This window comes from Cricetulus griseus, chromosome X (genome assembly GCF_003668045.3).
Source record: "Cricetulus griseus strain 17A/GY chromosome X, alternate assembly CriGri-PICRH-1.0, whole genome shotgun sequence".
Lineage (NCBI taxonomy): Eukaryota > Metazoa > Chordata > Mammalia > Rodentia > Cricetidae > Cricetulus > Cricetulus griseus.
Genome location: NC_048604.1, coordinates 63714756 through 63786844, shown reverse-complemented (window position 1 = coordinate 63786844; position 72089 = coordinate 63714756). Strand labels below are relative to the sequence as shown.

Genomic DNA, 72089 nt, shown 5'->3' with positions numbered 1-72089 from the left:
TTCTTTCTTAATGATTAATGTGTGAGGGCCCAGCACATTGTGGGTATTGCCATCACCGGGCAGGTGATCCATAGCAAGCTGAGCAAGCCATGGAGAGCAAGACAGTAAGCAGCACTCCTCCATGGTCTCTGGTTCAGTCTCTGTGCAAGTTCCTGCCTTGAGCTCCTGTCATGACTTCCTTCAGTGATGGACTGTGATGTGGAAGCATATGTTAAATAAACCCTTTCCTCCCTGAGTTGATTTTCATCATGATGTTTTATCACAGCAATTCAAGCCTAGGACAATATGATTCCATTTATATGGACTATTTGAGATAAAGAAATTCATTAGTGCTTCACTAGTGTTCTTTCTGCTATAAGATGCTATGCATGCTATGAGAAGAAAAACATAACCATCAGTCTCACTCATCTGTGAACCCTGTGAGTTATGATAATGACTGACCTGACAAAATAGGCCCACTGATGCAATACTGGCATGAATGTATGGGAGTAACTTTCTGATTGGATTTAAGGCCTGCTCTTTGAAATTGAACTCATGCATGGCACTTTAATGGGGTCAAGGTTCTATGGTTTGATGTGTCATAGAGTATAGGGGAAAACCTACTGCTGCTATTCTGCTAAATGGAAATATATGCCCCCTAATGAATTATTGCTATACTCAGCTCAGTGCTGAACGCTCATCATAGAAGCCTCTTTTGGTAGATGGCAATCAATAGAGATCTATAGCTGATCAAAATAGAGAGAATAAGAGACTTCAGAGTGCTTATTCATCTGTATCACAGAAGGGTCAACTGTATCACATACCCTTCTCTCCACAACGCAGTGATCATTGAGAAAGGGGTTAAAATGTTGTTAAGAGCCAACAATGATGGATAAGATCAAGCAAACTGTTTCCCAGACATAATAGGACAGTTGCACATATGAACTCATAGCAATTGTTACAACATGCACAAGACATGCACAATTTCAAGCCAAACAAAACCTTAGCATGGAGGTTGGAGCAAGGAGCAGAAGTCTCACCTCACTTTTAGCATCTGATAACTACTGGGAGAGGTAATGTCAGTTCTCTTTAATGCTGGCTCCTGGTAAGTTGACCATATTCTAACACAAGTCCCAGAGTCAAGAATAGTTAGGCAGCATCAATTAGACTCAGAGAGGGAGGCACAGAGAGACAGAGTCAGAGACAGAGAGACACACAGAGACAGAGAGATGACAGAGGTAGAGACAGAGACAAAGAGACAGAAAGAGACAGAATGAGCATGGAATTTGGTAGGTAGGGCAGTGGGAGTAGAGGATTGTTTGGAGGAGAGGGGATAAGTATGATCAAAATCATGTTTTTGCTTTTTCGAGACAGGGTTTCTCTGTGTAGCTTTGGAGCCTATCCTGGCACTTTCTCTGGAGACCAGGCTGGCCTCGAACTCACAGAGATCTGCCTGCCTCTGCCTCCCGAGTGCTGGGATTAAAGGCATGTGCCACCAACACCCGGCGATCAAAATAAATTCATGAAACTCTAAATGAATCAATATAAATGTTATTACTAGAAAAGAGAAAGTGTTTTGAGACACCCCATTAGGTATATGGTTAATTTTTTGTGTGTGTGAACACACATAGACTTTTAGAATGGGAAGCCAGAGACTCTGCTACTACCTACGTAAGAGGAAAGTAATTGTTTTGCTAAAAACCATGTAAGTTGCATTTTGCTTAGTTAACAGAAAGAAATGATGCTTTAGCTGCTAGCAGTTCAATTGAAACCTATGATAAACTGTAGAAAATGACTATTGTTTAGTTGGTGACAACAAGAAAAAATGAAGAACTAATTGCCGATAAATGTTTTTGAGTAGATGTATTCTTCTACAGTTAGAAAGTAGCACATCATCAAAGATATCTTTTATTAATGAAAATATTTTCTTTTTTTAGTTCTAATGAAAATATTTTCAAAGCAGAAGAACTTGGAAAAAAGATTAAGCCATATGAGACTTTCCAGATTTCAAAGATGGAGACAGGAAATATTATATGTGAATACAACAGCTTAATTTAAAAACACCACACACACAGCCAAATGGGGTATAGTCTGTTATGATAGATTATTTCCAAATTATTTACCTAGAGAAAGCTCAGCAAGCCCTTGGACTAGGAGGCAATATTGGAACCCATGCAGGTTAGTTTTGTAAGCAGAGGGAGGTACTGATTACTCTTTATTTTTCTCCCAGAATGTGGTGTAGTGAGATAATACTTATAAATTACTTCAAATTTTTGTTTCAGAGAAAGAAAAAACACCTTCAATCTAGTGTTCTTTGCCACTTTACATGAGAGGTAGGAGGTGAGACAGAAGAATAAACATGTGGTAGCCTATATCTATACTCTTGTTCTCAGCATTCTGAGAGTTCTCCAAACATAGAGACTATTGCCTACAAATTTGTGTTTTTTACTTGTGTTAACATGTATCTTTGAACATTCTGTGCCATTAATCCACCATTCTTCCTCCCAAATTGCCACCATCAGCTTCTCTGCATTCCCTTTATACTTTGCAGCAGATTATTTCTGTGTTTCCATTATTTTTCCGTTAACTTTCCTCCATTAATTTATTTTTCTTTCACTGGATCTTGAACAAGGAGCAGGCATTCTTGAGCTGGCAGGGCCACACTTTTTAGTTGTGCAAAATTCCTGATGCAGTCAGTTTCCTTCCTTCCTTCCTTCCTTCCTCCCTTCTTCCCTCCCTTCCTCTCTCTTTTTTCTCCTTTCTTTCTTTCTTTCTTTCTTTCTTTCTTTCTTTCCTTCCTTCCTTTTTTCTCTTTCTTTCTTTCTTTCTTTCTTTCTTTCTTTCTTTCTTTCTTTCTTTCTTTCCTCCTCCTCTTTCTTTCTTTCAACAGGGAGTTGAAAAAGCAGAGACAATTCCTAAAATAACAGACATTCCATTTTGAAAACTGCAAGCATGGGTTTAGGGTATTGTACCTTTTGAATGTTTAACTTCTTAAATCCATTTGGCCTAAGCCAAAACTCCAAATAGTTTCATATTGTGTCAGTTCACCAAGACATTAGACAGTTTAGGACTATCCTAAGGGATCCTACTAAATGAAGTTTAAATCTAAATTGCTCCTTGAATAATTCTTTTCTTCTCCTATCAATTCCTATTCCCTTTACATGCTTCAAAATAAATACATTGATCAAAATTAGCTACTAGAAACTATTCTAACTTGGATTCTACAAAATTGACTTGAACCCTTTTGTATGTTGACATCTTGCAGACTTAAATATGGAAAACTAAAATGTAAATCATATTCACAGAGATATACATGTATGTTTCATTAATTTAGTATTTTGCAACAAATATCCAGACATTTAACCCAGATAAAGTCAAGCAGATAAATCTTCATAATGCTTCAACCAAGTGCCAGGAAACAATATGAAATTGAAGCCATATAGAAAACCTGGATCTTTAGGAAATTATCATGACCAAAGTATCTGATTCTTTTGGGGATCCAGGCAAAGCATAGCATTGGGTTCCCAGTGTTATTAAGTATTGCATGGTAGGTTGTAATCGTACTAGATTTTTCTATTAGAGTACTCTCATGACATGTCTGGATTTTACTTTTGGTTGAATAGTCTTTGACTCTGTGGCATTTAAGTCTGGCTCCAGAGATTTGATGATTATAACGATGAATTAATCCTCTGCTTAAATTAAGTATTGTCAGTTTCACAGTGTCACTAAGGACCTATTTTGCAGCTTAAACCTATTGTCTCAGCGACAGTGGCTAAAGCTTTTTCAAAAACACATCATCTGGATGACTGACAGTTAAAAGAACTCGAATTTATTCATTTACAAATCCTTTCCTGTATTTGGTCTACAGTGTCCTGCTCTTAAGTACATTTGATCCGATCATTTCCATAAGCATGGAAAAGAGAAAGTGCCCAAATATACTTATTTGGACTAATAAAATGGTTGAGAAAGAGACTGGTTTGCAGCAATGCAAGTAACACTGAATTAAAAGGGAGAGGCTGACTTCTCGCCAGTTTTGACTTCTCTCCTTTCTAACTGGAAGAACATCTCTGAGGCTTTTTTTTTTAACTGAAAAATGAGGTCAGTGGTTTCCAATGTTTGGGGGTTCATGAACTTTGAGAAAGTTTATGAGAGGCCTTTTACTAGTTAAAAAAAAACATACAGAATCCCACACATATTCACAGTGCATGCAAATCTTGTACTCTTTAAGAGTTTAAGAGAAAAACCATTATTTAAAAATGAATCAAATACCATGGCTACTGCCCTGATGATCAATGTTTTCTTGCTACTTTGATCACCTCCCCTCCCCTGCATTAGCCAAGATTTGAAACTATTAACAATACCATGAACACATACTTTACCACTGACAGTAAAGGAAACACAAAGGAAAATAAGGAACAAGAGAGATCACCTCTCAAAATAATTTCCTCCGAGCTCACTCTGATTAACTATGCTCTTTTTGGAAAAGGGTTGCAACTGCCTGGCACTTTCATCACCTGTAAAATGAGGAAGTCACGCAGATGTAACATTTGTAATCATTTTGGTGGATTACTATCTGAAAACCTGCGCTGTTGGGCCCTTCCTGTCACATCTCACTTCCCGTTAGCAGGCCACCCAAAGGGGTGGTGCTTAGGAATCCAGTAGCTGTTTTAAACTTTGTTTTGTTCTGAATCCTTTTGTGAATCTGAAGGAAATTATAAAACTTTTCCCAAGGAAAAAATTGATATATGAGTATGTAAAACAAATTTCTCAATAGTTTCTTAGATTCCGGGGCCTTCTAAAGTCCATTCACAGCACAATAGTGCAAGTTCAGAACAAAAAAGATGCCTACAAATCCTTTCACTTCCATCACTCCAGCATGGCTGACCCAGAGCAAAATTTTGTGGCAAATACTTTCATACATTCCTTCCCATTCTTCCCCAGCCTTTGTTTCATGAAACTTACAGTGTAGATTTCCCTGATAAACATACACTGAGACAGGAATCTGAAGTTATGCATTTTCCCTTCAGAATTTTCTGTATGAAAAGGATACAGAGGAACGTCAAAGGGAAAAACACATGAAATGATGCTTTTTCATACTAGAAGCAGGTATTCGAGTTGACTCAGCCTGTGGGGAGGTGTATGTGACATTTGCATTGAGTATTGTGTTATGTGAAGTAAGTGGCCTTCTGTCTATAGATAGTGGTGTTTCTTTACATGGTGTTTTCCACATGCACATACATGAATATGGGCTGGACAAAGTGACTTTTGTGTGCTTTTAGCTGCATCGACTATCAACAAAAGCATAATACATTGAAAACTCTCACTAACTTTTGTTGCCGATGATTTTGGCTTGAGGATAAGATCCAAACACAACCCCCTCCCAAATATTCCTTGGAGAACTATTTATGATTGGGAAATCTAATGCTCATTTGCATGAAAATGGTGGTTATTTTAGTGTAAGCACTTCTAGACATTTTAGAACTATTAATTATCTTGTGCCCCAAGCATTCCATAACACGTGAGGGTAACATTATTTCTTGTTTTAGACACTGTTTCAGGCCATTTGTCTTCTCCTTTATTTCATGGATTAAGAATGAAAATTCAATGAACAAGTTAGACATGATTTCACTGGTTTTGTCAATGGGAATAAACTGGAATAGCATTTTGGGTGGAGATTAAGTGAAGTCCTGAGTGAATGTGTATTGTTTGACATGGGCAGAGCTATATCAAGGATCCTAATGCCTTAGACACATGGAAAGTGGTAAAACTTCCTCCAGGTTAGGCTCAGGGAAATGGCAAAGCCTGGTCCAAGTAAGAATGTTGATAGTGTGTACAGAAAATGTGCACTGTAGTTTTCTGCCCTTAGATGTTTATGGCCTGAGAACACTACCCTACAGAGACTGCTTTATGCAGATTAGCTAAACTCTTCTCCTTGTTCAGGAGAGCCCTGCCTCTTTGTTCCATTGTCTGCAATGACCCCACCTCCCTCTTCAATTGAGTTTACAGGGTGCTACAGCTTTTTCTTTTCCATCTGAGAGCCCAGACCACCCTGTCCTAGCTTTTCTGTATAGACTTTCTTCATTTCCCCACTGACTCAGTCAGGTCTGTCTCTGGAGTCCTGCTGAATGTGGCAATTTTGGAATTGGCCACTGGCCCATTTGTCTGGGACAGAAAAAAACTCTACATATTCCAGTTCACTTTCTGGATTTAGAAAAATGCTATGAGTTGAGATTTATTTTCCTACCATCTTTAATAATCATTTCAGAGACATGCTGCCAAGAAAAACTAAAACATGCATCCATCAAGATTGAAATGTATTTCAAGGAAGGAGTTAAAGATGTGGTTTGCTCTGTAGTTTCTTGAAACAGATATAAGAGTTATTTTGTGGTGCCTTTAGGGCTATGTAAGAGTTCCATGAATGTGGAAACCTACCCGTAATCCACCAATGCCATCATAAATTTATAAACCCCAGGCTCTGGAGATTTCTCTCTGAGGTCTGTGAATCTTGTGAATCAGAATGTCTAAGTTCTTATTGTCTGCTTCTTTATAACAATTAATAGAATCATCTACCTGATAAATCACCCTATAGCTGCAAGATTTGTAATGATAGTCTGGCTCTAAATCTCCTTCAGATCAAAACTCCAAATTAGTGTTCAGTGATCTCAGAGTAGTAGTTTGGGAAAATTGCTTATCATTTCTGAGCACTTTTGAAAACTATAATGTAGAAACAAAATACTGCCTAGGACATAGGCTATTTTCATGTATTATTATTATAACATGTTATGGTGCCTAGCACTGAGGCCATTAAATAAATACCTTCTTGTCCAGATGAAAAAAAAGTATTTTATTTAAACAAGGAATTATTTAGTTAACTGGTAGTAACCACCTCTCACACAAAATAATTTAGATATTTTAAATGTGTTTAGTGAGTTAATGACAGCACTTTGATGTTTAGTTGATGATGAGGATGAGTTATGCTTTCTCTAGTATAAGAAAGCATAACATTCTTTGCAGACTTCAAAGTGCTAAACAGATGTTAGTCATAATTAAATCACAATTTTAACAAATTAAAATACTGAAAACTTGTAGAGTGGGAGAATTCCTGGTATTTAAATTATAGTCCTGGTAGTATAAATATATTTCGAAAAACTGTGTTTATCTTACTCTGTACTATGCCATACAATATTTTATGAATATCATGACAACGAAGCTAAGCTGAAACTTAGCAATTTTAGAATCATGAGGCAGACATTAGGAGATAATGAAACATTCATTAAAATGAATTTGTATCTTCCAACTGTTAGTAAGAGCTCAAATTTTCTTTTATTTCCACCTTAACATTTTCTATATCAGAATTACACTACAGACAAAGAATGACAGAGTGAACCGTGTATGTTTTCTTCATTTGCATAGGCTGGACTATTTTTTTAAAGTAAAAGCAGGTAAATCAATATACCTTTTATATGTAACAACAGAGACATATAGACCAATATTTGAGTAATATGATGTTTGAGTTTTTCTCTGTAACTAAGTAAGATATAAGACTGGCCACAGACAATGCAAATATAGGCAAATCACCAATTTGGTAGACGACATGATGCTTTGGCCTTTATTTTGGTGAGGATATTGCAGGATTAAAGAAATTTAAGTTCTGGTCTCAGTTTTAACAATGGTTTACCCACAGACTTCAACTGTGTTCTTTATCCTTTACTTTCTTCATCTTTAAAATAAAACCTAAGACGAAATCATCACTTGGCTTTTATACACTGTCATTTGACTAATATAGAATGTAGTTTTAGAGATTCCTGTAGGGGAATTCTTTTGCCTCTGATCAGACAAAAATTCCTTGAGTTCAATAGAAAAGATAAGTAGAATCTAAGCAACCAGTGGGTATTTTATTTCAAAATACATTAAGATTAGCTTGTATATGTTCTGACAAACAGATTGAAAACTCAAAAGCCATGCTCCACATAAGGTAACAGATATTCCTGTGTTCAAAAACTTATCTGGAGGAAATGATATTGAGAGACTCCACTCCAAAGCAGCAAGAACTAGGCACTCAGTAGATCCAGAATACAAGTAAGCCTATGTGAGGGTTGAGATCACCACACTAGATGACTGTGGAAAATATACTTTAAATAAATAAGAAAAACTTTTCATTTTTTTCAGAAACAGTTTCATCTCTAGTACAGGCCCAGTATTGCCCCAAACTTGTGTTGATCCTCTTGCGCTAGCCTGCCAGGAACTGAGATTAGAGGTAGGTACCACCACACCCTGCCATTCTTAAAAGCCCCACCCAAACCCTACCCCTACCGGAAGACTTGTCCAGCTTCCATCCTGAAATTCCCTACCTTACAGTAGCCCTTCTGGATACCCGAATTCCTCCAGTATTTTACAGAACTAGATATGGCATTCTTAGGTACTTATCACATTTCAATTTGAGAAAATTGCAAAATAATCTTATCTGTTTTGCTAGATTGCAGAAAGCTGCAGGGGCTGGTACCCTTTCCTTTACTGTCCTCAACCTCCTATCTTTTGTTCCACATTTTGTCCTCCCCAGCTCTCTTTGAGATACTGCTTTACACATAGCAGGCACTCAGTAGATCCAGAATACAAGTAAGCCTATGTGAGGGTTGAGATCACCACACTAGATGACTGTGGAAAATATACTTTAAATAAATAAGAAAAACATTATCCTTATGGTATTCCAGGTCCCAGAGTTCAAAATAAAAAAAGCAAAGCAGGGCTAATATATTTCAGTCTTTTGTACCCATATCTTGTTTAATGCATATTTGGATTACTTTAATTATCCCTATATTTTTAGCACTTGGCACCATTGGCATTGTAACTAGTCTTGGACAGATCAGTTTTCCCATTGGTCTGTTTCCAGGGCTACCTTATATCTCATCCCTACTACAAATCTCTTTCTAGTTTTGATCACTATTCCCCACCAACCTTTTTTAGTAAGAATAATTTTTTGAGCATTAGAATTTTAAAATCAAGATTTTAGAAACATTTATTTCTAGAAGCCTAAAAGGGTACTTTGAGGCAGAGGGTCTTCAAACATCCCATCTAGGGTATGTCCTAGGCCGAGGCTGGACTTGTACTAACATCCATTTCTTTCATGGCTTATGTGAAAAGTTCCTAGGTTCTGATCTGGAGTTACTATTCAAGGTTTGCATGTTTCCTCCTGTTCATCTTCCCGTGTCTGGTGGAGAAAATGTTTGGTGCTTCATACAGCATCACATTGAGCTCAGTGATACCTGAGTTCAGTGATTCCTTGGAACATCATCCTCAAGAGCCTGGGGATATGAACATATTTTACAGAAAACAAGCCCCATTTGACCAAAAGTACTCTAACCACTAGGAGGAAATGGAGGCCTACCTATACTTCTTGATCACAGGGACACTGAGGAAAACAAAGTGTTGGTGAATAAGAAGTGTAAGGGGATTATAGCTTTAAATACCTATGAGGAGTGGAGTATTCATTTCAGTGTCAATATGTCACAGGTTTGTATATTCACGGTTGCCCTAAGCAGAGACCATTCTCTCACTGACCTTTACAATAGGAACCTACTGTATATTTAGAGAAATGTCCATTTAGGTACTGAACACAAATGCAGAGCTGTGAGAAAGGATCATACTGAAGACTTCTGTGGTCTGGTATCTATGGAAGGGGTCAGAGGACACCCAGCTTCTGCAAATGACACAATAAACAGTCTCAGAGTTATCACAGACTCAAAACACAGTGCAACCACAAAACTGGAAGACAATGCACTATGGCCCTATAAATAGAATGAAGCGTTTCTTCTGCTAAATGAAGCTTTGCAGGCGCTATGTACAGCCTGTTGCGTAGCCTTGCATTGTTAATGAGAGAAAGAGAGAGATAAGAGAGAGAGGAGAGAGGAGAGAGAGAGAGAGAGAGAGAGAGAGAGAGAGAGAGAGAGAGAGAGAGAGAGAGAGAGAGAGAGAGTTGCTCACCCACTGGAAAACGGAAATGTTCAGTGTGATGAGAACAGCTTTCATATCTCACTCTGACAACTCACTACCTTATTTTTCAACATGGTAGTGGTTTGGTAATCCTGAAATTTTTTACCTGTCTTTTTCCTTTAGCCTTCATCATTTTTCGTTTGGCACTCCCCTCTGTCTCACTCTCTCTCTCTCTCTCTGTATCTTCCTTTGTCTTTCTCCTTTCTCTGTCTCTCCCTCTCTCTCGCCTCTCTGGGTGTCTGTGTGTCTGTGTGTCTGTCTGTCTCTTTCTCTGCTCCGCTCTCCCTCTCTCTCCTTCATTACTTTTTGAGGGAAGTGAATGAGGATTGAACTGGTTGTTTTCAGAAAAGGGAGCTGTATCGATGCACAGATCAGTAGCATCCTTGTTGGAGTGGCTGTCACATGAATTCTTTGGAGACTTCTGAAGAAAAGAGAAAGAAACTGAAACGGTAGGCTCAAAATTATTAATGCATAATTAGTTTTCACATGTGCCTTTCACCCTTGGTATCTAGAATTGGACTGTTGGCATCAGGTTCTAGCTAATCTATCGGATCAAAATGGTTACAAATACAATGAACTTGAACCATTCACAGAGGTCATTTCCTTGGAGTTTGCACAAGCAAAAATAATCATATGGTTGTCTGCTTCAGAAGAGAGGAGGAATATTACCTTGAACTTGGCAAAATGTAAGTTGGAATTGAAATGCTTCTTTTTGTAATAATGTATTTAGTTCAACTGATATCAGACAAAATAGTGAATATTTGTAATTTAGCCTAGCTTGTATTAAGGAAAGTTACTGAGTGATTTTTATCTACACTTTGCTATAATATTTTGGTGATGATGTTTCTTAAATTGTTGAATAGTTAAAATAGTTCATTGTCCCTTTCAAAATGCTTTAGAAAATGAGAACTATAGTATTTCAAGACTTTAACAAGCATAAATTCATTTTCCTTTCTGTATGAGTTACATGTTTTTATTATAAAAGTGAATTGTAGTTAATAGTAACTGTAGAGCTATTCTACTATCAAAAAGGCAGTCTGGAAGAGAAAGCATGCATGCCTATGTGTGAGAGGAAGAAAATAAAACAAACAGGCACAGCTTTTCTCATTCTCTTAGATAAGCTATGTTTATCAGAGCAAGCAATCAGTACAATAAAAAACAATACAGAATATGATTTGGGATTTAATTTATAATTCTGATCATCAGAATTGACTTAACTTGTTTTCTACAAAATGTAAGGGGGCTTGTTTTAAGCTTTGTGTCCTTTTGCTTGTATGGAAATATTAAGAAATTAGTATTTAACTTTAAGCAAATACAAAGCTATCACTGCCATGTAACTCCTAGGAGATGTGTTTAAAGATTAAAAGAAAGAAAAAGGTGGACTTCTATGTGAGGCAAGGGCAGGGATGAAGAGGGATGTGGACCATGAACAAGGATTATATCTCAAGTAAGTGTCCTCTTGCTTTGCTGTCAAGAGCCATGTCCTTGGATTTGCTTTTATGCTGGGGTGATTTCCCATAGAAGGAATGTTATAATTGAAGTGAACAAGTAGAAATGGCTACTTCAAAGAGCTTGGGTCAGTCATCAAAGAGTATTTGGTTCCTTCATCTGCTGTAAAGTTGAGGTAGGCGAGAAATGCATTAATCTTGTAGGATCTTGTAGCCTAAGCAGATAATATGATAGCCATATTGCCAAATATTTTCATTATATAAAAGCCAACTTTCAAGAAGTCCATGTTGATTGCAGAAAATTTGTTTTGTTCTTGGAAATACATGACCTTGTCTTTTTTTTGCCTATATGTTTGCAGTAATCTTATTGTGGTGAATGCATCTAATGTATCCACTCTGATGGGGACTGTGTAATATGGTAGTGTAAAAGCAGGAAAAAAACAACTCTGGGAAGTATCAGATGGGACATTACCTGTTCCAAAATGCTCACCAAATTTCACTAGAAGACTTTTAGGAATGAATGGATTTGGTGCTCTTTCTGCTAAGTATTTGAAATGCATGGGAAAAAAAGAATGTATCTTTTCTTTTCTGATATAATACTGTCTGCTTTCATATCAATCAGATTACTTAAAAGCAGAAATAGAATTTAACTTCTTTCTATGTCTGCTATGCAGTCCTGAGGAATGGAGTACAGGCAGTCCCATTTCCCTTGCCTATTAAAATAAATTTCCTTTTAAGGCTAGTCTCTCAAAAATCATCCTCCCAGGAAGAAAATAAAAAAAATTCATGGGAATGTTCCTTTGGTCATTTGTGGGAATGAGTGGTGCTTCTTGGTGTTTTTGAGAAGCCGCTTATATTTTACAATTGGTAAAACTGAGGCTCAAAGGGCTGAAGTGACTAGGCCAAGTACTTCTCTACTTTGACAGAGAAAAGGCTAAATTCTAGGTCTCTCGGCAGCTCATTCAGTGCTCATTTTACTTCTTCCTGCTGCCTAATAACACTAGTAGATTAAGATTCATGCATTATTCATTTGGAAATGTTAAAAGATGTCATTTTGAAATCACTCAAGAACCTCTCAATATCATAATGCACTTCAGGCTTCCCTCAAGGGCTCCATGGTGCAACAGACTGGTTTTCTGGGCTTTCCCACTATTTCCTTGTAAAACAGGAAAAAAAAAAACTACTCCTACTCTGCCTATATAGAAAATCATAACAAAATGTAATTCAATACTAAGCACTTTAATAAAACAATAATACATATATGGCCATGTATGTGTTATCTTTCGTGTCCAGGAAAATATATGGTCAATACAAAAGGGAATGAAAGTATTCAGAAAGTTTTGAGATATAGGCAGGATAATTAGCGTAATTGCTAGGGGGTGAATCCAAAAGAGGACATTCTAGTTAATTGCTTGATCATTATTAGCATTTATTGCATACCCAGGCACCATTTGGGATTTGAAAATTGAAGTGAGTTTTGTTAGTATAGTCTTTGTAAGCAAAGTGAAAGAGGGCAGTGTACTTCACTGGCAGAGTTTCCATGTACACCACAGCTACACTTGCATTAGCCAAGAACCAAGATGCAAATAGAGTGTCCCTGAAATAGGAGAGTAAGCTATTAACCAAAATCAAGTCTGTACAGATGCTAGAAACTGGGAGCTAGATAAGGAACCCCATTAACTCACATTATTTAGTACGGAAGTTTAAGTTGATTTATTGCCTCAGTCAGTTGTGGGTTATATAGAATCACTCTGTATACTCAGAACAGAAACATGAGCTTCTAATTCAAGGTCAGCTTGCATCTTGAACAGCACAGTTACTTTCTCACTGGGAACGAAACTTATATGTCAGCGTCTACCACCAAGTAAAAGAAAAATTCATTTATTTCCTTTTTGTGCTTTTATAAATTTTTAAATTATTTTTCATTCAATAAGAATATGATAAAGTCATATTCTTTTCTGTCCCCAACTCTTGTTCCTCTCCACCTCCCTACCCACCCAACTCATGTCCTATTTTCTGACAATGAGTGTTCAGTGTATAATAGGTATGGGAAACACTATCGGAATTCAGCAACAGATGGATGACTTTAATATATTCATAATTACAAACATTTACCTAAAATTATTTTTTGCTTAATTTGACAGACCAGATCCAAATGGTTTATAAAAGCTGATGGTGGTTTGCTGTGAGATATTTCTTATAAGTAAGTGATTTATTTATTTATTACATTATAAAATAATTCTTATCAAAAGACAACAGCAATGACAATGGCTTAATACTTAGTGCATTTGTTCTTTTGTTAGGTGACACTAGGTGACTTATAAGGTTGTATTTTCCTAAATGTCTAGTCTTTTTGAAGGGATGGGCTAAACAGTGTGCTCAAAAAACAGTGTGGGAAGAACAGACTTACAAGTGATTCTACAGTTAAATATTGTTACTACCAAGTTTGAATAAGAGAAGAAAATTCTCATGGAGAAAGGTTTTCAAACATCTGCTTTATTGTAATTTGCATCTGCCTTTATCCCTTTAATTCTTATATCAAGGGTCTTTTATTTAACCTCGTAAAATACATTATTTGGCTTTCTCCCAGTTTGTCTGTGATGATAGCACCTTAATTCTATGTTCTCAAGTGTACTTTCAGTTGGAATCTTTACTTTCACCCATTTTATCTTGTTAACCCCAAAATATTCTGTTTCTGAAGGCACCATTGATTTCTCTTTCTTCCAAGGTAACTGAAGATAAAGCTAAGACAGGCTTATTTTTCTACATGCCATAGGATTCTGTATAATGAAAACTTCAGCCACTTTGTCTAGTACCAGCTTCACTGAGGAAGAACTACTAAGAGAAGAAATGGTTGGTTTTGTTATCTAGAGTAGGTACAGCCCACATCAAGGCTATATGACTTCTTCTCTCAAACACTATGACCTCCAAACTTTCACAAAATTTAAAAGAAAAATCTATCTATATAAAGCAGTACAAATACGCTAGTCTTAGTTTTGAAGTGGGGGAGTCTAGATAACTAATGTAGGCCTGGAACCAATAGTATTCTGAGTGCTTCCCATACCTTGGGGTTGGAACTCCTCTCGTTGTCTCTGGCCACCTAGTAAAAAGGTCCTTTTAGTTGTGGGAAGTAGTGTAAACATCCCTCAGTGTAAACTCTAAGAAGACAGTTATGAATCTGCAGAGGAAACTAAACTGTTTTTCAGAATACAATTTGACATGATCATAGTTGGTGTAGAATTCTTTAATACCCACCATAGTTCTAAATTTCAGTTATAAAAATTATACATTGAAAAATATTTCTGTGTTCTGTTTTAGTCTTACCTAGAGAAAAATCAGAGGAAATTTAAAGCTGCCTAGCTTTGGGGAAACCATTAAATTTGAAAATTCTGTGACATAGTCCAATAGGGAAGAAATATTAAATTTGATTACCTTAGGTTATAAGTTATTCTCTGGCTGGGATGTGGGCCAGTCACATATGGCTACAGTAAAACCACAGGCTAAGTGGATACCTGGATATGTGCATGCTGGCTCCTCCCAAATGCTATGGCACCACCGTTATACAAAATGGCTTGAATATGCTGAATACAGATGCAATCTTTTTCTTTCTTTTCATTTACTGACATTTATTTATAGACATTAGTAACTTGAACCTATTTGTACACACAATCAAATTCAATGTGAAGACATGATGCTACCTTGACAATTTAAAGTCTAATATTAACAACTGCATTCATAAGCTCATTTAGCATGTTTGGCCAAAGGATAAGAAATGCTGTTTTTAAGAAGTGGTGATTAGTTCATTATATTTTTCTATAAAACTTCAGTGCATCAGTTAAGAAATTTAATTTATTTTCATATCTAGAACTTGGTTCCCAACATATGATTTTAATTTCACACAGGTTTCTTATTGATGTGGAGTTAAAATTAACCTTGAAAAATCATTAGGAAGTAAATGAGGTTTTATTTGATCAATTTCAATCCTAACTGTACTAACTTCCTGGTGTTTATGAAGATTGCCAAGTCATTGCTCATTGTCTCTTCCCTCAGCTCTAGGGATCTATATGCTTCTTTAACAAAGGGAAAACATTCAGAGCTTTGCCAAAGAAGCTTAGGGTTTGGGAAGCATCTGTAACTTCCCAGATCCTAATGATTCTGGCTTCAAAGCAAGGCAAAATTTCACTAGGTTCACACTATTTCCAAACTTTGATTGTTCTCATACAAAATTCCATGGTAACATATGTTCCTAATAACAATCTTAAGTTAAATTATTAAATATTAAAGCAGCTACCCAGAATCTGGATTTAGGAAGCCATTGGAGCTTATCTACTACTGGCCCTAAATTTTATTATCAATACTTAATCATCAAAACTTATTATGACCCTTCCTTATTGTGCAGTACAATATACTAAAGCATTAGGGAAACTATATTACAGTTTTACACCCAAGTATTTGGGTGTGCATTTTTACACCCTTCATTTTAGAAATGAAGAAATTTATGTTAAAGAAGTGAAAACAACTTGCTTAAATTATACCAGTTGTCTTGGTTTTTCGGCCTTTCCGAAAAATCACCTTATTAAAGTCTGACTGACATTTGAAAATTGTGTGCACTTTGAATTCAAACCAAGCTCTTTTGCAGGTTAGAGTTCTTTTCCATTACTCTGTTGTCTCCACATATGAAAAAGCCAAGATTTACTATATTGTTGGAGCCTTTTAACTTGGAGAACAAAAAGATTTATAATAGAGAGTCTAAATGTATAAACAATTTCAAAACATTCTATATATGCTTATTAAACTTGAGAAAGGTTGATACCACCTATATAAACGGGAACCAATGAATAAAATGGGGGCTTATATTATAAGCATTATTTCAATCAAACTTGATGGTATATTTATTTTTCCTGGGTAAAATGAGTAACAAAAGGAGGCATATAAAAACTCTTATCTCAATGAAGCAAATTTGAGTGGGGAAGATAAGCCACACATATGACCATACAAATGAGATATATGATGCCCTTTGTCAGAAAAAGATTTAATGCACTGCTTTTTAAGTATTTAATATTTGTTTTTAATTTTGTTGAAAATACTGCCTTCAGTGAAGCTGGTATGATATGAAAAACAGATTATGTCATGGACAATAGAAATTTCATAAAGTTTGGCTTGGTTGTACCTAAGCTATGACATACTAGGGTTTAAGAGCAAAGTTCCTATATTATATCTTTAAGGCTCTGTTAGAAACTAGAACAAAATATGTGATTCTATATGAAAGTTAATACAAATATAAGGGAAAGGCCTAGAAAAACTCTACTTAAAGTTCCTCTAAATAGAGCTTAGGGACAAATTTTACTTTTGTATGTACTTGTTTTATGACCTCCTGTTGAGCTCTATGCGTTATGATACTCAAGAGTTGGAGGGAAAATAGGATCCTCCATGAAGAAACAAAAACCATGAAAGGAGACAACTGAGCAAATTTTGTGCCTTTGAATAAATTGTTGCATCAACAATAAGGTTGGGGGTTGCCTGTCTCAGGCACATAGGACAGTCTATGAGTGTATTAGAGAAATAACCGGACTCTGACATACTTTAGTTTAGGAGTTCATTGTTGTAGCCATCTTGTCAGCTCTGAGCTCAGAGGCTAGAACAATACAACACAATACATGCACAAGATTTTAGATCTCTTCTCTCAGTGTAAATTAGTCTGGATCATTTTCTCCTGCTCACATTATACTTAATTTCATGTTGACATTTTCTATCTAAGAAGAAATAGAGGAAGAACCCTGGAATATCAATTTCTGAACACTGTTATAAATCATAACTAACCATTGCTGGAGTTTTAAGTCATGCTCCTTTGTGGCTAACTAGGGTTATAAAAATAAACAAAATAGTATGCTTCCTCATTTCTCAATCTGTTAAAACAGTATGAGTGAGAGCACTTCTCTTTTGTAAATGTGGATCACTGCTTAAATGAACAGACACTTTGTAAAACTGGGTCCAGCTACTCTGTACACTTTCCAAAATACTGTATTATTGCCTTGCAATCACACTGGGAAAATTGAGTCTCACCTGCCTTTTCCTTGACAGATTTTCTTCAGCACACAGAAGCAATATGCTCAGTTAAGCTTGCAGCTTGAAATGCTTATGCACAGCAAAATAGTTACAAAATCTGCAGCTGAATAAATGGAAAAGAGTAACATGAGGATTATGGATCAGTGAAATCACTGCCTTTGGTCATGCCTTGTGATTGCTTAACTGCTTTAAAATTTATTGTGGGTGTGTATTCCAAATCTGTGGCAGTCTTCTATAGGTCTTCACATTTGACCTATTCAATTTAGGAATTGATTTCACATGTTTCTTGTGACTGTCAGGTTATTGCTGTGAGGCAGTATGTTTTTCTGGACAGGGCATAATTTTTTGCATGAGATCTAATGTGCTTACTTGTTTTGTAAACAAAGTGTTATTCATTTTACCTCTGAACCCCTTCTTTCTTGGTCAATTGTTTAGCACATTGTGGCATTAGAAAAGCAGTTAAAGAGTCCCATTTCCAGTTTTGAATGTTAATGAAAATGGATAAACTAATGTAAAGAATGTGCATACGTTTGTGTTCCTCTATGGGGGTATGAGACGACAGGGCATTGATGAGAGGAATGCGTAGTTGTTTGTTCTGCACATCCTAAGGAATGTCAGTGTCTAGGATATTGAAGAAAGTGTGGTGACACTAAGTTTGCTGATTTGTATGTGGTTGTCTGATTTACAGAATTGATATATCTTAATAATGTAAACCCTACCTTCAAATGATGTGACTGTATGAAGGGGGAAATATGTACACACAGATAATGTGGGAATAATAGTGGGAAAATATGATATGAAAAAAGAAAATACATGTTTGCACTAAAACAGGTTCTAGGCCTGGCTCTGCGTTAATTTATTGGATAGTAAAGAGTGAGTTCTGCATCAATTATCTTGTTTTTAAAGCTAAACCATCAATAGATTTTAACACAGTCAGCAAAGTTTTAAAAAAGGATTAATAAAGTCTAGTGTTAAGAATCTTAATCTGTTTTGATAGTTAATTGGAAATTACAATATGATTTGCTGAGTTATTATCACCACCAGGCATTTCAATGTAAACATCATGTTATCCCAAGTGCTGCCTGTACATGAACTGGCTTCAATTGTAGAGTCTTTCATTTACGATACAAGGCATTGGAGCTGTCTATAATCTATCTACCCATGGAGATAGGCCTGAATCCATAATGGTTCCCGTAAAAATTTTCAAAGTAACTGCTGAAAAAAATGCCTGCATGCTTCCTGTGAAGATCATGGAGATTGTCTTCAGTTCTATCCTTAATGCATTAGTTTATTAGTTTATTAGTTTGTTATGTGAAAAGGACAAACCAACACTTCTTAGCTTAGTGGAGTAGATAAGATTTTTTGTGTCTATCCCCTACGACAGACAACTTTGAATTCTGAAGCTTCTGGGTGATGCCTTTTTATAACTCCTCCTCTCTGGGGGTCCTTTTATTCCACTTTTTAAAAACCTTCTTCAAAAGACACAATATTTTTGGCTGCTCACTGTACAACTCAAGTGTGACTCAAACATCTGATTCTTTTGCCTCTACCTCCTGAGTTTTAGATTCTGTTTCTGTGTCACCACAGCCAGCCAAACAGAATAATCAAAACAGACCTTCAACCATTTTTATTCTCACTACTACTCTTTCTTAGTTTTTCTGAAGCATTTATTGAGACTTTCCTGTGTCTATAACACTGTTTTACAAGTGACAGAGGCCAAACAAAAAATTGACAGTATTGGCTGATCACCTATTGATGCTAAGCCCCATCCATCTCACTGAATTTTACTTGAGAGAGCTCTTGTAATCTTGATGATGCTTCTTAAAGTAGGCATCATTTATTCTACTGACTTTCTAAGATGAAGAAAGTGAAAATATGAGACCAGGTGACATGGGGAAGAACAAAAGAGGAAAGGGTGATTGATTTGAGCTTCTCCTAGAGAAAGTTTCAATTCATGTCTTTAATAGGAAGATCTTGCAGTACACATAAGATGTTAAAAGGACAAACCTGAGGCTCATTGCTTAGGTGGGGACTATCACATTCTTTGCTTTCCTCGTATCTTTCACTCATGCCCTCGCCTCCCAATTGTAAGAGCCTTCCTCAACACTCATGGTGCACTATGATGGCTGTCAGGTAGTCCTACTTATAGCCTAGGAAATACTGTCTCCCTCTGTGTTCTATTACTTCATTCCTTTAACAAGCAAGATACACCTACTTAGATTCTATCCTCTTGACTTTCTAAATAAAATTTTGTACATGCCCTTTATTGTATGTAGTTAAAAGCATGGTGTCTCGCCTGACAGTGGAGGTGTATGCCTTTAATCCCAGCACTTGGGAGGTAGAGTTAGGTGGATCTCTATGAGTTATAACCAGTCTGGTCTACTGAGTGAGTTCCAGGACAACCAGGACTCTTACACAGAGAAACCCTGTCTCAAATAACAACAACAACAACAAAATCATAATGTCTAACAAATCCTTGTAGTATTTCACTTTATTAAGTAATTCTTGGAAACGCCATTCCTATAAGGACTGGATATGTAATAGGTTATTTCAGGCAAGTTGGCATGCCTGAGCGAGGGATAACCACAAAGAAGTGGAATGCAGAAAGCTGGGGTATAGTCATTGGTGTCTATACTCACCCTACATAGAAGCAACCTACAAGCATGACAAGGACACATGTAAGGCAGCTTTGGGGGAGAAATACAACTTCTAGCAACAGCTATGCTTATAACCAGAGGCCAGCTGAGTCTCCTTCCATGTGTGTAACTAAGAAGTGAGACGACTACAGTGAGGAGAACCTCTCAGAAACTGCTGACGGAGAAAAAGAAAGCAGCTTCCCTCCAATCATGCTGTGAGTTTGACTAGAGACTGTGGGATTTTTCTAGGATAACTCATCAATGTTGAGAGCACCTTGTGACCAGGGAGTGACTTGTGAAGCCTGCCAGTGGCATTCCTATCTTCTCTTACTTGTTTCAAGGCTGCCAGGTCCAACGAGATGTCAGATGGTGAAAGGACTGCTACACACGCCACCTTGCAAACACTAAGGGCTAGATATAACTATCTGCTCATTCCCTTTTGACTCTGGTAATCCATTTTGGTGTCTTATTATGCATAGATGCTAAAACTTCCTAATCCTCCATGCTGTACTTGATAACTACTTTATGTTTTGCTTTGTGTGTGTGTATGTTTTTTTTAGGCACAAATGAATTATTATCACAGCATCTGCAAGGGACCTGACTGGGGTGATTAAGAGCTTCTATCAGCACTGGATAAAACAGTAGGTACTTACACACTATCTTGACTTTTGTTTCAGCATCCCTCCCCTCAAAGATTACTCTTTCTACCAGAGGTAACCGGGCAGACACTGAGAGCCTCCATTAGCTAACTGCTTCATGTTTGCTGTTCTATATAGTAAATTACCATGTAGTGATAAGGCTACAACAGTGCAATGATGTAGCCTTGCATCACATGGAAGAACTTGTTTAGTAGAGGATTTGGTAAAGCAAGGTATCTTAATTTTGTCTTTTGGGACAATATTAGAGCCCGGGCAAAACTAAAATTCATAATTATCCTATTTTTAATTGCTATTTAGATATATTGTGTCCATTGTCAATATTTTTGATATTGTAAAACATATTGCATTATAATACTGCTTACATTTGTTGCTAATTTTTCCAGCCTCTTAAAGCATAGGGGAGTACTTAAGCCATTTCATTATAATCCTGTCCCTATTTGTGTGAGCTGCCTATTTCATAGTCTTAAAAAAAGAAACTAGAAATCAGGATACCTATCCTTTATTTACATTTGAAATAAAATAGATAATGATTATATAAATATTATCAACATTGCACACATACAAATATACCACACACTGGCCTTTCTGCATGCACAAAATAAATAGAATAATAGTTGTATATTGAGAAAGAATATGACATTTTCTAAGATGGAAAATTATAGTGAGCATGAGCAAGTTACATAAATATTAGGCAAGTGTTTACTCATTGTTTGACAAGACTCTGGTTGGACACGTAATAAAAAGGTACAGATTTCAGAATGAGAAATGTAGGTACTTTTTCTCTCTTCTTATTCTAGAGGGCTACACTCAAAATTATATTACTCAAGCACCAAAGTAGATATATAATCTCTGTTAGGAGATATGCATAGTGCTTACAGTTTTAAATGTAGACATTTTAAGTTAAGAAAATGTGCAAAGTACTGAGTCAAACTCCTGGAATCCAGTTGCAGAGAGGGAGGAGTGATGTGCAAAGGGGTCAAGACCAGGCTGGAGAAACCCACAGAAACAGCTGACCTGAGCAAGGGGGACCTCATGAACACCAGTCTGACAGCTGGGCAACCAGCATAGGACTGAACCAGGCCCCCTGAACATGGGTGTCATTTGGGGGACCTGGGCAGTCTATGGGGCTTCTGACAGTGGAACCAGTATTTATCCCTAGTGCGTGAATGTACTTGGGGGCCCATTCCCCATGGAGGAATATTCTCTTAGCTTAGATACACAGGGGGCCTAAGTTCTGCCCCAAATGATGTGTCAGACTTTGATGGTCCCTCATGGGAGGCCTCACCCTCCCTGAGGAGTAGATGGGGGTGGGATGGGGGTTTGGTGGGGTGCATGGGAGGATGGGAGGGAGAAGGAACTGGGATTAGTATCTAAAATAAGATGGTTTTTAATTTAAATAAAAAGTTATTTTACTAAAAGAATATGTGTAAAGTAGAAAGTGGCTTTTGGAGAGAGAGGAGAATAGAGGCATGAGAAAGTGTAATATGAGTTGGGAGTGATCAAAAATTGCTATACATATGTATGTATAAAGTGGCTACAGAATAATAAATACATGAGTAAATCATGAGCAAAATAACTGCATAGATAAGTTAAACATGTTTGTACTCTTCTGCTGATATATCATGGTAGAACAAATTATATCCTTAACCAGGAAGTTAGATGTTTAATAACCAGTGTTACTACTATAGTACACATGTCCTCCATAGGTGAATTTGTTTATATTTAGTGCCATGTATTTCAATATGTATTCAATTTTGGGCATCTGGAAGCCACATTCAAGTTATTGGACCCATTCTTTCTTTCTTTTTAAATTTCAGTTTATATTCCAACCACAGTTCTCCCCCCTACACCTCCTCCAACCCTCCCTTCACCTGCTCCCACCCTCCCTTCATCTCCCCCCAAGCCCACCCCCAGTCCACTCCTCCTCATGGGTAAGTGCTCCCATGAGGAGTCAACATAGTCTGACACAATAGGTTGGGTGAGGGCCCGGCCCCTCTCCCATGCATTAAGACTGAGCATGGCATCCCACCATAGGGAATGGCCTCCAACAAGCTAGCTTATGTACAGGATTTGTATCATGATGACCCATTCTTTCTAGTTGCATATTCTCTTAAAAAAAAGGAAAGATTTTTTTCTTGAGACTTTTTATAATATAGTAACAAGAGACAGGAGAAATAAAGTCAGGCATCTCTCCATAAGGTATTATAAATTACTGACACATGACACATGATAAAATAGTCTATATAGCAACTGGCATGTATCTATTATCAAAATGACCATCTACTAGCTCAAATGAAGTACTATACATGTATTGAAAATATTAATGGATGAAGGTGCTATGTAATCTTTGTATTTTTGTGGCAATATGAAATTCACTAAAACAGGAAGAAATTCAAATTGTTATTTGTTAATTTCATACAGTGTGGGTTTTTTTTTGTTGTTGTTTTTTGAGACAGGGTTTCTCTGTGGCTTTTGGAGGCTGTCTTGGAACTAGCTCTTGTAGACCAGGCTGGTCTCGAACTCACAGAGATCCGCCTGCCCCTGCCTCCCGAGTGCTGGGATTAAAGGTGTGTGCCAACACCTCCCGGCCATAATAAATCTTTTAATCAAGGTTAGGGGTTTCCAGTTCCATCCATTTACTTGAAATTTAATAGTTTCATTTTTCTTAGTAGCTGAATAATAGTCTGTAGTCTGAATAATAGTCTTCCTGGTGTCCCGGTAGCCTGCTGTTTCTGTCTTCACTACACCTTTTGGAAGTTGCTCGCCTGCACTTCCTGATACCCTAGTATTGTTACCCTCCTTCTCAGGTCTTTGATAAGGTTGAAGATTTGACTGTCACAATTATTGTTCTCTCTTCCTAGATAGAAATATTAGCTACAAGATTTAAACTTTCCAGCTTAGGATAACTCTATTGTAATCTCTGTTATGTCTTTACCCTATGACTGGATATGTAGTTGTTGCCATTTGCTCTAGTTGCATCACTGGCAATAGGTCTTAAGTATGTTGTTCTTACTTTTCCTTCTCCTAGAGCATACTTGATATTTGATATCTTTGTATATAGTTTCTTATCAAGCCTAAATCTTTTTCTTTAAACTAAAAGGGGAATTGTAGTGTGATATTCACCCTGCCCACACCTATAGCACTGACCATGCCCATTTGGGTGTAGTCACAGGTGAGGACTTGACAGAGGGAGGACTAGATCTGGGGTCCAGGACATCAGAGCTCTCTGGCTTCCAGTTGGGTCACTGGGAACAGCCTGGGAGGATCCTTGGAGCTCGAACCCGCGGTGGTCACCTGCCTCTTGTTTATTCTCCCCGAATAAACTTCACTTAACCTGTACTGAGTCTAGTGAATCTTGATTCCCATTCATTAGCACTCAGATGTGTAAATATACTACAGTTTTATTATCCATTCATCAGTTGGTAGATCTCTAGACTCTCTCCTTTTCATAGTGATTGTGAATACAACAGCAACAAACATGGACAAGCAGGCATCTCTATAGTAGGACATGGAGTCCTTTGGCTATATGATGCCTAAGAATGGTATAGATATATTATGTATAGAACTATTTTTAACTTTTTTGAGACTCCTTCACACTCATTTGTATAGACCAGTTTGCAATCCCATCAGCAGTGAATCAGTGTCCTCCTTTCCTCACATCTGGGCCAACATTTGTCAACATTTTGTGTGTATGTGTGCTAAATGTTAAATTTCTGTATTATAGATTTTAGATAATTTATATGTCTATTTCATAATGAAAAGAGGTCTTTTATTTTATTACTATAGTATCTTTATTTGTTCTTCAATATTTACATACATGTATACGTATATTTTTATCATATCCACACCAACTTGCCTCTCCAACTTCCCCCATATCAATATTCCTCTTTCAAAACTGAAGAAAATTGACTTTCCTCACTCCACAGCCATCAATTACAAATAGCTCCTCAGCTGGGTGACCTCACTCTGATCCATGCTGGAATTGTGATTGGCTTGATCTTGTGCGGGTCTTGCATTGACAACTACATGGCTGTTATGAGTGCGTGAGTGTAGTGGTCCTGTTACATCCAGAGGATAAGTATTTTTCAGACATTCTGTATACTCAAAGTCTGGCTCTTATGATCTTTCAATCCTTGTTCTGCATAGTTAGTTCCCTTGGTCTTTGGAGGAGGACGTGTGATATAAATGTCTTGCTGAGGACGGAGAATCCTCTAGTTATTGATTCTTTGCACTTTGACCAGTTATCAGTCCCTGTATCAAAACTATCAACTGGAAAAAGAAGCTTCTCTGGTGAGCTTAAAGTTAGCCATCCTGACTAGGGTGAGATGAAAACTTGAAGTGCATGTAACTTTCATTTTCCTAATGGCTAAGGATGTTGAACATTTTAAAAATGTTTCTCAGTCTTTTGTTTGATCTTTTCAGAACTCTCTATTTAGATCTATTACCTAATTTTTAAAATGAGTTACTTGTTTTCTTCTTGTTTCCTGTTTTGTTTCTTGTTTCATATATTCTTGATACTAACTCTCTGTTGAATGTATGACTGGTAAGATTTTTTTTTCCTGTTCTATTGGCTGTCTCATCACTCACTTGCTATACAGCTACTGTTTTGTTTCATGAAGTTTCATTTATTGATCTATTATCAACAACTGAACAGAAAACAAATAAATCAAATCAGCAAACAATAAAACTCTTAAGAAACCATTTTGAATGCAGAGTTAGATGAAATGCATGACAGAGAAAAGATAGGGTTTATGTTTCTAAAGCCATATCAAATCAGATATTAAGGGTATCAGTGGCCTTCTAAGTTCAAAGACTTCCAAGGGAGGGGATATAGAATGCAGTGCTATAAAGGGTGAAAAGGAAGTAACAGAACAAGAAGGGCAAAACTGGGATGAGTAAATGGAGAGTAGTGTAGGGAATAAATGGAGGGATAAATAACACCTGTATGGAAGAGAAGTGACACCATTATAAATAAATTTACTCTTAGAGTTGGTTCCTTTTCAATTTTTTGGTAATCCCATATGTGAATGCTTATATAAATGATAGCTAGAAAGATATAGAGATAGATTTGTTGATCAGGGACCAACTGAAGAACAAGTAACAGGTGTACCTGACTACTACTTATTTTAAAATAAATATAGCCAGACTTCTCAAATCTGGAATTGCATGGTCACTGACATAATCCCTAAAATAATTAATGGTAGCCCAAATTCTTAAAGACCAATGTACCCAATATTTTCTCATCTAATATATACCTAAGTTGGTAAGTACATTGATGCTACATGAATTCAAATGTTTGCTGTGAATTAGAAGTGTCACTAAAATGTTATAAAGTATAGAGGTAGAAATTTTAAGGAAATCCTCCTAAATGAGTCTTAAAATATGACTAGTCATTTTCATTCCAATGAAATAGGTGTCTAAAATTAGACAAATATAAATAATAGCCTTCACTGAAAATACTGTATTTTAATTACACATTTTAGTTTAATAATCTCTTCTTTCTTTAGCTTTCCATGGCTTGTATTTAAGGGACCAAAACTCTAAATTAACAAATGAGAAGTGAGTACCTAAATTATATATAAAACTCACCTTAATCCAAATTAATTCCATAAGCTTACTGTGGTATCTGGGAGTTCTGGTTTGCATTCTGATTGGACATTTGTATAGAATTAAATATTTATCCTATGGAATAATTTTAAAAAGGAAGTCAACATTTGAGCTAAATTCAGAGACACAAATATGCACACTATCATGATTCGTGATAGCATAGTTTTGCATGGTGGAAGCCTAGGAGTAGCAATAAGAGATCAGGCTAAAAGAAAATAGAACAGTGTTTTTAACATTGCATTTTCAAGCCTTTGCAGTGTAGACATGTGAAAGGTTTGCAAATTGCAAGGAGCTATTTTAGCTTGAATCTGATAAAAAACAACTTAGACATGTCACCCTAAAATAAGAAAGTCATGTTATTTAACAAAACAAAAGGGAAGTGGGGCTATCACACATGTCAAAATGCTGTAAACAGATAAAATACGAATATATGTTCACTTCTTTTGTATGCATACAATGACAATTTAATAGCCAGAAATTATTCAGCTAAAAGGATTGAAGGAACACACATTGGTTAACTTCGGCTAGTGAAGACTAGGGCCTTCTGGTCCAAGATGTTTTGGCATTAGAGCTCCAGTTCCCTCTAGTAGTACATGAAAGAAAGCCAAATCAGAACCCACATAGAGTCTGTGTGTGAGGAGGGTGCCTTAAATTGTAGTAAAGATACAAAATTCCCACCATTGAAAGCAAAACAAGATTCTTCACATCGATATACCATGTGAAATATTTATATTACTTATGTAGAAAAGTTGTAGATTCTACATAATATGGTTTTTTAATAATTTTTATCTGAATTAGAAAGATTATTTTACTTGTCCCTCTCCCTCTCCTCCTCCCCTGCCCTCCCCAAGTAACACCATACCTATCCTAAACCCTTTCTGCTCCCCAGGGAGGGTGAGGCCTTCCATGGCGGGTCTTCACAGTCTGTCATGTCCTTTGGGATAGAGCTTAGGCCCACCCCTTGTGTCTAGGCTGAGGGAGTATCCCTCCATGTGAGATGGGCTCACAAAGTCCATTCCTATGCTAGGGATAAGTACTGATCCACTCACTACAAGGGGCCCCATAGATTTCCGAGGTCTCCTAACTGACACCCACATTCAAGGGGTCTGAATCAGTTCCATGATGGTTTCCTAGCTATCAGTATGGGAACCAAGAACTCTCCCTTGTTCAGGGCAGCTGTTTCTGTGGGTTTCACCAGCCTTGTAAGGACCCCTTTGCTCATCAGTCCTCCTTCTCTGCAACCAGATCCCAGTTCAGTTCAAGGTTTAGTGTGGGTGTCTGCTTCTACTTCCACCAGCTGCTGGATGAAGGCTATAGGATGGCATATAAGTTAGTCATCAATCTCATTATCAGGGCAGGGCATTTAAGGTATCCTCTCTTCTGTTGTTTTGACTGTTAGTTGGTGTCATCTTTGAAGCTCTCCAGACATTTACCTAGTGCCTGATTTCTCTTTAAATCTATAATGTCTCCCTCTGTTATAGTATCTCTTATCTTGCTCCCTTCTGTTCTTCCCTGATATCAACCTCCCCGCCCCATCATCGCCCCTCCTCTTCTCCCTTTCTCATTCTCCTAGTTCCCTCCCCCTCCTCCCATGCTCCTGATTTGCTCAGGAGATCTTGTCCTTTTCCCCTTCCCCAGGGGAGCAAGTATGTCTCCCTTAGGGTCCTCCTTGTTTACTAGCTTCTCTGGCATTGTAGATTGTAGGCTGGTAATCCTTTGCTCTGTGTCTAAAATCCACATATGAGTGAGTACATACCATGTTTGTCTTTTTGTGACTGGGTTACCTGCCTCAGAATGGTTTCTTCTGTTCCATCCATTTGCCTGCAAATTTCAAGATTCCATTGTTTTTTTTCCTGCTGAGTAGTACTCCATTGTGTAAATGAACCACATTTTCTCTATCCATTCTTCAGTTGAGGGGCATCTAGGTTGCTTCCAGGTTCTGGCTATTACAAATAATTCTGTGATGAACATCATTGAACAAATGTCCTTGCTGTATGAATGTGCTTCTTTTGGATTATGTGTTCACTTCTGAAATCTGGTTGGGTATTACTGGGTATGCTGCTTCAAAAACACAAAAAGTCATATTTGCTTATTTTCTTGCTGTTCATCTTGGGTAGAAGAGATCCTTAGTTATTTGAGCCAATTTGAGCTTGGAATAGAAGTTCATATTCTATAAACACATGTATAATATTGGGAAGAGGGCATTTTCTTGATTTCTTAGAAGTTTTAAAATTCAAACATGACTTTATTAAAATAAGTTGTAATGTATTTAGTTTTAAAACCAAACAAGAGTAGCCTTGATAATCCTCTCTTATTAATTCACAGTGCCAAGCTGTATTATACCCTGAAAGATGAGTTACCTAAAGTGTACAAATATCAAAATCATTGCCACCTATTGAAAATTTATTCAGTAACAGAACATTATTCAATACAGAAGTATGTAAAATTCCAGTCAAAGATTCCCTTTGCATAAAATTCTAAGACCTGGCCTGACTCCAAGCAATAATTGTGATGACATCTGTGATCCTTTAGGAAACGTCATCCCTGCCCTGCCTAAAAGATCAATTGTGAGAAGAAAAGAGTCATTTGTAAAGGACACATCTGACACAGTTTATCATTAATGGATCATTTGTTGGATGACTTCTCATACAAATTTATCAAAAATTTCACTGAAGATCTCCAGTTTTATTTGATGACATATTTTATATCTGGGTGTACCTATTACAGACCTGGAGTGGGATGGCATCCAAGTGAGTATGTTATTACCTGGGTATTTGAAAACTGGTTACAATGTATTTGCAACAAGAGTCTTTGTTTTAAGGTTAATCTTGGATTCTCTTCATCTTACTTCTGTATCTTTCTTTGGAGATGGATCAGGGCAATGAGTCATCATTTTTGTTTGGCTAATTTTCCTGGATTATAAATGAGTAATGGTTGGTAGGAAGTACACTAGTGATGATATACTGCTCTATGCTTCTACTTAAGTCAAGGGGAGTGTACTCCATCCAAAACTCTTATGGGTGGAAAGGTAATCAAGGCACCTACTCATCTTTATTGTTTTTTTTTGAGGCAGTGTCTATGTGCCCGAGACTATTCTCATAGTCACAGTCTTCTTGTGTCTACCCCAAAGTGCTAGAACCATAGGCATGTAAGCCTTACACAGCTCCACATCTTTAACTTTAATTAATGTCAATTTAGTTGCAGAAAACCAAAAGATGACTATGGGATCCAAGATCTGATCAAATAAAAACCTTCATATGATTTTACTAATCAAGAGATGAATTAATGCTGCTATACAGGAGTGTAGGATCACAATACTGTTTTCTGGCATGTTGCCACCAACCAAGGACACTAGGGGTTTTGCCGTAGTTATTGTTCTATTGTGATAAAACAAAATGGCTAGTGCAACTTATAAAATAAATAATTTAATTGAACTTATAATTCCAGAGTGAAGGCACTCCAGCAGAAACAGCTGACAACTCATATTTTAAAACAGAAATCAAGAGACACAGACAGAGAGAGTACTGGGAATGGCTGAAGGCTTTTGAAGTGTTAAAGCTTGCCCCAGTGACACATTTCCCAAACAACACCACAACTCTTAACCCTTCCAAGTTTCACTAACTGGGTACCAAGCATTCAAACATATGAGCCTATAGGGGCCAGTCACTGCAGGCTTATTTTCTGAAGTATGTTCATCTGAAGTCTTGTTTAGTTGGTAGTACTCACTCTGAAATCATAGAAATAATGGTATTAGATGAAGACATAGACTCCCTTTCTTTTGGCATATCAGAGAGGCCATGCCACCAAGATCCAGAAAATGATGTTCAGTCCAGCAAAGGCAAAGCTGTCACTAGAGGAAACTGAAGGTCTTTTAAAATGGCAATATTCTGTGTTGTGTACTTCCCTCCTTTACTTCCCTTAAAACCTAATATAAAATCATCAACTGCCATTTAAAATACAAGAATGATAAGATCTTCATATTTTAGATTAATGCCATGACCTTGGGGTACAATTTTCTTTTTTAAATTTATTTAATTTAGAAACAATCTTATTTTACATATCAATCCCAGGTTCCTCTCCCTCCCATCCTCCCATACCCTTCACATACCCCCCCAATTTCATCCCCAATCCACTGCCCAGGGAGGTTGAGGCCTTCCCTGGGCAATCATCAAAGTCTGTCACATCATTTGGGGGAGGGCCTAGACCCTCCTCTGTGTATCTGGGCTTTCCCTTACAAAAATTTAAGTGTAATTACTGAGCAGTATATATTTTGTTGGTAGTGGTAGGATTTAATATTTTAAACCTTAAACATTAAGTCATTTTCCATGACCACTCTTTCTGGAATAGCTGAAGACATCAGTGTCTGTCTCTAAAGCAGTGGTCCTCAACTTTGTTAATTCTGCAACCCTTTAATTCAGTTCCTCATGTTTTGGTGAGCCTCCAGCTATAAAATTATTTTTGTTGCTATTTCATAACTGCAATTTTGTTACTGTTATGAATTGTAATCTAAATATGTGATATGTAGGATATCTGATATTCAGTGCCTATGAAAAAGTCATTTGACCCCCAAGGGGGTTGAAAATCTCTGCCTTGGAGTTTTCTCCATTATTCTTTGCTGTTTAAAATAAAATCCTATAGAGTTTGGAAAAAATGGAAAAAGGGACCCCAAATATAAATGAACCACAAATAACCATAGAAGAGAAAACATACCAAACAAAAAGACAAGGGCATGCTGATACAGTAAATGAGCTGAAAAGCAAATGCTATACAAATCTTTGAGACATATACTCCAGAAATCATGAGTGTGTTAAGGTGACGACATTCCTTTGAGAAAGTTGTCAGGTTTGAGTTCTTGAACATAGTTCCTAAAGGAGGAAGTCTGACATTTCCAGCCTAAATGCTTTCCACAGGGCAGATAGCTTATCCTTATGAAGTAGGAAGATTAGGTCCCAGTCAACAAATAGGAAATAGCTTTCTCTTTCTTTTACTAAAGGAAGGCTTTTTGGTCCCTTAAAAGTCATACCACGTAGGTAGCCACCTACACACAAATCACAGCCAATCCTCGGGTGAGGCCCTGGGGACTGGTTTATTTTCCACTCCACCCTTGCTCTTTCTACCAGACCCCATAAGGTTGGTTTCCTCCTTTACTTTCACAGGCTATTAATCCTGTGAAGCAGTGGATAGGGCACACACTCAAAGAGAAAATTTTGAGAAGGACGGCAAAAAGTGAAAAGGGCCAGAACGATGTGATTATCTTGGACGTTAGTTTATTTTATGTAAGCTTGGAAGCTCATAACTTTCCTGTAAAAAAAAAAATCCCCTCTTCTTGTCCAAATGCTCATGTCTGGTCTGAGACACAAGGTGAACATTCAGAAAAGCTGAGGAAAATCCCCACAGCCCTGTCAGCACCAAGAACAGGAAATGCATACAGTTTTCCCACTGCAGTATAACTTATGATCGCCTCATCACTTCTACAAAGTCAAAATATTCAAGAATTAATGTGTAAAATGGAGCTTCGTGGGATAGTGGCTTATCCTCTAAAAGAAAAGAGTTTGGGAAACACAAACACAGACTGGCAAATACCCAAGACACTGATAGCTGTATTTGGGCTAAATGTAATTTGAAATAATTTCTTTTACTGCTTTAGAGTGCCATTCAAAAGCAAGTTAATACTTTCACTACTGTTTTAATCATGCATCAATATAAAAGTACTTGATTTCCACTATAAATGAACCCTAAGTTTTAAACAACAGTCAAGAAATGGAGGTTTGTCAAATTGTTTACAAAAGATTGTAATATATGAGAAACATAAAGGGATACAAACAATAAGTTATCTTTTGGGCTAGATTTTCAATAAACTTACTTGTATTTGTGATTCAGATACAAGGGCCTTGAAGGATACCAAATTTTGGTAGACATAGATGGACTAGAGACAGAGCTATTGAAACAAAATGAAAAAAACTCCAGAATAGGAAAAAAAAAGATAGGAACAATTTTGAAAAAAAAACTTGACTTTGAGCTTTATGTTATTGCTTTTATACTCAAAGGACATTCTCCAATTTTTGTGTACATTGAACTTGTTAAGATGCAGGTACCTTCTTTCAACTTTTTGTCTACTATTATTCATTTCATGCAGGAATATATACTTTAAACACACACTGTGGTTATTCTGGGGATCAGAATTTTAGAGAGTTGACAGAAGAAATGGGAAATAATAAAGATAGATTAGTAAAACAATGGGAAGCTCTTTAAGAACAATTGGCCTTATCATTTTTATGGATTGAAAAGGTAGGGGATTCTGGTATTGTTAGTGCTCAGTACAGACATGCTTGAAAAGTCGTTGGGAGTGTACATCCTCAGTGCAAATTGATATGTACTCTCCAAAACAGCTCAGTGAAGGTGTGACAATGCTCACAATGACTGCACTGTCTGCCTGCATGCATCGTCCCTCATTTCATGAAGGTGAAGTGTAGGCATCTCATAGAATGTGGTGAAGCCTCTAGAAATGGCACCCTGGCAGAACACACTTCTTTATAATAAAAAGGCTAGGGGAACATATAGTGGGCCTGACCAAATTAGCAAACTCCCTAAGACAATTAACTGCAAAATCATTTCCCCAAAATATTTGCTTATCGCCATGTGGCATTTACCAAACAGCTTTCCCAGGCAATCTGTGAGATAGTTAACTTCGAAAATTTTTCAGAAATCCAAAGACCTGGAGATTCTCAGTGCACGCTGGTCAGAATCAATAAGAAATTGTTCTGCTCTTTTCTCCCTAGAGATGCCATCGCTCATGTATCATAATGTTACAAGTGTTTCCCATACAAATGCACACAGCTGTTCAGTCTCAAATGGTTTGCAGGTGCTTGTGGAGGCAGTCTATATTATCGTGCCTGGTTAGTATGCATCTAACCAGAACTCTAAAATAAAATTGGCTTTTCTGAAAGTGATTGCCTATAGCTTGGGATTAGGTGGTTTGTCGCTTTAGTTTTTGTTTGTTTTGTTGGTGTTTTGCAAAACTCACATCACAAAATAGCATCTCTATTGAAAATACATTTTAAAAACTACAATGTGTAATTAGATAATTTGATTACATTGTATTTTATAATTTCCATTCTTAAAATGTAGATGCACATTTTTACGGAGAGTCTTAAAGTATGAACTAATATATTCTTAGACAATAGCATCTTAAGTCTTACCAAAATGATACACAAAGCTTTTCCTAATACTCATTTGAGGCAAGCTTCATCTAGGTAAGTAAACAAAGATACAATGTATCTGAAACAAGCACACTCTTGAAGCATCAGCAAAATTCAGCAAATGTTCACTTTTGTATATATAAAAATAAATATGTAGGTAACTCTCCTCAATGGCTGTAGGAAATATCTTCTGACCTACATAGGGCCTTCTCTCTCCAACTTTTTTTTTGAGGAAGGAAAGGCTCCTAAATAAGGGGAAAGTTTTTGAAAAGTCTGTCATGGTAATTCAAATAAATATCTCATTTAAATTCAGGGTGTGTTCAGATACCTGTAACAGTGTGGGTTCGTTCTTGTAAAGGATCATCGCTATGAATAATTTCATGTGTGGAAACAAATGTCCCTTTTCATTTCTGTCCCTACAACCCTACATGAAGGAATTTTTGCGCTTAGAATAGGACAGCTGGCCTAAGGTTTTCCAATGATTAGAAGTTTCATTCAACTTTTCCACTAGAAAATCATGTTGGCTAGTGAAGGGGAAGCATCATCAACTGTGCGGGGAGGGATATGGATAAGAGAGATACTCAGAAGCATCCATGAGTTTTAGGATGCTGTGTGGAGATGGACATTCATCAGATAAAAGCAGCTTATGTACATGTACCAAAGCATGATAATTAGATAAACTATTTTGTACAACAATTATACACTTACAAAAATTGTAACCAATGGTGCAGGAATGAAGACAGAAGAAGTATCACCTTTAGGAGTGTGTTGTCTTGACTTTCAGTTTAGATTCAGCAAACAGCAAATATGTTCTTTTTGTTTACATTTTTAAATGTTGGGATTGTAAATTTAATTACATTTCTCCATTCTCTTTCTTTCATCCAAACCTTCTCAAATAACTCTTTCCACTCTCTTTCAAATTCATCTTTTCATTCATTGTTATTGTATACATATATGTATTTGTATATAAGTATAAATGTAAATATTACCTGCTTATTATGTGTCATGTTACTTGCATATGTGCTTTCATATCTGACCATTTGGCACTGGCCAGCCAGTTGGTGTGTTCTTCCCTAAGAAAAACTACCTGGCCCACCCCAAGCTTTCCTTAGTTGCCTGTAGTTTTCTGTGTAGGGTTGAAGCCTCAAGGGCTTTTCTCAGTCCATTTTGGCATGTCCATTGATGTCCTCGTTCAGCTCATGTCTGGGTGGTTCTGTTAGTGAAAATTTATGGATATAACTTCTGACATTACCAGGAGATACGATCTCACAGCAAACTTCCTGATCTTCTTTCTCTTACAATCTTCCCATGCTATGACAGATATTGAAGATCCCCATGGAAGGCCTCACCCTCCCTGGGGAGCAGAAAGAAGATAGGATAGGGGGTCAGTGGGGGGCAGGGAAGGGAGAGGGAACTGGGATTGACATGTAAAACAAGTTTGTTTCTAATTTAAATTCAAAAAAATAAAAAATCTTCCCTTCCTTTCTTCCAAAGTGCCCCATGGTCTTATGTGTTTTGTAGACATATCCGTTGGTGTGGGCACCGAGGCTTAATTGGGGAAAGGGCCTGTCTAGTAGATGTATCCATTGGAACTGGGCTCCACACCTCCCTATTTTGATGGGGTGTGGTTTTCCGTAGTGTTGTCTGTTGCAAAGTGAAGTTTCCTTGGTAAGGAGTGAAGACTGCACTTATTTGTAGATGTGAGGGCAAACATTTAAAGTTTGTTGTCAGGTATTTTGCTGGTTTAGTTAATTAGTAGTTGTCAGTTCTCATCTATTACATGTTTCCCATCTTACATGTTCACATTATCTATAATCACATTCTTACACACTGGATTTTAGGTTCAACAAGAAAAATGTCACACAGATTTTTATATTGTTTATCAGTACAGCAACTGGCAAGCTGTAGATGCTGAGTAAATATTGCCCAGTAAATATTTGATGAATATACCAGGCCAGGATCTCAGAACCTAGATGACTCAAAAGCACACAAAAAGCAGTCCATAATTTCGAGGAATTTTTGGGCTAGTTGGAGTTGGATATAATGGGCAGGAGGACAATAGAATAAATAATGCACACATAATTGGCAAAAGGAAAAGTTGGGTTATTGCAAAAAGTTACAAATGAGATTTGAAGATGGCAGCTAGCATAACAGTGTTGCTTTTTTTGTTGTTGTTTTCTTGATTATTTTGGCAGTATTTATTTGATATATATTATAATACCAGGGAATTTTTCTTCTTATTTGTGTGTTAGAATCCAGAAAAGTCTCTTATGCTGATGTTTTAATTTTCCCTTTCTCTGAGTTGAAAAATGTTGATCTCTCTTCGAAGACCTTGTCACACCTTGGTGTGTTCCTGTGTGTGTGTCTAAAGAAATAATCAAAAGGCTCTCAGATGTGCACTTGCAACACGGAGGTGCATGCTCCTCAACTCTAGGAATTCTAACATTTGTTATGATTAATTGTCCCCATTTATTTGCTCTCTTTGTTTTTAATTCTTGCTATTTCTTATTTTCTCCTTTGAACTGTTTCTCTGCTAACATCCGTTTCTCAGTCTTTTTTGTGTCAGGAAGAACAGGAAACCCAAGAAAGGAAAAGAGAGAGAGAGAGAGAGAGAGAGAGAGAGAGAGAGAGAGAGAGAGAGAGAGATGAGAGAGAGAGAGAAAGGAAGGAAGGAAGGAAGGGAACAAAGAGATGTTGCAGGCTAAGGCAGCATCACTGTCACTGCTGTCTGAAAACAACGAAGTAGTTCTGAAGAGTATGACCATTAAAATTGTGTATTCAACCTGAGATCAAACTTTAGGAAGTTACATGACACTGTTGTAAAGATTGATTTCCATGCTATACAGTTTCTGATTTGTAGATAACATATAGCTTTAAAGAGCTAATCTAGAAAAAATAATGAAAGCCTTATGTAAAATGGAGGATAATAAAAATGGACAAAGAAATTAAGTAATGAAGACCTAAACTGGAGCAAAAGATGCAAATTTTACTATGGGTGGTAATAAGAATGACTTTGCAGAAAACAGTCTCTTAATGTAAGTAATGTTTATTGAGTACTTATTGCATATTCACAATGTACTATTATATATATATATATACATACACACACATATATATATATATGCATAGTAAATTATCATACTGATTCTCCAAGTTTGGTACCATGATTGCTGTCATTTTTAATGTACATGAGCTCATGTTCTATGCATCAGTGACTGACTTCATAACTTAACACATTTCCCCTCCATATTAAGCAATTTTGTTGCAAATGACAGAACTTCCTTATTTCCAAGGGCTGAATAATATTCAGTTGTGTGCATGTACAGATGCTTCTTTATACACTCATTGTTGATGGCTACATAAATTCATTCTGTATGTTCTCTAAAAGAAATGATGCTGAAGTGAACATGGGAATGAAAATGTTTCTTCAAAATACTGAGTTTATTTCATTTAGATAGATACCCAGAGTAGGAATATTGAATCATATGGTGGCTATATTTTTTAATTTTTTAGGTACCACAATCCACCTTTTGCAAAGTGGCACTGATTTATATTTCCTCCAATAAGATAGAAAAACATTCCATTTCTCTACATCTTTACCAGCTCTTGTTTTCTTTTGAATTCTCATAAAAGGCCTTCTTAAGGTGAGTGGTATTCAATAGTGGCTTATAATTTGTATTTCCCTGGTTATTAGTGACACTAACATCTCTTCATACACTCTTTATATGATATCTAAATTTCTACTACTTAATCAAAATCACCACATGTGACTATATTTCAAAGATACCATCTCTTTTCAGAACAGGACAGTTTGTTATCACTTTCTAATAACTATCAGTGTTATTCTTTAGAGTAATTCATAAATGTTATAATGCTGTAATGCCAAGTTTCTACACGTTCTTTATTTGAGAAACAGCAAATATTTAACATCCTTAAATTAAATGCCTTTTAAAGAAAGTGAGATTCACATTTTTAGACAAAATGTGATATTTTACTTACCAGGCAAAATAACAACAATAATTCCTTCAAGGGCTGAATCATGCACACTTCAAACCACATGGAGTTGATAATCCAAACCAGGATGTTTCATAATTCTCTTTTCATTTTTATTCTTCCCACGTATCTTTAAAGTCAGTTAAATCCTTCTAGATTTCAGCAGCCTTGAGGAAACTGTCCAAGTCCCTAAGCTAAAATTTGTTTACCTCAGAAGAAGGGTCATGGACCCAGCTGAGTCAGCCTTTGGGGGATTTGATTCTCTGTTCTGGTGCTCTGCTCTCTTGTCTTGGATAATTAAGAGGTGACTAAATGGCCCATGTAAATGGAAATATTTAAAGAGAGGCTGGTTGCCCACTTGTTTTCCCAACATCTGGGAAGGATTTGAATAAAATCACTGGCCCCTAAACGATGCTTCAAGGACAAATGCAGTGCTGACTACATTAGAATCATATGGGAAGCCGTTTTAAAATACAAATTTCTGGCCTCTCCTAGAACATGTTGAATCAAAGTCTCTGGAGGAAACACCTGGAAAGCTGTAGTATTATTTTTTTGTTGCTTTAAAGAAGTCTTCCTCACATGGGTCTGCAGATCTCCTAAGTTCATGAAACAGTGGTGGAGTTCAGAATTACCAAAGACTCAGCTGAGTGTAATTGTTAAAATGCACATTTTGATTCTGCAGGTCCTGAGAGCAGAGCTGAAATTCTACTGAATTTCTAAGAGTTTCCCATATTTGTTGGCTCAGACATTTTTAGTAACAAAATGCTAGATTATTTTTCAAGTTCCTTCTAGTTTTATTTTTCTGCACCTTGTAGAACAGTGGTTCTCAGCCTTCCTAGTACTGAGACCCTTTTAAAATAGTTCATATTGTGGTGACCTCCAACCCTAACATTATGTCACTGCTACTTCATAGCTGTAATTTTGCTACTGTTATGAATCATAATGTAAATATCTGTTTTTTGGTGGTCTTAGGTGACCCTGTGAAATGGTCATTTGATGCCCAAAGGGCCCATAACTTACAGGTTGAAAATCATTAGCATATTAATCCTCACTCAAATTCTATTAAAACTAATATATTTTTATACATAGGCTTTATTTTCTTATTTTACCCATATACAATGGATTTTGATCATATCCATATCCCACTCCATCCCACCTTCTCCAGACTTCCTCAATATGTTCTCTTCCCAACTTTTATATCCTCTTCTGATTTTTAAATATTCCACTGAGTCCATTGAGAGCTGTCCATATGTGCATGTGTGTGTGGACCATCCCCTGGAGGAGGGGCGACCTATCAGTGGCTACACCCCAAAGAAAAATGATTCTCTCTCCCCCTAGCCAATAATTCCTCACCTAGGGATAAGGCCTTCTGAGCTCCTCTCCTATTCATACTGAAATTTGATTGGATTAATCTTGTGCAGGTAAACTCAGCTGCTCATAATTTCATGAGTGCAAATAAGAAATCTCAATCCAGTTATAGGATACCCTTCATATGGGTTATTGGTAAGGGAGTCTCCAGAGCACTCCACCTCTCCCCCCAAATAAAGCAACTCAGGCTATTATTATTTCTGTTAGTTGCCCACTATAATTAGATTTTAGGATCCCATTGCTGAAGATACCACATACTTTGGTTGTAAGACATAGAGGAATTGGGTCTTTTCTTTTATTCTGTGCTGATACATTATATGCCAACCCCAGTTTCCCCTCCCTCCACACTTTTCCATACTCTGCCCACCTCCTCTCCTCCCATTATCCACCCTTCCTCTGTTTCCCTTAATAAAAGAGCAGGCCTCCACAAGGTTTATCAACAAATTGTTGGCATAACAAGTTATAATAAGACTGGGCACTAACCTTCATATCAAGACTAAACGAGGCAGCCTAATAGGAGGAAAAGGGTCCCAAGAGCAGGCAAAAGACTCAGAGACACCCCTGCTTCCACTGTTAGGAATCCCACAAGAACAAGATACACAACCATAATGTATATGTAGAGCTCAGATCCATATGGACTCTCTTATTGTAACTTCAGTCTCTTAGATGATTTTGTGGGATGTGTTCTTGTGGTATCCTCAACCCATCTGGCTCCAACAACTCTTCCTGCCCCCTCTTCTGCAGGGTTCCCTTGACACTGCCTGGTGTTTGGCTGTGGGTCTCTGTATCTGCTCCTATCAGCTGCTGGAGGTAGCCTTTCTGAAGGCAATTGGCTAGTCACTCTATGAGTATAGTAGAATATCATTAGGAATCATTTCAGTGGATTTTCATTGGATTTCCCCCTGCCATGTTTGGTTCTATCCTGGGTCTCTGGTCTAACCAGCACCTGGTTCCTTGCTGTTCAGATAGTATCAGGCATGGACTCCTTTTCGTGGTATGTGCCTCAAGCTGGATCAGGATCAGTCTCTGGTTGGCCAGACCCACAAATTCTGAACAATTACCCCAGAACATCTTGCAGCCAAGGCAGATTTTAAGCAGAAAGTTTTGTGGTTGTGTTGATGTCCCAATCCTACTGACTTGACTGGTTGTAGAAGATGGCCAGTTCAGGCTTTGTATCCTCCATTACTAAGAGTCTTTACTAGGGTTACTTTCAAAGATTCCATGGAGTTTCCAAATCACCCTCACGTCTCCCACAATTCCAGTTGTCTCTCTCAGTACTCTCTTCCTCCATTCCTTTTGCCCTTCTCCACTGACACCCATCCACACCTTCCCAGTCTACCTACAAAATCTATTGTATTTCCTACTTCCCACAGAGATCCATGTGCCCCTCTTGAGCCCTCCTTATTACTTGGCCTTTCTGAGTTTTTGGATTGTAGCATAGTTATCCTTTACTTTACAGATAATATCCACTTATAACTTAGTACATTACAAGTTTGCCTTTTATGGGGCTGGATTACCTTACTCAGGATGATTTTTTTTTCTAGTTCAATCCATTGACCTGCAAATTTTATTATGCCATTTTTAAACACATAGGTAATACTCTATTGTGTAAATGTACCACTTTTTAAAAATCCATTCTTCAGTTTGGGGAACATTTAGGTTGTTTCTAGTTACTGGTTATCATGAATAAAGCTGCTGCTATGAACATAGTTGAGCAAGTGTCCTTTTGGTATGATGAAGTGTTCTTTGGGTATATGTCCAGGAGTGGTATGGCTGGGTCTTAGGTACATCAATTCCAAATTTTCTGAGGAACAACAATATAGATTTCCATAGTAACTGTGCATGTTTGCACTCCTACTAGCAATGGAACAGCCCCTCCACATAGCCAGCTTTCATTGTGTCAGGTGATTTCATGTAGGCCTCTGGAGGAAAAAGGACATCAGTGGTCCTCTCCATTACTGGATACTCTATGTTGTAATGCTAACCTGATAAAAAAAGATATGTCCACTGGTGCAATAGTGGCACAAATGATGGGGAGCTAAACAGCTCCATTCTGATTGGTGTTGAAGCCTGTTCCATGGGAGGAAATTTTTGACTGTGCACTGTAAACCTTACCAAAAGTCTCTGGCTAGGAAGGCCAGCAGCCCTAGAGAGTAATCTACCATGTTGTTTTGCAAAATGATCATGTTGTCAAAATAACATCAAAATTTTTGTGTATAACACAGATCTGTGCTGCTCTCAACCTTTGTCAGAAAAGCTTCTTTTTGCAATGGGAAGCAATTAATGCAGAGCCTCATTGCTAAGTGCTAAGACTAAGTGACTGTGACTTGTCAGACCTAAGTAAAATATCTATATCATCCACACAGTGAGGCTCAGAAAATATTGCTGAAAAATGAAGCTAAAAAATGTAAGAGCTAGAGTATGGGGAGGACTTTTGAAAAACATTGTCTTCTGGACATAACAAGGCTATTGAACACAGGGTTTCCCCATTTAAAATGCCACATATAATGAGCTTATTTTCTTTTACTTTCAGGTTTGTCATTTTTTCCTCTCCTTCAATATCAATACAGATCTGAAAGGGTCTCAGAAAACAAGATCCACCAAAGAAAATCATCCCGGGATAGATGACCCACTGTGCCCTGAAGGAAACCTTTCTTCTGTGTGAGCCAGGCCAAAAATAAACCCCACAAATTATCCTTCCAAACACCTGTAAAGTGATGATTATCATATGGGAATTTGAGAAGCTGATGTATGACATAGTTTGGAACCAGATGGAAGATATCCAACTTGCATGATGTCCCAAAGGCCTTACTACAAAATAAACAAGAGAAGAAAAAATTACCAATGTTTTATGTGTGCTTGCAGACTAGACTTCTCTAGTTATCATAGACAAAGCTAAGGCAAACATACAACCATTTTTTGAAAAGTTCCCAAATCATATGTAAAGGCTAACAATTGTGACAAAAATTTGTCGTATACTCTGTCTTTCTGACCCATTGACCAGCCATCTTGTGGAAAGTGCAGCTATTACTTATGGATTTAGACTTTGAATGACTATTAGGCAAGGACAGTTTCACTAGAAATAATCATGATTGATAATTATACATGTAACAAGACTGAAGGAGACAATATAGATTTTCGGTATTTCATTTATGCGGTGACATACACTGTTATTCTTGTGCCAGGTCTCATAGGGAACATATTAGCCTTGTGGGTATTTTATGGCTATATGAAAGAAACCAAAAGGGCTGTAGTGTTTATGATAAATTTAGCCATTGCTGACTTATTACAAATTCTTTCTCTGCCACTGAGGATCTTCTACTATTTGAACCATGACTGGCCATTTGGTCCTGGTCTCTGCATGTTTTGTTTCTATCTGAAATATGTTAACATGTATGCCAGCATCTACTTCTTGGTCTGCATCAGTGTACGAAGATTTTGGTTTCTCATGTACCCCTTTCGTTTCAATGACTGTAAGCAGAAATATGACTTGTATATTAGCATTGTTGGTTGGCTGATCATCTGCCTTGCTTGCCTACTTTTTCCTCTCCTCAGAACCAATGATGATACCCCAGGCAACAGAACCAAATGCTTTGTGGATCTTCCTACCAGGAATGTCAATCTGGCACAATCTGTTGCCATGATAACTATTGGAGAGTTGGTCGGGTTTGTTACTCCTCTTATGATTGTTCTATACTGTACCTGGAAAACAGCTTTATCGTTACAAAATAAATACCCCATTTCTCAACATCTTGGAGAGAAAAAGAAAGCTCTGAAGATGATTCTGACCTGTGCAGGAGTATTTCTAATTTGCTTTGCACCTTATCACTTCAGCTTTCCTTTAGATTTCCTGGTTAAGTCCAATGAAATTAAGAGCTGCCTAGCCCGAAGAGTTATTCTAATATTTCATTCTGTGGCCCTGTGTCTGGCAAGTCTGAATTCCTGCCTTGACCCAATCATATATTATTTTACCACTAATGAGTTCAGAAGACGTCTTTCAAGACAAGATTTGCCTGAGAGTATCCAACTCCATACAAAGTCATACAAAATTGTGAGTAACCATACCACTTCTACAATGGGAACTGACCTATGCTAATAAAATCCAGAACTAAATGTGACCTAGAATGAAAGTACCAGAATACATTTGCAATACCCCGTCAACAAGATAGTACTCATAGAAAGTAGTCACAACTTTTAAATGTGTTCTATATTACTTGAGTAGGGAATGCACATATTTATGACAAGACCTAGTTCGAACATTATGTTTCATCATCATTGCTGGTGACATGTCTATGCAGCAATGTATGACCAAGTCTTTAAGACTTAAGTGGTAAAATTTTGATGACACTCTACGCACATATGCTCTCAGCTAGAGTCATCAACATTATCTGTGAACCTAAGTCACAAAGAGATTACTAGCTCAAGTTCACCTTAAGTACTGGGTTTTCTTACCTCAGATGATGAAAACATGTTCAGAGGGAATGCAATTGTCTATTTGTAGTAGTGATCACGATTTGCATTCCAACAATATTTGGTAATGTTTAAAGTGCAATGAACAATACTTTCTGTACACATAACATTACAAAAATAGGATAATTTTTATCTCCAGGGTGTATTCCATTCTATGATTTGAAAACTCCTTTGCTTGGTTTCTTTAGTATCAATATGAAATAACATCTGTCAATCTAATCATTGAATGAAATTATGAAATCGTGCTTTGGTATAATTAAATTAAGAACAGCAAAGCAGTCATGACATACAATAATCATCTATGATTGTATAAAATATTACACTGAATATTCCCAGGGCAGATAGTTTTCTAGAGTCAACTCAATATGACTCACATGGCCTCTAGGCCTAATAGAAAGGAAACAGGAGACAATAACAGTTCTGGCTCTCTTAAACTAGTTCCAAAGAACACCTTCAGAAATGTATGAACCTGCCTAGTAGAGGGATTTTTTCATAGTGTTTTAGAATTACATTGATGAAATCTAACAGGCTACTGCACTTACTGAGTCTATGGAAGTAACAGTGCACCAATTATTCACTAAGCTTGGGCCAGAGTGAAAAGATGAAGCAAACTGAAGCATGTCTCTTAAAATCATCACTATTGTCCTTCATTCTCCAAGCTAAGTTGTGCCTGTCAATGCATCTCCAAAGCCAGAGTAGGGCTTGAAGACACTGGTCATGTGGACTTTCAAGTCTACATTTTTTCAGTTAAGTTTTATGAATATAAAGCCTATATAGATTACCTCTCAGAAACTGTTGAAAGCAATTCTTTCATTTTTTTGAGAAGCTAATTCCATCAGCCTTAGACACTCCTTACAAATGCTTTGCCTATTACCTGCTTGGTACTATTGCACTGGAAAAACTGGGGTATGTGGCTGTAAGTACTAGAATAGTCTTATTATATACATTATGAATAATATCACTTTTAAAATGTTTAACAAGGAAATAGAAATAGAACGCACTCTTCTTTACATTGAGAAAAATGCAGAAACCAAGGAAAGACATTTTTAATATTCAGAAAAATAGGGTAGTTTTAGGCATATAGTTAATTATCCTATATGTGAGGGGGGAAACTAGTTAAATCACCATGAATTCTAACTACCAATACTACTGGAAAACTTCTAAAGTTTTGTCTGAGCAAGTATTGATTATGCTTGTATATTTTTATGAGAATAATACTGGATTAGGAAAATGACTTGTGCTGCTAGCAACAGTATATTTATGTATTTCCTAGTTATTCCTTGTAATGTACATATGTTTTGGTATATTAAATAAGTGTTACATTTTGTTTTCAAAAGAAACTATAAGTGTGTTTGTTCTGTTTGTTTAAAGTTATTTCTGTTTTTAGTGCAGTTTGTGTTGTAATGAGATTACGAGCAATTATTTGTGGAACTACGAAACAACTGTGGGTGCTTGGAATAGACCTCCCTCTTATAACATCTACACCTACTATTTTTTGTAGCATGGCTTATTAAAGTCACTTTGGGAGATAACTGAACCTTTTCTAACATTGATTTCACTATAATCCTGTTATTTTTAAGGGGGAAAGTATTTCTAGGATACTATTTTGACAATCTTGGAGTGGTTGAGGATATATCTCACTTGTTAAGCAGTCCTTTTACATCATTTAGGTAAAAGAAAAGTGTGTAAGGATTTTGTGCTATTTATCTACCCAGACTTGCCCATCTAGGTTTGTATTCAACATCTGGTTTTCCTGATTCTTCATCTTCCACATCAATATATTTGAATTTTGCTCTATCCCCTGCCCCTTCTAATCAACTTATTCAAATTAAGGTGCTAATTATTAAAGTTAACTTCATATTAATTTATCACAAAACACCTGAAGTTCATACCATAGGAACAGGCATTAACATGAAGTGGTGACATTCAATGGAGGGATTGCAGGCACAGGAAGATGTTCTGGGAGCCCAGACACTCTAAAGAGATTTTTTTTTTAAGTAAATTTTATTTAAATTAGAAACAAGCTTGTTTTGCATGTCAATTCCAGTTCTTTATCCCTCTCCTTCCCCACCCCCCACCAACCCCCTATCCCATCCCCTTTCTGCTCCCCAGGCAAGGTGAGATCTTCCATGAGGGACCTTCAAAGTCTGTCATATCATTTGGAGCAGGGCCTAGGCCCTCCCCCGTGTGTCTAGGCAGAGAGAGTATCCCTCTATATGGAGTGGGCTCTCAAAGTCCATTAATGTACTAGGAATAAATACTAATCCACTACCAGAGATTAATCGGACCTCCAAACTGACATCCTCATTCAGGGGGTCTTGAACAGTACCATACTGGTTTCCCAGCAATCAGTCTGGAGTCCATGAGCTCCCCCTTGCTCAGGTCAACTGTTTCTGTTAGTTTCTCCAGCCTGGTCTTGACCCCTTTGCTAATCACTCCTCCCTCTCTGAATAATGCATTACAAATGACAATATACTTTGCTTCCCATTATGAGGTTACTAAATTCCAAGAAATATCACCATGAACATGGATATAACCTGTCAAGATTTTTTCTTGAAATGTATTTTCCCTCTCTCTCTTCTAATACTAGACTTAGCTTGCAGAGAAAAATCTAATATAGGAAAGAAATAGTACTGCTAAGCAGTTGCCTCTTTTCTGATGTTCCACTCTCCTTGGAAAATCTCTTCTTCAGATCTCCTATTTATCATTTTAGGTGATAAATGACCAAACATAAAAAGAATCTTAGTTGTGGTAGTGTATAGTTAAAGATAAATCATCTCATATTTCTTTTATAAAGATTTTAAATTTTAGTCTCAAAATTAAACAAATTATTTGAATAAAAATTTTATTACAGAATGTTTTTGTGCTATTAATATTGTCTTTTTTATTGCTCATACTATTTTAATGAAATGGTTTGTGTGTTATAGATTTTCATTGTCATACAATAAAACACCAAATTCTATTAGCTGGTGGTTCGTGAAGAGGAGCTCTTTGCCCTACAAACAACCATGCTCTATAAGGATTCATCAGTGGAACTCCATACAACTTCATTTTTATGCCTCCTTTTGGCTTACCTTCCAAGCTACTGTGAAATGTTGTATCTGGAGTTTATTTATGACTCTTATTTATCATATGAATTTTAATAATAAAGGTTGTCTCTAATAGAAACTTTCTGACTCTGGATCATTCTATGATCATTGCTTTCATCAAACTGGTAGACTTGAGGACTGCTAGTGAGGTCACATACATGGACTTATGTTCCTTGGGGTCTATTCTTTCTATTAACCTACTGGAGTGGTGGATCTATTTTCAAAGATCAAGATGAGTCATTACCTCTGTGTCATCCTACCTCAGGCTTCACCTAACCTGACTTTGTTTTGTCTATCAATTTGTTAATAATCGTGTATATATCCCTAGACTGTTTGTGAAACCTAAGTATATTCAGAAATAACCAAATTTCTATAAAGTACATATTTTAGCTGTTGCAGAGAGACCTTCTTAGGAACTCTAAAAGGGAGTTTTTAGAAGTGAAACATCTGATGCTTTGGTAGATCTGAAGAAAATAATAAATTATAAATATGACCTGCACCATGCTTCAAGTACCCTCAAAGCATTTAGAAAACTTTCCTGCAGCCCTGTGAAACCATATAAGAAGCAACTTCATTACCTTTAAAACCATATTCTGCTATAGTAATGGTAGGGGAAGAAACTGAGAGATGAACATGCAAAAAAATGTAGCTGCTTAAGCATACATATTTCTTCAGTTTTTAAAGGATGTGGTCTGTGTGGAGGGGTAGGAGACTATATGGGCACACTTCCTTGAACTTCACAGACCATTTCCTCAACAGAACCTCTTTAGCTTTAACTATTTTGCCAAGAGTGCATAGCTACTTGTTGTCGACTATGTTCATTTCTTCTCACTTTTTTCTTTTTTAAAAAAATTATTTCATTTTACATTTCAACCACATTTCTCCCTCCCACCCCTTTAATCTCCCCCTAGCCCATTCCCAGTCCACTCCTCCTCATGGGTAAGGGCTCTCATGAGGAGTCAACATAGTCTGGCACAATAAGTTGGGGCAGGGCCAGGCCCCTCTCCCATGCATTAAGACTAAGCATGTTATCCCACCATGGGGAGTGGGCTCCAACAAGCTAGCTCATGTACCAGATTTGTATCATGGTCCTACTGTCAGGGGCCCCTCAGATAATCCAAGCTTCACAACTATCTCCCACATGTGGAGGACCTAGTTTGGTTCCCTGGAGTCTCTGACCCATCTACAGACACAACACACGTTCAAGTCCTAATCTTACCTTCTTGTGCATAGTCAAAGAATAACTGGATAACTTTTCTGTAGGTAGACCTGTCTTTAGGCTTGGTCATGAAATCTCAGTGTCCTTTTGTTTTTCTAAGAGTCTTTTCAGTTTGATTTGGGAACATAATAGTATGGTACAAGTTTTCAGACCTTTGCAATATTTCATATCCAAAACTTATAAGAATACAAATAGTAGTAAAAGTATAATGGGTTTCTGTGAGGAAACCTCGGAAATCTACGGGACCTCCTATAGAACTTCAGTACTTATCCCTAGCATAGGGTGGACTTTGGGAGCCCATTCCATATAGAGGAATGCTCCCTGAGCCAACACACACGGGGGTGGGCCTAGGCCCTATCCCAAAGGATACGATAGACTCTAATGACATCCTATGGAAGGCCTCACCATCCAAGGGGAGCAGAAAGGATATGTGATAGATAGGGTTTTAGTTAGGTGTGGTGGTGGTAGGGAGGGGGGTGGGAGATGGGAACTGGGATTGTCATGTAAATCAATCCTGTTTCTAATTCAAATAAAAAGTTGGAAAAAACTGGCTATTAAATAAGAGGTGTGTGTGTGTGTGTGTGTGTGTGTGTGTGTGTGTGTGTGTGCACGCGCGCATGTGAAATTCTATAAAAAATAGTAGTAAAAGTAAGTCAAGTAAGAGGATCACAAAAGTGAAAGTTTGAAAAATCATTGTGAGTTTAAGGAATGTGAACCTAAAGTGATTGTACTCTAAACTCCCCATCCTGTCTTTGAATAATGTAAAAGATATAGTATTAGCAAACATTATCTGAATCACATTATTGTCCTTCATTTTGCATTCTTCTATGGAGAAGTTCAAACATATTGAAAGAAGACTGGATATAATAAACCTCTATTATTCAGTTTCAAAGAATATCAACAAATGACACATCTATATTGCTGATTCTCCTTCCCCATATTTTATTAAAATACATTTTAGCATTAAAAAATCCATTTGATAACACTTAAGTAAGTAACAGTACTACTTAAATGAACTATTTGAAAAGGTAATTAGTAGGAGCTAAATTTAAATATTTTTCAGTAAGGAAAACAAACACTAGATTCCAGTAAGTAAAATTCCCTTTAGATGAATCCAAAACAATTCCAGTGTATTAACGTGGTTCTGCTTCATTGATGTGGATCTTTTCTCTATTGCAGAAGTGTGATTGAGACTAATGCTGAACCCAGTTCATGTATTCCTGGCTCCAAACATATAATAACAACCTATAGCCATCAGGGAAAGGAGTCTAATACTGTGAGAATCTTTGAATGTAAAAATGCTAGTATTGGCAGACTCAATTTCTACATTTTAAGGAAAACTGAATCTGAGAATTTATTTTTGTAGATATACAGCCTGAATTTTTCTGAAACCTCTGGCATGGTTTTGTGAACTTTATGACCTATTTTATTTGTTACAATCTATTCTGATAAAGGAGTATTAAGTATCTGAGGTTCAGATAGTGTTAATAATTCTGTGACCTGAACTACACATGCTTTTCTAGCCTGAATCATGCCAGATGTTGTTTTTCCACAAAGGAAAATCTATTTTTTATTGTTTGACAGTTCTATTGATTTGTATTATGAATTTTTGTCATTTTTACATCCTATTCCCTTCTGATCCTTTCACCCATGTGAGAATCTTTCTTCTCAACAAGTCCCAATCCTTGTCCTCAGTGGTATAGCCACTGACTTGTTCTAGCTCCAGTAACTGTACCTAATCCTAAATAACCTCCTACACATTTTCATCCTTGTGTCACTTCCAGATGCAAACCAAATTGCTACTTCCACATTGTCAAATTCTGCCAAAACACTATTTTGTATCATTTCCTCTGGGGGCAATTTGTAGAAGACATGAGACCATTTCATTGAAATGCATGAAATGTAAATGATGATTTCCTTCCACCAAGAGAGCCACTCACATTAATTAAGAGTGTCTTTGTATTTTTTGCTCCTTTACAAGGAAAACATGTTTTCTTCTTTCCTTCCTCCCCATCTCTCCTTCTTTCCAGTGTTTTAACATCATTTTCATTTTGTCTATCCTCCAAGAATGCAATAATCCAACCAATGTTATGACAAAGAACTAGTTTAACTTAAATGACTTTTTTGAAAAAGAAAAGATTGGCTCTGAGCATGTTGAAACTATAATTTAAAACTTGTTACAACTGAGTCTTGTGTCCAGTTGTGATTTCCAGTGATGCTCTCCATTCGCTGTACAGAGAGGCTTCTTTGATGAAGTGTAGATACACTTATGATGATAGGATTTAGAATGTAGCAAAAATTATGTTGGTCTAGAAAAGTGGTGATATTTAATTTTTCTAAAATTCCGTGTCATCATTAGCCCCAGGAATGATTTCCAGGTATGTTTTCCCTCTTGTTGAGTGGGCCCTACATCCAATTAGATAGCTCTGGGTTACCACCCACATTGAGTATCACTTAATTTACCTTTATGCGTATATTGCCTCATTGGTCATTGTCCTGATTCATAGAAGTCACAGATGAGTAGGAGTGTTTAATTCCTTCCCTGCCTTGGCAGCTTTCAAAGAATTTTCTGGAAACATGGGAATTAGACCGCAGAAAACTGGTTTTCATGTTAGATGTAGCTTGAATCATCTGAGTCCTGTGTTCTAAGTATGTGGTGACTTCAACAATAGGGTCCCAGCCTCAACCCTGAGAGGCAGTCAAGGGCTACATCAGTAGTCTATTTTGTTTGGGGAGTTACCTTAACTACCGTATCCAACCATTTTAAAGATATTTCTTATGCCTGGTATGGATCTTATGGGGAGCAGTGTTAACCCAAGTTGTTTAACTTCTTTTAAGATAAGAGTGTGCATATATGCATGTGTGCCTCTCTTTCCCTCTGTGTGTAGGTATGTGTGTGTGTGTGTGTGTGTGTGTGTGTGTGTGCGCGCGCGTGCTTGAGCACTTGAATGTGCGCATGCGCATGCACACACACATTCTGATGAGTTCACTTTTGGTGTTTATGTGTATTTGGTTTCAGGACTGATCACTCTTCTGATCCTGGAAAACTAATAACAGGCCTCATCCATGGAAGAGGCTAATTCTCCTCCTGTCACCAATCATTAGATTCATGTGGTTCTTTTTCTATGGGTGAACTTCAAAAGCCCCCCCTTCACATTAATATATCCATTGATGCTGCCATTGTTCCAGTTTCATTTATGCAACAGTTTCTAGGAGAAGCTATATACAATAACCATGCCTAAAAGAAGTATATACACCTATGTTTAATAAACATGGCTTACAATTTCTAACATATGGATACGCTTATGTGTATATCAGCAGATGGATAACATGTGTACATGTGGTACTTTCATTGAGAAGCCCACATTTATATTCTCCATTTGGTCCTGCTGTCTTCTAAGAACCTATTTCTGGCTTAACTTTTGTTCTTAAGTCTATCTTCGAATAACTTGAACACTATTTCCAGGTCTGCTTCATTATAACCGTGAGTCTTAAAATTCTTTTCAGTGTCAAAGACATGAATCACCCTTTGGCTTGAGTTTAAGTTCCTAAAAGTCCAAGGAAACTTTTTTTTTACCTTTATCTCTATTGCTTTAATTTTAATTAGAAAGAAGATTATTTTACATGTCAATCCCAGGTCCCTCACCCTCCCCACTTCCCCTGCCCCCGAACTCACACTCTATCCATACCCTTTCTGCTCCCCAGGGAGGGTGAGGCCTTCCACACAGGGTCGTCAAAGTCTGTCTTATCCTTTGGGATAGGGTCTAGGCCAACCCCCTTGTGTCTAGGCTCAGGGAATATCCCTCCATGTGGGATGGGCTCCTAAAGTCCATTCCTATGCTAGGGATAAGTACTGATCCACTACAAGGGGCCCCATAGATTTCCGAGGTCTCTCATTGACACCCACATTCAGGGGATGTGAGTCAGTTCCATGATGGTTTCCCAGCTATCAGTATGGGGACCAATAACTCTCCCTTGTTAAGGTCAGCTGTTTCTGTCGGTTTCACCAGCCTGATATGGACCCCTTTGCTCCCCAGTCCTCCTTCTCTGCAACTGGATTTCAGTTCAGTTCAAGGTGTAGCTGTGGGTGTCTGCTTCTACTTCCACCAGCTGCTGGATGTGGGCTATAGGATGGCATATAAATTAGTAATCAATCTCATTATCAGGGGAGGGCATTTAAGGTAGCCTCTTCTCTGTTGCTTAGATTGTTAGTTGGTGTCATCTTTGTAGCTCTCCAGACATTTCCATAGTGCCTGATTTCTCTTTAAACCTACAATGTCTCCCTCTATTATAGTATCTCTTATCTTGCTCTCTTCTGTTCTTCTCCCAACTCAACTTCCCTGCCCCATCATGTCTTTCTCACCACTCCGCTTCTCCCTTTCTCATTCTCCTAGATCCCTCTCCCCTCCCCCATGCTCCCAATTTGCTCAGGAGATCTTGTCCCTTTCCCCTTCTCCAGGGGTCCATGTATGTCTCCCTTATGGTCCAAGGGAACTTCTTAGGCTGCTGAGGGTAGCAGTGTGGATCCATGTTTCTGTCTCCTCACTACTGACATGAAGTTTAATTGAGATCAGGCATTGTGAAATTTCAGAGATTTTCATTCTGATTAGTGTTGCAATGGATAATCAAGGTGCCCACAGGAATGCTAAGACTGCATTTTTGTAGGTTCATTTTTTCAATGTCAGTGGAATTTCGATGAATGTTAGATGGACTATCTAGATCGCTTTGGAAAATATAGCCATTTTACAATTTAAATTCTAGCATAGGCTTTGGAGATCTTCCATTTTCTAGTGTTTTCTACACTTTCTTCCTTCATTGTGTTAAAGAATTTGTTATAGAGGCCTTTCATCTCACTGTTTAGATTTATTTCTAGGTTTGTTTGTGGGTTTTTTTTTTGCTATTGGGAATATTAGAGAAAGAGGTAAAGACAATAAAGTGAGCCCAGAAGAGACCTTCTTCACAGAGAAACATCTGGGATCAGCTGTCAACTGTCCTTCAACTGTATTGGATTTCCTATACCAAGTCAGGATAAATGACAACTGTCAGGAAGGTGCTCTCCCATCTTGGACACTCACATAAGAAGAACATCCAGCTGGATAGAGAATGACTTTGCTGTAGAGAATCAAACAGGAGGAGGCCACATCATGATCATAGAGAAGGTCACAGCAATGCAGGTTGTGCAGATAAAGGAAGAAGGGAATTGCAGAAGCCCTTTACCAATACTCTATAGTGTATAGCTTCAGAAAGAACAGGACCTGCTGCAGCTAGACTGGCAACAACACAGGAGCACAAAGATTGTGCCAAATAGTCTTCCTGTGGGTTGGAAATAGATTTAGCAGCTTGGGAGAGACTATCCAAGGACTTATGTAAACACGTGTAGACAGTTTCTTCCTGCCTTGTCCCACAGCTGTTTAGCCCCCAAATAAACACATAGATGCTTATATTGATTATAAACTGTTTGGCTTATGGCTCAGGATTCTTATTACCTAGCTCTCTATTAATTATTAACCCATTTCTATTAATCTAAGATTTCCACGTGGTCTTGTCTTACTGGAGAGTGCTCTAGCAGATTACTGTTTCTCCGGATACATGAAATCTGTCTCTTGTGGCCTCTCTCTGCCTTCCTCTCCCCAGAATTCTCCTCATCTTGTATCCCTGCCTAGACTTTCTGCCTGGCTACTGGCAAATCAGTGTTTTATTCATCAACCAATAAGAGAAACATATATACAGAAGAACATTCCCCCATCAAACACAAGTGAACAGGCTTGCCACAGTCCCTCAGAACTTGATTGGACATCATCTGTAGAAATCTCTGCATGGAAACTATGATCCTGAAACACCAGAGATAAAATTATAACTGGAAATCTATTTACCCATATCCTTTTTTCTTCAGCTTTCTCTCATAGGAATAACATGTTTTACTGTTTGTTTAATCCTGACTCCTCTTTTTCACCAGGTTGTACATTGCCAGCTTCTAATCCATCAACTAAGTCAAAGTCTCTTTTTAATCATGTGCTTTGTTTTATATGTGCTTTAAAGGGCCTTAGAGAATTCTTATTGATATAAATGAACTAGAAATTGAGACAAACACTTGCTGAATCCTGAACTCTATATATCTCAGTGAAGCCCAGATTTATTATACAACAACAAGTAACTGGTTTAAAATATGCCTGGGCAAATGTGTATTCTTATCTCATATTAGTATGTCTATTCTACAACTAATATATTGATGTCAAACCTTTGATTATTCCTACAAAGCCCATTTTATATTCTGTTAACCATGTTTGCTCTTTTGACAATGAGGAATGAAGTGTGCTTCTCTACAATACACATCGTCCAAACCAACTGCAAGGCAGTTTGAAGAATACAGTTAAACATATCGAATGCCCAATGACAATATCCTCTGACATCATAGATTTGGTTAACTAGAGATCTTTTGTTTTGCTCGTTAGTATAAAGAAGCTTGTGACATGTGAGGACACATTATTGGAGATGGTAGAAATGAGAGTTAAAGGTAATTATACTTCTTGTTCACATTCCCTTACACAGCTCATGTTACACCATTTGATACATTCATGCATGGTCAGTTTCATTTGGAAAGTTTCATTTGGGAAGACTGTTGATTGATCACTGCCAGTCATCTATGTATTTCACTACAGACATGGTCCTCATTCCATTTCTGGCAGGTAGGAAGCATAAGAAACAAAGGGAGGCAACAAGAAAAGGAACAGGCGATGGGTGATTCAGAACAGTTACCAAAAACAAAAGTATTTTGTTTTTGGAAGATCTTGTTGAGTCTTACTAAGCCAATAGCCAGGTCTTTAAGGGGAACACAGAAAAGAACATGATCACTTTATGCTGTAGAGAAAAAGAAACATGAGCAGTACTACTTTGTGTTAAAGCTAAAAAAAAGGCCACTTACTTGAAAGGAATTTTCTTTTTAAGAGGGATTGATGTGCAACACCCATTCATAAGCAACTAGTGGTGATATTTTACCAAGAGCAAAAGACATTAAGATTGCTGTGAGAAGTTATGGAGATTGTATTTCTCAAATATCACCACTATATGCAGGGTAGCCCCTGCTTAATGACACTGAAACCACATTATGATAAAGGCAGACTATGCTGCCCATGTGTAGCTCCTTTCAGAGTTCTTTGGCTTATATTCTTCTGAAGCAAGAGACAGAGGAACTTTTATAACAGAAAATCCACTATTCCTACAGACAGAGGTAACAACCAAAGTTAAGCATCTGAAAGACCAACTTACTACTTGCAACTTCAGAGTGTGAATCTTTACATACAAAGTTAACAGTAAATTTCCACTTCACTGACTTCTGTCTTCTTTAGTTAGGTACAAATTTTAACAGATCATGCAGTACTGTTTATTATTAGCTGCTTATAACTTGTCTAGTTTCATAGGAATTAAAGCAGTTAAAAATTGAATGGACACTGAAAAATATGCATCTACAAAGCCATTAGTCACGAGATAACAGGTTAGTATGTGCTCGAAATATTGGTTGAATGACTTATGTAGAAATGAAAATAGAGAACATTAATTACCAGAAAAGGTAAGGTAATGATTACTTTTACCATAAAACCTCATCTTAAACTCCCTGAAGGATAAGGCAAAAGACAAAACATAATGAATTCTATACCTCTTTTCTTTCTTGTGTGTGTGTTTGTGTATATGTGTGTGTTTGAGAGAGAGAGAGAGAGAGAGAGAGAGAGAGAGAGAGAGAAGAGAGAGAGAGAAATCTATATGTGTGTATGTATATATGCATGCAGTTGAGTTTGTCTGTAAAGGGCAAAGCTACACTTCCGTCTTCTTCCTTTATCACCCTTCACTTTGTTTTTCGAGACAGGGTTACCACTGAGACTGTAGTTTACTGTTTTGGCTAGACCCTAGATTCTCCTCCAGCAAGCTCCAAGGATTCTCTTGCCCCTACCCAACCCCTAACAGTAGCTTTTATGCGGGTGCTGAAGATCTGAACTCAGGCCTTATTCTTGCACAAGTGCTTTACCCACTCAGCCCTCTTCACAGCCCTTAGTTTGTAAGTCTGATAAAGAAAAGCAAATGAGATTTCAAAGACATTTTTTAAATTCTCAGCATCACTGCTTTTATCACATAACAGAGCTATGGGGTTTTTGTTTTTTGTGTGTGCTGCTGGTGTGGGATACATCCCTGCTGTTCTTAGTTTTTCTGTTTTGTGTAAAACTGTCAATCTTTGTTCTTTCCTCAGGAGTGGCTCTAAATCCAATTTTGATCAATCACTTTGTTTGTTGGTTGTTTTTTCCCTATCCCTATGATACAGTGCTTAATTGAGAGATGGTCACATTGATAAGACAAACCACTGTGAATTTTAGGATTGATGGGGAAATCCTAGGCAAACAGCAAACTGGAACTTACAAAGGAAATAATGGCAACTTGAAAGTTTATAATGATTAAAAAATGACAATATGATTGAGAAATTTCAATCAAATTATATTTTGTAATTCATATTTTCTCTAGAAGTAAAATTTAAAGTATATCCAAGCCTATTTTCTAATTGAGAAATATTCAAATGGGGCATATACAACCACAAAAAAATAGATACCCTTATGTGGAAAGAAAATATTAAATGCTCTATATGCAGTTGTTTTATTCCATTCTACCTGTATTTATGCAAAGCATTTTACCCATATTTAACATAGGAATTAACAATGCTATGAGCTAATGCAATTCATGTAGGCCATATACAGAAATGGTTTTGAATTGATATCCAAGAAGAAGCCCTCCAAATCTCTGTTCCCTTGCCCTAACACTTCTGCCCATTTCTGAAAGTGCTCTGAGGATACAAAGGGCCATTTGCCATGGAGATTAATGTGTTACATCCAGGAAGTGTTACTTCCATGTGTCAGTCTAGGACATTTATATTCCCTCAACTAATGCAGTAATCATCCCAAACTCTTTTCGCAAGTTATTAAACATTTCACAAAGGGAGTTACTGCTCTGGATATTTCAGTGTATATAAAAGGAGCATCAGCAGGGCTTGGTGGTTGGCCATGAGAGGGGACCTGGGTTTGATTCCCAGCACGCATGTGTTAACTCCAATACCAGGGGATATTCTACTCTCTGCGGGACTCCTCTTGCACTGCATATACATGGTGCTCATATATACATGCAGGCAAAATCCTCACACATATAAAATAATAATACAGAAGCACTTCTTTAAAAAGCATTAGCAAGAATACTACTCTTTCAGCCATAATAGAGGAATTTTTGTTGCAAACAGCACGAGGCTTTATTGTAGTTGTGTAACGAGCCAACCCCATGTTAGCTCGGGCCTTTCGTCCATCGGCCATGACGGATGGCTAGGAAAGACGGTGCGAAGCCACGACAGAGAGATCTTATAGGGCAGCGTAAGGGGAGTGTCTAGGGGTACACACAGGCTCGGGATTGGTATGCCTCCAGGCTTGGAGGGTTTGCCCTGTGTTGATTGGTCAACTGGTTGTTATGGCCCATAGGCCCTCCCAGGACGGTTGCTATGCTCTGTGCGTCATTGCTGTGCACTTGTCGGTAAAGCACACCCAGAGCCATAAAGCATAGCACCACCAGCTAACTTGTGATTGGTTTCTTGCCACAAGGCAGGCATCTGACCTCCTAGTGACCAAGGCAGGTCAGACAAACACGTGTTAGACTGTCATGGCTGCCGAAATGGGCAGACATCTTCTTCAATAATTTGAACTTATAGAACAAAGCTCAGCGACACATTGGAAACAAATGTTCTCTCAGGGATATTTGCCTATGTGGATTCTATTGTTAAATGCTCATGTCCCCACTTTATTTACTTAGAGACTAGTTTTAGTCATCATCAAGAATGGATGAAGACTTTGTTGAGTTTCACATAAAGATGGAATGATCAGTGAAGGAATTAAAAAAACAGAAACTATGATTTTCAAACAATTATAGGGATACAGACAGTATATATTCTAGTTTTCTACATGCCATAGTTTATGCTGCAAAATTTTGATTCCACTACCTTCCATAACATAAAAGCATGACAAATAAACATGATTGCTTTTCAATAAAATATTATTTTTTATTTTTAACTTATTTTATTTTTCCCCAAGAGATTTTTTATTACTTCAAATTATAAACAAGGCTGCTTCACATGGCAATCCCTTCTCCCTCTCACACCCCTCCCCCCAACCTCCCACCAGTCCCCCACCTCATCCTCCCTCTGCTCCCCAGGGAGGGTAAGGCCCTCCATGGGGGGTGCCCCAAAATCGATCTTATCATCCTGGGAAGGGCCTAGGCCCTCCCCCATGTGCCCAGGCTGAGAGAGTATCCCTCAATAAAATATTATTACAAAAAAGAGCCCACCGCAAAATAAGGCATTCCTCTAAGTCAGTCATTTGCTAACTCATATGCTAGAGTCAGCAAAATTCTGCTTTGTCCAATAATACAGCTAATCATTTATTCAACTTGGCAATCCTATATTGAAGATGAAGCTCAGAACTCCAAATGAGCATTCAGTAGTAATGTTAATGTTAATTGATGATATGAAATGATAATAGGGAAAATAAAATTTAAGCTTTATTAATTAGATAGGCAGAAGAAAATATTCTGACTCAGCACAAATTACCTGGAACCCTGTCACTTTTACTTGATGTTTACTTGAAACTTTCTCACTAGTTTACCCTGTTCTTACCCAAACAATAGGGTTTCATCCTCTGGTTTTCATTCAGTACTTGGGTTAAAGAGGGCAGAAGGCATGAGCAATGCAATAGTATTGGCGGGAAAGGCATGAACTTGGGAAATCTGGTTTTCTTTTTTAAGTATTAGGTATTACAGAAAACAAAACTTCCTTTACATCTGTTAAATGGAATTTTGGGTTCAAGGAGAAATATAACCCTGACTGTAAATATCTCTGCTAATATCTTAATTGCACATTATGGAACAGGTTTTTTTTTTCGGTTAACCTGTTGTACATGTATAGATAGATGTATTTGTGTATGTACATGTTACTTGATAGAGAGCAATGTTTTTCTCAAACCTTTCAGAGTAACTGGGGTTATCAGAATATTTTACTTCTTGTGAGAAGACCAGAGAGGACTTAAGGGATGAAATATGACCTGCAGTCTGGCTTCTTTTCGACTTTCCCACAGGCCAGGAAATCCTGAGAAAGCCAACGTTTAAAAGTTATTCCTCTTCAGTGTCCATCTGCCTCTCCTTCTCAACAGAATCTGTTATTTGTCATATCTTCTGTGAACTGTGCAATTCCAACTGTGCCTGTTCTGTTCTGCTTTCCATGCTTCCATAATCAATTGCTCCACAAACATTTGAGCTAAAGAACCATGAAAACTGTTTATGTCCACCTGGCACTTCAGACCACCTGCCAGAGCAAAGATATGTACTGTGAGCTGTGTTATAAATTGCCAGCTGGGAATGAAAGCAAAGAGGTATAAAAGTTGTAATTCTAGCAGAGTCAAGATACTTTGGGTGGTTAAACGTTTCACTTTACACTGGCACATATACAACACCTGTGATGTCTAGCTTTCTGCTGAGCCAATAATGAAGGGAAAATGGATTTTGAACGTGAAGGGCAAAATACTGGGCAACATGGTATTTTCTGCCTTAGAGGCACAATAGCCACCTGGGTTTTGTCATTGTCTTACTGGATAGTCTTTTGCATGTTCTCTGAACCTCTGGAATAAATCCACATGTTGTCTCTGCTGTTCTGACAGTCTCTGATATTACAATACATTCATGAAATTGAGACTGTGGTATAATTTTCTTTATCTTACAAAAGTTTTTCTAAAACATGAAACCTAAGCTATCTAAACTTAATGTTTCTTTATAATTTAAAATCCAAATCAACTTATTTATTCAGCCTAAGAAGTATGATATGCAATGTTTGGGGGGGCTTTACTCATAAATTTTCCATTCTTCCTGGCCTTTAAGGCTATCTATTTAAATATTTTGACACTCTGAATTTTTTTTAATCTTTTTACTTACTTCTAATTGGTAAAATAAAATTTTCATTCTTCTCCTTGAGTTACTTGTAACCTTTCCCACCTTTATTCTCATCATCTCCTCTATCTTGAATTGCCATATTGATTCTCTTCATCCATATCGAATCTACCTTAATGAGTCTACCATCAGGAATAATATTGGAGTAAAGATATTAGAATGCTCTCTTTTCTACAAAAGCAATTGAAAAAAACTTCAGATCTCTGAAAATTAACAGAAAGGTTTGAAATACCACAAGAGACTTTTTGTTACTTTTTCAGACAATATATTCTGATCATGGTTTCTCCTCCCTCATCTTCTCCCAGATCCCCCCAATCTCCCCATCCATTCAACTCCCAATACAAATACCCTTTATATTGACTTTACCCAATTCTCAGTCACACACACACACACACACACACACACACACACACACACACACGCACACACGCACACACATGCATGTACATATATATGTATATACATATATATTTTTTCTTGGTACATTTGTTGAAAGTAGTAATAGTTTAACTTGCAGTATAGTATCATAAGGTGAATCTATCAGTTAAATGAAAAAGAAATCTGAGAAAATAAAATAAAAAACAAAAAAGAAAAGCCCAAAGAGTTCTTCAAAAATATTGTATGTCTAAGATTTTCTACTTCTGTGTGCGTACGTAGTAGTACTGTGCACATGCTTAAGCATGTGTGTGTGCTCAATAAAGGCTCTATGCTCTAACATTTGACTGATGTTCTAGTTATCAAAAAGCAGAAGATAACAGTCAATACCAAAACCCATCTAAGAAGTTTAATGAGTCTACCTAGGGTTCAAAGACATCTAAACTGATATACATTATAATAAACTTACAAATGCCAAAGACAGGAAAGAAACTTGCAAACATCAAGGAAAGTTGGTTTCTAGCTGATATTTCATCAGAATCGAGAGACCAAAAAGCCAAAAGTTTACAAAATACTACAGAAAAGTTCTAAAAATAGAAATAGCTATAATTTTTCTCAGATAAAGTACATGTCAAGACAAAAATTATAACTTACAAATAAACATACAATTTATAGTGGTAAGATATGAAATCTACTGAAAATGTATAGAAATTTGAAGTATAATGTGCCAAACAACACAATTATACACAGAGCCATAAATTAAAGATTTGCAGGAAGAAATGTTCAACTCTAGAATAATTGTTAGTCATATCATTATCCTACAATCTATCGTGTGTAGAACAACTAAAAACACAGAAAACAAGAGAACTGAATATCAGACCATATATAATTTAATATTTTATAACAATGTTTAGAATCAAAGCCTCACCTTGCATATTCCAGACAGACATTTAGCACTGAACTAGATCACCAGCCATTTCAACAACACTATCATTATAAATAATTATAGACAATGTCTGCTCAACAAGACAACATATACATTTCTTTTTTTCCCCAGAGATTATTTTTTATTAGTTCAAATTAGAGACAAGGTTGCTTCATATGTCAATCCCCTCTCCCTCTCCTCCCCCAGCCCTCCTCAGATCTCCCCAGCCCTCCCCAGCGCCCCCCAACTCCATGCCCCCTCTAGCTCCCCAGGGAGCGTAAGGCCCTCCATGGGGATCCCCAAAGTCTGTCATATCATCCTGGGCAGAGCCTAGGCCCTCCCCCATGTGGCCAGGCTGAGAGAGAATTCCTCCATGTGGGATGGGCTCCCAAAGTCGCTTCTTACTCCAGGGATAAACACAGATCCACTGTCATGGGGCCTATAGAGTGCCGAGGCCTTCTCATTGACATCCACATTCAGGGGTCTGGATCAGTCCCGTGCTGGCCTCCCAGACATCAGTCTGGGGTCCATGTGCTCCCCCTTGTTCAGGTCAGCTATCTCTGTGGACTTCACCAGCCTGGTCTGGACCCCTTTGTTCATCACTCCTTCCTCTCTGCAACTGGGTTCCAGAGTTCAGTTCAGTGTTTAGCTGTGGGTCTCTGCCCCTGCCTCCATTAGCCATTGGAGGAGGGTTCTCAGCAGAGGTCAGGGCTGAAATTAGTGTTCTTCTGGAATTCTTGAGTTTGTGAATAACTGTGTCTCTGATTCCTATGCCTTCACTTGTTCTTTACTTTTTATTTGTATTGTTCAACATTAAGGTGATAGTTTTATTTTTATCTCCCTAAATTTTATCTTGCTATGTTTTCATAAAATGAATGAATGAAAACCTAGCCGCTAGGATAAAGTTTAACAGCTAAGTGAACTGTCATTTATCCCTGATGGGAGAGGGAAAATCAGTTTTCTTCAGTAGAGTGACACTGAGTATATCAACCACTCCAGGACAAGCCTCCTGGTAAGGAGAGTGGACTAACATCTACCCCCTCCCCATCCACTCCTCCTCCATCTCCATTCAGATAGGGGCAGGCCTCCCATGGGTTTAAACAAAGCATGGCACATCAAGAAGATGCAACTATTTGTGTATGTTGATTTTATAAAGCACTATGTTGCTGAAGTTATTTGTTCCTAATGAATTTCTGTGAACTCAGGTTATCTTACATATAGAATTAAGTTATTTACAAATAGAAATAATATTATTTCTTCCTTATTTGGATGCCTTTTGTTATTCTGATGTAACTGCTCTTGCTAAAAGTGGTGAAAGAGCATCCTACCTTGCACTGGGATAAATGGGAATGCAAATATTTATGGTGGCTATTACCAAAATGTCAAAACATGAGTGTTGTGATTATGGAGAAAGAAGAACTCTTGTATGCGGTTGATATAATGTATATTGGAATATGTATTAGGAAAAAAGTAAAAAGGTTTATGAAGAAATTAAAAAGAAGGCTGTGGTATCATGTCTTGCTATATACACAAAATAAATAAAATAATTACCTCATGGCAGGAAGGAAGGTTCATGAGGCCTCACATGTCTCTGAGGGTTTACTGACAGTTAATGTGGCTGGGGAAGTGATGTCTTTTTCTTCAGTAGCATAATCACTGATAAGTTGCACATGCCCTAGGAAATAACCTCCAACCAATGCTCACTCAAGCAGCCCTAATTAAATTCAGCAGCTCTCTCTCTCTCTCTCCCTCTCCCTCTCTCTCTCTCTCTCTCTCTCTCTCTCACACACACACACACACACACACACACACACACACACACTCACAGAGCAGGAAAATGTGTTAGGGTGGGGAAAACTTAATAACAAGTATGGCTTCAGCAGAAGAAGCAAAGGGAATGAGACCGAGCAATGGGGAGTGTGAAATGATTAACATCATTACAAACACATATGAAACTGTAAAAGTACTAAAAATAAATTAAGATATACTAAAAGTACTTGTAGACTCATGATCATTGTAGTAGAATTCATAATAATTATGATATTAAAACAATGTAACACTCATAACTAAGCAAGTGATAAATAAACTTGTGTGTGTATACACTAAGATCTTACCTAACCCTTACAAAAGACAAAAATCCTTCCATTTGCCACAACAAAAATGCACATAGTAGGTAATGTGCTTAATGAAATAAGCAAAAAACAAAAATTATGCCATAATCTAACATACATGGAACATAAGAAATGATATGTATAGAGATGTAGAAAAATGATACTTAGGCCAAACAGAAGAAAGAACTGGGGTGATAACGGGGCACAAGATAAATATTACATGCATACAGGAATAATAGCCTTAGTGATATTATAACATGAGGACTACATGTAATAAATTTACAGTATATATGAGATTTCTGTTAAATTAGTAGATTTTAGTTGCTCTGCCCATAAAAAGTTAAAAACTGGCAAGTATATAAAACAAAGGAAGTATTACTTGACATTTCTGTAGCTGCCTTTCATATAAATTTATATTCACAATGTATCTCAGAGCTTAATACTTTATACCTTAAATACACAGAGCAAAAATTTATTTTGTATGTGTCCTACTGAGTTTCAATAAGGTTGTCTGACTCAAAAAAATTGGGAAAGAAATTTATGGGGCATGAAAATGTTTTCACCAGGAGGAGTGGTGATGAAAGGGAATAGGAGATGAGAAGGACTTACATTCATTATATACATTGATGAAACTATTGAAGAAAACAAAAACTTAAAACTCATAGATCCAAGTCACAGTGCAGTTAAAATAGGGATTGTCTCACTCAAAAACGATGACACAAAGGTTCTGAGAGACTACAGAAATCATCAAAGTTATCACTGAATAAGCAAGTAGCACTTAAGATAGTCTATGAGTTTTATGTTATTAAAGCAATCTTCCTTTCCTTCACACTTTTAAATTTTGTGAATCAGAACATGTGTAAAATAGGGTCAAGTTAGGAAGTTATAAATACACAACCATGTATTACTCTTTAGTAACATCAAAAATAGAAGAATACAAACAGAAGAAAATATCAGCAAAAACATAACACAAACACAGAAGAAAAGATAGGCTTCAAATTAAGTGCTTTTGACTTTATAAAATCTTCCTTATTAGTAGTTACAGATCACAGCTTATGGGGGAAAGCAAAATTCCCAATTGTGGAAACCTTGTTGTGTATTTTATTAGTGAATGATCCTTCTTTTTCAATGTATTCCTGAAGTTAGGTAGTAATCATTTTACATTACCTTTAATTCCTTTACCTTGACTTGGACAAATAAGAGCACTCATGCTGAAAGATAAAAGAAAAGTTGAATAAAAATATAACATACAAATTATCTCTCAGAGAAAAAAAGGACTCTCTGCAAGATCAGGAAGAAAATAAAAATAGTAACTATAGAGGTGAAAGACCGCTACTATGAAAATTATAAAACTCTAAAAAAGGAAATGAAAAAGACACAAGAATGTGAAAAAACCATACCACACCTATGGACTGACAAAACTGATATTCTGAAAGTGGCTACATTTTCCATCTACAGACATACTACAAGTGCCATCAAAATCCCAGTAACATTCTTCAAAGGAATAGAGAATAATCCTAAAACACATATGGAAGCACAAAAGTTCTTACATAGACAGAGATATCTTGAGTTTAAAAAAAGTGCTGGAAATAGGCTTGCACTATGGGTTAGTGACTAAAGGCCTTTGTCCTAAGCCTGAAAACCCGACTTCAGTCCCTGGACGTCACATTGATAAAGGAGAATGAATTCCCCCACAAGTTGTCCCCTTACCTCTGCACACAAGCCATGGAGTAATGCACCCCCACATAAGTAAATAAATGCAATAAAAACAATATATGTCATGATAATCAAATTCAAATTCAAATTCAATTGCACAGGCACAGCAACAAAACCAACATAGAAGTGCCCCCCCAAAAGGACATTCAGATCCATGGACTTTACAATAACCCATGAAAATACAACCATTTGATTCTCAGTAAAGGAGCTAAAACATTTCTGCTGCAGGAGGAAAAAAGGAAGCTTATCTATTTTTAAATGTAAGAACAAACGTAGAGACCCACAGCCAGACATTACACAGAGAGATTTTGGAACACATAGCTATAAATGGATGTCTCCATCAAATTCCTCACCTCAGAACTCAGGGAACCCTGAGGAAGAGGAGGTGGAAAGAGTGTAAAAGAGCCAAAGGAGATTGAGGACACCAAGAAAACAAGACTTTCTAAATCTTTATGATCAATGTACATATGAACTCACAGAAACTGAGGATCAGAGGGCCGGCATGGGTCTGCACAAAGCTCTGTGCATATATTATGGCTTCAAGTTTGTTACGTTTATGGAATTCCTGAGTGTGGGAATGAGTGTATCTCTGATTCTTGTGCCTTCTCTTGGGCTCTTTTCCTTCTGTTTGCCTTGTCCTACATCAAAGTGATGGTTTTGTTTAATCTTATTGTATTTTATTTTGTTGTTATCTTTTAGAAGCCTGTTCTTTTCTAACGAGAAACAGAAAGGTAGTAGATCCAGATGGGAAAGGAGGTGGGAGGAACTGGGCAAAGTAGGGGGGTGGGCAACCTATAATCAGGATATATGAGAAAAGTTTTATTTTCAATGAAAGGAAAAATAAAATAAATATAGAAAGCAAAACATGGGATAGAATAGATAGCTTTCCTAACAAACAGTGCTGAGTAAACTGGATGTTAATATCTAGAAGGGCTTAAGTGGATCTCTGCCTCCTGCCCTATAAACTAAAACCGTATTAGAGACCTTAATGTAAACCTTGAAACTCTGAGTCTACCACAAGAGGACAGAAGAACTACTTCAAGAATCAGGTATACGCAATTAATTTCTGAACAGGATTCTAACAGCTAAGAAAGTATTAGCATGAAAGGGTGTATCAAATAAAAAAGTTTCTACACAACAAAGAAAAAACATCTAAGCAATGATGTTTTAAGAATAGCATTGTGGTAGCTTGAATGTAATTGGCCCCTATAAGCTCAGAAGGAGTGGCATATTAGGAGGTGTGGCTTTGTTAGAGTCAGTATGGCCTTGTTGAAGAAGTGTCTCACTGTGGGGGAAGGCTTTGAATTTTCCCATGCTCAAGATAACATCCAGTGTAACAGACCACTTCCTGTTGACTGCATGATGTTAGACTCTTAGCTACCTCTCCAGTACCATGTCTACCTGCACACTGCCATGTCCTGCGGTTATGGCACCAGGAGGCACAATCTGGAAGATTTATGTTATATCACTCAGTGTTTACAGTTGAGCAAAACTACTGCTGAGTAGTACTACTTCCTCTCCCAGAAGACTAAATAACATTTTTCTGGTACTTTGTGTGCTAGATAGCAGGGAAGGACCCTCCTTGTTCATTTCCAGCAAGATATTTCTATGTCCTTCAACCAAAGTGTGTTGTGTCTCTAACAATAGGGATTTGCTATTTAGTTCTGGTGGGAAAGCAAGAACATTAGTAATAAGCTGTGTTGTTTTGGGAACATTTGGGCTTTTTTTGACTGCAACTCACAGGGTAGCATCCCACTACTGACATGGATTCAGGGCTTTGTATTATGAACTAATGTAGGGCACCTGTGTGTGTGTGTGTGTGTGTGTGTGAATGCTAGATTCATATTACTCCTTTTACATACTTAGTTTTAGTTAACCACTCCCACATCCTCTTCTACCATACCCCCACAACTTCTTCTTCATTTAAACCTTCACTTGTCAATTCCCTCTCCCTCTCCTCTCCCCAGTCTCCCACTAATCCCCCCATTCCCCCCTCTGCTACCTAGGGAGAGTGAGGCACTCCATGGGGGATCACTAAAGTCTGTCATATCCGGGCCAGGGCCTAGGTTGAGAGAGCATCCCTCCACGTGGAATGGGCTTCCAAAAATGACAATAATGTTATCATGGGTGCATTATCTTTGTAAAGCTCAATTTCTTCTCCATGACTCCCTCTCTTCACACCATCACATTAGATACTAAGGCTAAATTTGTGAATTCTGAGGGCACACAGACATTCAATCTGCAGAAAAAGACAAGGCATTAACAGGGACCACATTTTCTTTGACATGAGTACAGTGTTTTCCAGTTGTTTGCTGTTGTTATTGTTGTTGTTTGAGACAGGGTTTGTCTGTGAAACTTTGGAGCCTCTCTTGGCATTTACTTTGTAGACCAGGCTGGCATTGAACTCACGGAGATCCACCTGCTTCTCTGCCCCCCAAGTGCTGGGATTAAAGGCGTGCACCACCACTGCCCAGCTTCCAGTTGTTTTTAAATGATAAGAACTCCTGCACAGATTCAGAGATCCACAGCTAAGCACTGGGCCAAACTGCCAGAGTCCAGTCAAAGAGAGGGAGGAGTGATAATATGAACAAAGGGGTCAAGACCATGATGGGGAAACCCAGAGGAACAGCTGACCCAAGTTAGAGGGAGCTCACTGACTCTGGACTGACAGCAGGGAACCTGCTTAGGACCAAACTAGATCCTCTGAATGTCGGTGACAGTTGTGTGGCTTGGACAGTCTGTGAGAATACTAGCAGTGGGACCAGATTTATCCCTAGTGCTTGAACTGGCTTTTTGGAGCTCATTCCCTATTGAGGGATACCTTCCTCAGCTTAGATTCAGGGGGAAGGAACGTGGTCCTGCCTGAACTTGATGTGATAGACTTTGTTGACTCACCATGGGAGGCCTCACCTTCTCTGAGGAGTAGATGCTGGGTGGGATGGGGTAAGGTGGTAGAAGCCAGAGGAGGGGAGGGAGGGAAAACTGGGATTGGTATGTAAAATAAAAAAAATATTGTTTTAAAAATAAAACAATGAGGAATCCTCACATAAAAAAGAACTCCTGCAGTCATTGACATGTATATGTGGGGAGTGAGGGAGTATGTTTACCTCATCCACCATTGTCCTTCAAAATTTACAGACTGTTTCCATTGAAAATGCAAGCTACTTAATTTTCTCTGAAGGCTGAAATTCCCTTTAATAGCAAATAAAGTATGCTTTGTGTGTGTAGAGAATGTTTCTATCCTCAGAAATGTTACACATGAGTCTTATTTTTGGCTATGAAATTTTATATTTTATGTCAAGTAACTTGTAACTGAGAATAAGTACAGTGACCTCTGTAAGAGCATAATTTGACCATGAGACAGCAACAGATAAAACTCTTTATCATAGTCATTGTTCTATAGCTGTGGAGATAACACCATGACCACAGCAGCTTGGGAAGAAAAAGCTTTGTTTGGCTTAATCTTCTACATCACATTTCATCCTAAAAGAAAGTCAGAATAGGAATTCAAACAGGACAGGAACATGGATGCAGGAGGTAATGCAGAGGCCATTGAGAAGTGCTGCTTACTGGCTTGCTCAGCTTGCTTTCTTATAGAAACCAGTATCACACAAAGATGGCACCTCCCGCAATAGGCTGGCCCTCCCCCATCAAAAATCAATTAAGAAAATGCCTTATAGCCTGACCTTTTTTGTCCACAGAAGGAGCATTTTACTAAATAGCAAGTATTGAAGAATACAGACTTGGTTTAACATTAAATGTGAATCATATGAATAAGAATTGAAACTAATGTGTGGGCTTTGATATGTTGGGTTTTTTCTCCATTTTTTATCTGAATTAGTTAAAAAATATTGCTTTACATGTCAATCCCAGTTCCCTCTCTCTCCCCTCCTCCCCTGCCCCCCAACTAACACCCTACCTATCCCATACCATTTCTGCTCCTCAGAGAGGGTGAGGCCTTCCATAGGGAGTCTTCAGAGTCTGTCATCTCCTTTGGGATAGGGCCTAGGCCCACTCCCATGTGTCTATAGCTTGATCTTATGGAAATATTTTCTCAATTGAGGTTCCCTTGTTTCAGATAACTCTAGCTTGTGTCAAGTTAACATAAAACAAGCCAGAAAACTCCTTTTTTACTCAGAGCTTTCTATAGGACTGTAGGGAGTAGCTATGGGCCTCCTCTCCCAGCAAGGTGCAAAGAGATGGAGCTCTGAAACACATATATAAGTAATATTACACACACACACACACACACACACACACACACACACACACACACACACACACACATATCCTGCATACATATATGAAGGTAACGAAAGTTAAAGAATAAAGAGGCCATAAACTTGAAATGTTGAGAGTTGGGGGAAGAGTAAAGGAGAGCAGGATGAGAGATACCTATCAGAGGGAGCCATTATAGGTCTGAGGAGAGATCTGGTATTAGGGAGATTTCCAGAGATCTACAAGGATGACACGAACTGACAATCCAGGCAATGGTGGAGAGGATAACCTAAATGCCCTTCCCTATAATGAGACTGTTGGCTACTTTTTATGCCATTCTAGAGCCCTCATCCAGTGGCTGATGGAAGCAGAGACGGATACCCACAGATATACACTGAACTGAACTCTGGAATCTAGTTGCAGAGAGGGGGGAATGAAGATCAAAAGGGTCGGTACTAGGCTGGTGAAACCCACAGAGACAGCTGGCCTGAACAATGAGGAGCACATGAACCCCAGACTGCTGTCTGGGAGGCCAGTACAGGACTGATCCAGACCCCTGAACATGGATGTCAATGAGGAGGCCTCTGCACTCTATGGAGCCCCTGGTAATGGATTAGTATTTTTCCCTGGTGTAAGAAGGGACTTTGAGAGCCCATCCCAGGTAAAGAGATGCACTCTCAGCCTGGACACATGGGTGAAGACCTAGGCCCAGCCCAAGATGATGTGGTGGACTTTGGGGAGCCCTAGTCGAGGGCGCTACCCTGCCTGGGGAGTGGAGGGTGGATGGGGTGGGGTGAAGGTGGGGGGTTGGAGGGGAGGGCGGGGAGGAGGGGAGGGAGAGGGAGAAGGGATTGACATGTGAAGCAAGCTTGTTCCTAATTTGAACTAATAAAAAATGTAAAAAAAAAAAACTTGAAAAGGAGCAAGGAGAGGCATACAGGAGGGCTACAGACTAGGAGGGAGTATCAGGAAGGAAGAAATTCTGTAATTATATTATAATCTGAAAAATAAAATAAAGAAGTAATGGAAAGTGTTGCATAGCTCTGGAGTTTTGGCTCTGTGATTAATCATGGGGATGATGGTTGGAATTTCTCAGTGTCTTTGAACAACTGAAGATGCCTTTGCACCGTAACAGGAGAATTGAACTGATCTTCTGGAAGCCTCACTATTTTGAGAACTTAGTAAGGATAAAATAATTGGTGAAGAAATTCCATTACTACAAAGAACTTGGACTCTACTCAGTCATGGCTAAGAAAGAAGTGGTGTGGGTTTTTGTTTTAAACCCTACATCACCATGAAAAAGGCACACCCTTGCTAGCTTCCACAACTTTTTAATCAGCAATAAGCATTTTTTTTCACCCTCGAGTTCTTATGGCACTTTAGAGGCAGCCATGTTCAATGGAAATCAGTATATTTTGGAATTTTTGACAATGCTTATGTCTCATAATCATCAATTCATACAGAAATCCAAAATAGAGAATAAAAGCTACTCAGCTTCCCTGGATAGTAGCACAGATTTTAGTATGATGCCCTTGAAAGAGATGACAGTGGTGGGGACTATTTAATATTTAAAATCTTGCTATACTGCTTTGGAGCAAGTATATGTCATAATTCATTAAATTCCCACATGGCTCTATAATATATCTTATCAGTTATTATAATAATTTTGTGAATAAAAATGTTTTTTAAAAGGAAGCTATGTGAATTTTCTAGCACACTATCTGTATGTGCAACTACTAGTCATCAGAGCTGTTATTAAGATCCTAGGCACTGTCTGCCTCTCACAATCTGAGGTGTCACATTAGTTAGTGCTAATGTTTAACTAAACTAGAACTCAAGAATAAGTTAAGAACTTCAATGCTAATGTTTTTTCTCTCTCTTTTTTGGCCTCTCCAGAAGTTTTCTTGTACTATGAAAGAAATTAAGTGACTCCATTTAAAGGTTTATGTGGAAAGATGCCTCATATTTATGGAAATAGGTGGGTTGCTACAGGCTGCAGCCAGCAAAATCTCCTCTTAACACTGAATCCTCAGAAGCTCACAACTCAGTGAAGGGAAAAGCACTAGATCAAGCAGAGAGTCTGTTGGGCGAGAACTTAAAGGCAAGTTTTTAGTCAGAATGACCACTTGACATACACCAAGAGTTGTCATTTGTCATTGCAGGAGGAAGCCAGAGGTAGAACACCTCTTTACAAGTTGGTTTCTCTATGTCTCATCTCAAAATCACTTAAGCGGCTGTTTCCAAAGACACCCACACTTCAGTTTCCCAGCTTAACCACATTCAAACAAGATTACAGGGCTCGTCGCTTGCAGCAGCTGTGAGCTATTTTACCATGTGTCTAACAGGCATGGCTTATCTGCCTTCTATGTATGCAGCAGGATTGGGGGGTTTTCAAAAAACTCTAATGAGACATTACCTGAAAGACTCCTAGGAGTTACAAATCTAAACACACACACACACACACACACACACACACACACACACACACACACACACACACACACACACACACACAGTGACTCACATGAAACGAGGCAAAAACGGAAAAGAGAGAAGAAAGGAGGAGCAACTGTTTTCTGTCTTGGGCTGTTGGGTGGGGGTGGTGCTTGACTGTTCCACAAGTGCAAAATGAAGGCACAAGCTTTTATTTTCTGGCTGAGAAAGAGCTTTGGGTCTCTGGAACCCATGGGGGAAGGTGGCAGGTATTGTGTGGGAGTCTGTGAATATACTGAAACACACTGAAAGAAACCTAAAAAAAAGTTAATGAAAATTTCAGCCAGGAAACTGTTTTCAATTTTTAACTTGTAACTAGCAACGGTCAATTTAAGTTTTAATCAAGCATTTTCTAAAATTATTTGCCTATTGAAAATGTGTGGAAATGTTAGTGTCTATGGTTCCATGTACAAAAAACTGTAACAATCACTTAAAATGTAAGGTTGCTATTGTGAAAATATACTCTTTCTATGTGTCTCTCTGTCTCTGTCTGTCTGTTTGGCTCTCTCTCTCTCC

General features: G+C 37.7%; 1 protein-coding gene across 5 annotated transcripts; it reads left to right on the top strand.

The window, feature by feature from the left end:
- The first annotated feature begins 20691 nt into the window (after window positions 1–20691).
- Window positions 20692–46560, top strand: Gpr174 (G protein-coupled receptor 174). Of its 5 annotated transcripts, XM_035450256.1 has the most exons (4): window positions 20692–20764; window positions 28918–29135; window positions 41479–42996; window positions 46343–46560. In XM_035450256.1, the coding sequence occupies exons 3-4, from the start codon at window positions 42034–42036 to the stop codon at window positions 46361–46363; spliced, it is 984 nt and encodes a 327-aa protein (XP_035306147.1). In that variant the 5' UTR covers window positions 20692–20764; window positions 28918–29135; window positions 41479–42033; the 3' UTR covers window positions 46364–46560. The 5 variants fall into 5 exon arrangements, with proteins under 5 accessions (XP_035306147.1, XP_035306144.1, XP_035306143.1 ...); XM_035450253.1 differs by lacking the exon at window positions 46343–46560 and having other exon boundaries at window positions 20692–20760; window positions 41479–44755; XM_035450252.1 differs by lacking the exon at window positions 46343–46560 and having other exon boundaries at window positions 41479–44755.
- The last annotated feature ends 25529 nt before the right edge of the window (window positions 46561–72089 follow it).

Excerpts from the sequence above, each read along its gene's own strand:
- Gpr174 (XM_035450255.1), top strand. The coding sequence starts at position 42,034 with ATGATTGATAATTATACATGTAACAAGACTGAAGGAGACAATATAGAT.